The following is a 70,484-nucleotide window of genomic DNA, read 5'->3' on the forward strand; positions in this document are numbered from 1 at the left end:
CCTGCAGTGCTCAGTGGAGGTTTTTCCACCCTCAGTTGTTCATTTCTCATGGGTTAGCAGCAAGCCTTGGACTCCCAACATCCAAAACCACACCAGAAAGCTGATTTTCCACCCAGCAGCAAAGCCAAGGCACACCTTGAGCCAAGGGCTCCTCCAAACTCCAGTCCAGGACAAGCCTCCCCAGCTGGCACCAAGCCTATTTTCCCAGCCCGGCTGTCTGGGTGTTGGATTAAAGGGCTGAATGGGTTTAGGGAGCAGACAACTAAACCTCAGGCTGGGTGGACACCAAAGACTCAGAACTCCTGAAGCATGAAGGCCATAGGCAGCATGTCAGGAATTCTGTTGGGAATTCAGCTACAATCCCTGGAGCCAGGTCTCCTGCACTGGGCCAAACAGGAGCAGTTCCTGCAGTGCAGGAGCAGCAGTGGGATGTGGGAGGCACCACCATGGCAAAGCACATCTGCCTCAGCCTGGGCACGTCTGCACATGGAGTCACATCATCTCTGAACATCTGGGAGGACTCACCTGAGTCCTCTGGGCATAAAAAGTTGGTTTTTGAGAACTTGAAGAACTTCAAGAACTAGACCCCTGAGTGTGCAGGTGATGGTGCTGTCCCCAGGGTGTCTCCCTGGTGTCTGGCTCCTCCTAATTCTCCTTGTGGTGCCTTTGCCCAGCTCTCATATCTCTCCCCAGAGGCTGCAAAGGGCCTCACCAAGGTATGAGGTCACTGTCCACAGTAAGAACATCACAGACTCAGTCCCAGTGGACATGGGGAGGGGCTTTGGTAGAACAGCTCCACACCATGATCCTCAGCACTGCACCACTGCTGGAGGCAAAGGCTCCCTTTTTGTAGGGCTTAAATCAGCTCCCAGAACCTTCCAGTGTTCTCACTGAACCAAACAGAAGCAGCAGGACATTCCTTGAAAGAGCCACAAATGAGACCTTTGCTTCTGGAGATCTTATTTTTAGATTTACTGAGAAAAAAAAAAGACCAAACCGAAGTGAAAAGTGCAAATATCCAGACAGCCCTGGCTTGGAGTTCTGCATTAACTAATTGTCAAGGAGACATCAGAGGGGTTTCATTAAAAGCTTGCTAGAAGTGAGTGGGTTGTTCCCAAAACTAATGAGGCCAAAGCACCTGTTCTGCAACGATCAGTGAGAATTTAAAAAGACAAGTGAAAGGTTTTGCAACAACAAAAACAAAGGAAACCCCCCAAACCTGTAAGTATTGGAAGCATCAGCAGTGAAGGGAAGCAAATATTGGGGAATCAGAAAAAAAGAGAGCAGTGATGAGGGAACTGCAGAGCTGAGAGCTGGGATAGCTGTGCTGGGGCTGAAACCTGGGCTGGGACTGAAAGGGGAATTCCTACAGGAAAATAAACGATTTTGTGAGGTCCAGGATAAGGCTGGGCCCAGCTGTGGGTACAGGCAGGGGATGGGACTGCAGACACCTCCTTGTCCTGCTCTGCCACCTCCATCCAAGGAACCAAACTGGCACTGGGCTCATTTTACACTCTGCAAGTGCAACCTGGGTTGCAAATGTGCCACTGGCAGGGAGCAAAGCAGCAAAGTGCAGGTGTGTCTGTGGGAGGGGAGCAGGGAGAGGCTCAGTGGCACTTGTCAGGACTCCACCAGAGCTGTGAAAAGCTCCTGGGACATTTTTCAAGCATCACTGCAAGTTTCTTAATTATAAGTCTTCATAATTTCTAGAGAGTAACTGCAGGAAAAGTGAATAACTATGAGATATAGAAATGGGATCAGAATAAAAAGAATTAAGATTTCAACACCTAACACTGACCCCTCCTGCTTTAAACTTGGAGGGTCTGCTGTTGAAGAGGTGGAGGAAGATCCCCTGTGGCTGAGCCAATGTGATGCCAGAGAGGAGCAGGGAAAGTGTTTCTTATTCAAAGGTGAAAGGACTGGGAAAGGTGCCAGTTCGACTCAATTAGATTTGTAAGATTAATTACAACCAGACAGGTTCTGCAAACTGTGGAAAAGACAAATTAGCAAATCAGGAAATGTGTCTTCAGAAAAGGAATGAGAGGCTTTGGCTCCGTTATCAGAGCAAATTTGCTTTCCTAAGTGCAGCCCTTCCTTGTGCCAGATGTGGCAGAGCAGCCCCAGTGGCAGTGCTGGTGGGCACCAGTTCAGCTGTTCAGGGGGATGTTCCACTCCTCAGCCTGGGCAGTGCCAGCTCTGGGCAGTGCCAGCCCCTCCAGCCAAGGCTCCCAGCTCCCTCCTGAGGGTATTCCCTTGGCTCCCCTGCCCCAGCCCCTGTGTCTCCTGCCGGGCTGGGGGTGACCTGGAGATGGGGATCTCTGCCTGGGGACACCACTGGATGGGGCACATGGTGTGGATTTGTGAACCACCACTGTCTTACCCTGTGCTTTACAAATATCCCCAGTTTTGGGCTTAGTTTGGATTTTTTAGGGAGCCCTGGCTATGTTCCCAATCAAATGATAAGAAAGAGGGGGGCCCCTGGAGTGGAAGAGCTGAGGGAGACTCAAGATAAATGTAGTTCTAAGCTTTCTTTTCAGGTATTACCACAGGAAAAGCTGCAAATCACAATGTCCAGGTAGTGCTGAGAAGGCACTAAGGTCAGTCATAGCCTTTGCTCCATCCAGACATGGCCTTTTTCCTGAAAACTTCAACCAAACAACCTCAAATAAAATATCCCAAGATGAAAAGCTTTTCATTGCACACACCACCACTGTAATGTTACCTCCAAACCTCAGTAATATTAAGGTACTTCCATTTGTAAATCCTAAAAGTGTATCTCAGATCAGGTCAGCAAAAACAAGATTGTATCTGCCAAGAGAAGGCTAAAATTCATCTTCAGGGAATGTAGGGACCATGAGCTGTAACTGGCTGCATGTGGCATATGTACTTTTTACAGCCAAGTTCCTGACAAATCCTTCCCAATTCGTGTCCTGTAGGAAAATCTCTGATGGATCCACTGAGTGGTGTTGGGAACTGAAGAACAAAGCTGTGGACATGCAGGAGCAGGTGAGCATCAAACCTGTCTCATCCCCAAACCAGCCAGTGAAAAACAGGAGTCATTGGCTGATCCACCTCCTGGGGGAGGAGAAGGGAGCAGGAGAGTTCATCCCTGACCTGAGACAGACTTTCTGGAGCTCTGCCTGGGGGCGTTGCACACGGCAGGATCCTCCCCTCCTGGGACAGACATTCCATCCCAATCCCTTGCTGTGGATCAGTATTTCAAGATGTAGCTCATAATTTTTCAGAGCTGTGTCAGCTTTTGTCCGATTTCCATCCCAAGCTCCATTTAGAGCCATTGTCTTCAGGACACAGAGTAGGATTGTACTTAAACAGAGGAGGAACTCCAGACCTCTGGGCTTTTAATTCCAGGTTCCACTCCATGTCCTGGGACATGATCATAACCACATGGACATGAATAAAATCCACAAATCCATCTTCTAAAAGCCTTTGGTATGAGCTTCATAATGATGTAAAAATGAGAATAGTTGCTCAGAAGTATTTCTTGGAAGAGCAAAGGCCTTGACTTTCATCTCGGGCTGTGGATGTGTCCATGTTGGTGAGGTGCTGACTCTGATCCAGAGTTCTTTCTTTTGTAATGCTCATATTTATGTGCTGTCACACCTAAAACCAGCCAGATGCTGCTCAGTGGGGAGAGGGCAGGCAGCAGCTGCCAAGGCTCCTGCCAGACATGCCAAGGATGCTGCACCCAGGCCTGGCAAAGGTCTGAGAACAGGCTCCAGCTGAGCCAAATGGCCACAGATACCACTCTGGCTCAACACAAAGCACAGCAATGCCATGGACAGTGGCAGAGAGTGGCAGCAGTGAGACAGGGCTCAAAACACCCCTCTGACCCTCTGGTGGGGATTTTCATATGGGTCAGAGGGGCAGTGCCCTCCTGTCCACACTGAGTATCTGTGACAGAAGGACCAACAGCCTCAGAGCCTGAGGGGCCCTTTCTGCAGGACTGGCAGAGCTGCTGGTGGGCCTTGGACCCTGACAGTGCCAGATGTGTTTCAGCTGGCACATGACAGAGATAAGTAAAAATGCTGTGCATCACACCTGCATGTTTCCAACACACAGCACAATTATTTCATATTTAATGTTTGTTTTTAGCTCTTTCAAACTGACTGCTTGGATGTTTTCCTGCCTTTCCATACAAAATCCAGCACTGTTAGACCTGGCAGGGGAAGGTCCTGACCAGCACCACTGAGACCCTGTCACCACTGCCAGGTGGGGCACAACCTTCTGCCTCCTGCTTACCAGCCCTGTGGAGAGTGTTGGTTTGTCCCCAGGACAGCAGTGGGAACCAAGTGCCCTCAGAGTGCCAGCTGAGGGGTGAAAGTGCACTTTAAGAGTCAGAGGTGATTTAGTGGCTCAGAGTTGTGTCCTGGGGCTCAGGGTGCCTACAGGGAGGGATGTCCTGGGCTCCCACACCCAGAGCAGAGCAGTGACTGAGCTACAGGAGCTCAACGAAGACAGATCTAGTGAGAAACATGAGCTAAAGACATGCCAAGACCTGGCTGGGGGATCAGTGCCTGGTGCTTGAGGTGGGCACAGGTGAGGAGTAGTGCAGAGCAGGGGTGGATGAAGAGCCATCGGGTTCACCCTCAGCACGTGGTGTGTGGGGCTGTGTGCCACTGTCACCTGGGGCTGCACATCCATGGGGGTTGCTCAGCTGTGCTGAGGGGCTGATGAAGGCACCACCCCTGTTAGACATGACTGAGTAACCCAGGGCATGAGGGACCTTGAGGATCATCTCTTGTATCAGATAATCTCTGGCCTCAGCAAAGGGAGAACCACAGTCACAGAAGGGATGGCTGAGAGGATCTACCAGTCGAAGCTCCTGATCAGAGCAGGACACCCCTGATCAGAGCAGCCTGGGGTGGGCAGGGCTTCATGCAGTCCTGTGAATGTCCACGGACAGCTCCTCCTCACCTCCACGAGCACCTTGCTCAGCCCCATCCTCACCTTTTAACATCTCAAGGTATGGCAACTGCCCCTTGTCGGATTGTTTGGCACTAGAGAGGGAAGAGCAGCTCTGTCCTATCTGTAAGAGCCCTCCAAGAAGACCCAGGGTGAGCAGCCCTCAGCCTCCTCCTGGTCACACTGCACCAGCCCAGGTGCCAACACCTTTCCTGTGAGCCACATGCCCCAGGTCCTTGTCACCCTGGAAGCACCCACTGGCCACACTCCAGTTTCTCTAGTAGGGTGACACATCTCAGCACAGCATTACCAGGGCCCCAGGTGGCACAAAGAGGGTGCCAACTCCCCTGCACCTGCTGCCCACGCTGCTCCTCCCAGTGCAGCCCAGCCCAGAGCTCAGTTTGTTTGGGATGAGCCCAGCTGTGAGTTCATATTCCTGTTGGAATTCCACCATCACTGTTCCCTGCCTGACTGTGCTGGTTTGGAATTCCTCCCTGACCACATCAAGGGCAGTGCTGGGGAGGAGAGTCAGCAGGTAGGACAGCTGGCATGAGAATGCCCAGGTTTGTGGCCTCCAACATCCCCCACAGCCTGAGCCAGCCCCGAGCTGAGGGTGTCAGGTGGCCACAAGCACCTCCTGAATTCCCAGGGCTCTTCCAGGTCCCTTCAGGAGTTTCACTTTGCCAAATGTTGCTTTTAGGGAAGGAGTCAAATGCAAACCAACCAGTTTGCAACCGAACTGCCTCAAAAGCTCTCTGTGACCACTTAAATTTATTTCCAAATTTAGGTACAGAATGGTACCAGAGATTTGTGGCTCAAGGAAGGAGCACTTGTAAGTCTTCTGTGAGTCAGAGCCTCCTCCCTGTGCCCATGTGGCTCCAGGCTCTGCTGGCCCTGCAGGGCACAGGGGTCACTGGGGCTGGGCCACTCCAGTAGATGGGAGTGGGTAGATCTTGAGAGAGTGAGACTCCTGATATTCAGTGGAATGTGGCATTTCTGACTGCTCTGGCCTGTGCTGCTCCAGCAGCAGTTTGAGGCTGTCACTGGACGCAGACCTGCCCTGCCCTGTGCCATGGCAGGACTGGAACAAGATGACCTTCAGGGTTCCTTCCAACCCAGGTCGTTCTGGGGTTCTGTGCAGGGCAGAGAGAAAACCACCAAGACCTGCCACCTGGCCCTGGGAAGCCTCTGCCAAGCTCTGAGGTGTGCTGAGTTTCATGAGCCTGTTCATCCTTGGCATCTCTCCCCTAGCAATGGGCAGTGCTGCCCATGTGGCCTGTGCTCAGGACAGGGGATGGAGCTGAGCTCCAGCTCTTGCTCTCCTGGCATAGACCAACCATCCCTGTTGGCAGGGGGGCGAGATGGGTTCCCACTGGTCACGTCTGACCACCTTTCAAACCACAAACCTCTTTAAAACCACCAGATTCTGAACACTTGTGGTCATTAGTTGCTGACAGCTGTTTTCATGAGCAGTCACAGGTCACCCAACATCCCTCCTTTCACTGCCCCTGCCCTCCCTGCAGTCCCCAGACAGGTCCTCCTGCAGCCCTGGCAGCTGGGCTGGCACACCCCGTGGGTGAGAAGTGGCACCCACCAGTCGCTGGTGAATGACAACACCCCTCCAGCAGCATCAACAAGAGGTGACATGGTTTAAGCATCAGCTCTCCCAGCCCAGAGCACCCTGTGCCAGCCCAGGCTGCTGAGGGGGTGCTATGCTTTGGGTACCAGAGCAGCCCCTCTGGGCTTGGCACATGTGCCATGAGCTCCATCTGTGCCAACCTCCATCACCACCTCAGCCATTCTCATGGAGTCTCAGCACATCCTGAGCTGGAGGAGACCCCCAAGGACCATCCAATTGGATGCTGCACTGCAGCTGTACCCCTTTGGAATAAATCTGTAAGGGTCTCTACCAGGACACAGGCAGGCTGCAGGACAGAAGTGTTTGGAACCTTCGGAGAATGGAAACCCAGAGGGTGAAAGCTCCCATTTGTTCCAGCAAGAGCTGAAGGACACCAGGCACATGTCACCTCAGGCTGCAGCTACAGATGCTCCTCACACACAGGTTTGCCCTCAGGAGGAAGCTGTTCTGGGTCTAGTGAGAACATGTGTTTGAAGTTGCTCCCTGCCTCTTCCTCAGGGCCCAAGGCCACTGGGATCCTCAGCCAGAGTCTCCAGTTGCCCCCAGAAACATTCCAGAGGGACACAAGTAACATCTAATAACTTCTGATGGACAAAGCCACTCTTGCAGTTGTCATCTGCTTAGAGACAGGAGAGTGCTGGATGGGGAGATGCACCTGGGGACAGTTCTGGCAGTGACCCATTAATGCCACATCCTGAGGAATGGGCAGAGGAGTGAGGTTTAATCTTTGACTCCCTTTTCACACCAATAAGTCCAAACCTTTCTCCTTTCTTCAGGCTGGTGATACACCAGAGGTTTTCAGGACTTTTCAGGGAATTATGTCCATGGAAGAGGAGAGCATTTGGGTTTCTTCTCAGTTCATGGGTGGAGTCGTCCCTCTGATTGTCCTTTTCAGCCCCTGCACATGTATCAGCAACCTGGGAGCGATTTCTAGCTGCTTCCTGGGCCACAACCTCTCTGTTGGCCTTCACTGACACAGCTCTGACCATGGGCTGGATTTCCATCTGAACTCTCCCAGTAAAGCCCTGGGCACACCCATCAGTCTGTCCATCCACTGCACTGACCTGTCTGTCAAACCTTGGTGCTCCCCAACTCCAGTGACTCAGACATGTCCTGTCATCCCTTGTGTCTACAAAGGAGTTGGGATTAAAAAAGACTGCAGATGTTGTTGGTGTTGCCACCATCCCTCCTGTTGGTCCCTAAAAAGTCTCTTGGCATGAACCAGGACTGTTGCCTGCGTGTCTGGGGTGTCATCCATGGCCCTGCTGACCATTTTGCCTCCATTCCTGAGGGTCAGGAAGAGCAGAAGTCCTGTTCTCCATGGCCTCTGCACATCTCCCCATCTCTTCCTCCTCTGCCTCTTTCAGCAGCAGCAACCCAGACAGCCCGAGTTGGACAAGCATCTGAGGAAGCTTTGTTGGCCTCAGCTCCTCCTGTCAGCACTCCCACAGGCAGCATTTAACTGACCTTTTCCCATCTGTGCCCCATTTGTTCCTTTGCTCTGCTCTAATAGGATGGGAGCACGTGAAGAAGGGTTGGACCTGTGTCAAAATACCTCCCCTGCTCACTGAAGGTTACATCCCAAGTCTGTGCCGGTCTGGACCTCACTCAGAGCTGGTTGGTGGGGACAGGGAGATGGCAGGGGGTTGCCAACAACAGGCTGGTCTGAACCCCCTCTCTTGGCTCTTCAGCTCAGCAACTACACCCTCCTGCTGCCACCAGTGAGTCTGGACACTGAACTCTGGATTTGCCCCACAAATCCTTCCCTTTGGGTGCCATCTCTCCACACTGTGCCCTGTGTCCAGCACTGAGGGTGTGAAGGACCTTCACCAGAGCAGGACCCACCTCTGGTGTGATGGTGAGGAGCTGGAGGGCTGCAGTTGTGCTCTCCTCCCTCCAGACAATGTGACCACGTGGACACATCCTTCCCCAGCCCCTCAGTAAAATACAACTCTCCTCACCCTCAGCAGCTTCATCTCTCTTTGCCTTTATTCCTGCCACAGCACTGCCACTGATGCTGTCCTTGCTGGCATTGTCTGGATTGTTCCAGCCACCCCAAACCCACTGCCAAGGTTCTGAGAACCTGTTCTCATAGCCCTTCTTTTCCCTGGGCACATTGTCATCACTCCAGGAATAAACATTTTTCCTGTTTATGTCCCACAGCAGAAATTATCTGTCTTGCTGTTGCTGCCCAAATGTTCCCTGTACAGCAGGAAAACACCCAGGAAGGTGCCAGCAGGACAGGGCTGTGCCTCTCAGCACCCCTGGGCCCTGCAGGTGACCAGTGCTCCTGAAGGGCTCACATTCAGCTGAGCTGGGTTAACTGGGGCTGGGGAAGCCCAGAGGACCCCCAGCCCAGCCTGGCCCAGGGGGTGCAGATGCCCAGCACAGGGACTGGGCTGATGCTGTGCCCCGTCTTTGCTTCCCGCCCCCTGTTCTGGGACAGGCTGAACCTTGGAATTGAGGCTCATCCCCCAAGGGCTGCTCTGAACAGTCCCTGCCTGGAGATCAGAGGATCCGGAAGACAATTGGAAAAGGATGTTTTTTTAAGAGTATAACTCACACCATGCCAGAGCTGTATCACACCATAACCCCCAGGTACCCAGAGAAGCTTTTGGAAGCCTTGAGTGGCCCAAAGGAGGCATCTCCCTGCTGTGCCGTGGGAAGCTTTGTCTCTGTTTCAGCAGCCATGGAGCCCTGGCCCAGATATTCTGCCCTCCTGCTCCTCAGCCTTCCTGAAACCTCCAACCCCTCCAGCCCTCCATGGGGCATCTCACCCTGTCCCTGCAGCACAGCAGAGACTCTCTGGACCTTTGGTGCTGCCAGAAGCTCCCAAACCCTGCAAACCCTGGATGTGCTGACTGCAATTCAGCGTGTTGCCTCCCTCCCTGCCGTGCCCCTGCTGCCTGCCTGACATCTCTGTATTGTTCATTTTGCGGTGAGCTCGTAGGGTTGGAGAGGGTGAGGGCTTGGGGCACACACCTGGGTGCAGCCTTTGCTCCTCGAAACACGGACAGGCATTTTGCTTCCAGGGACGATTTTTCCTTCACAGGGTAAAACCAGACCCTTTAGTCAAGGTTTCTGTCCCTCGCTCAGAGTCAAACCTCTCCGAGGTTCGCGCTTTAAACGCTGATTTCCCTCAAAGCCTGGGGCAGGTCCGGAGCTGGTGATGTCCCGGGATTGCTGATGGCACGACCAGGTGGCGGTGCCCGCTCCGCTCCTGCCCTCACACCGCCCGCACCGTGCCCTGTCACACCGCCCGGTGCCACCCGCCGGTGCCAGGGCAGGGCAGGGCAGGGTCTGCAGCGATCCCAGCGCTGCTGTCGGAATCGGGAGCCGGCCCTGCCTCGGCAGCCACGCTCAGGGCGAGGGAATCATTGAATTCTCCAGGAAAACCTGCTGTGATTTAGCCATTTCATGAACCTGCAGAGCTTTTAAACGCTTCCTGAGCGGCGACTTCTCATTGTATTCTCCGTCTTTCTCTATGGAACGGCACATTTTCAGTCTCAAAGCCCACGGTAATAAAATGGATTATTTTTAAAAAAGCGTTTTTCCCTTCTCATTCCTAAATATTCCCAGCGATGGCAGCCCATTCCCAAGTTCACTCCCACCTACTTCTTGCCATCTCCATGTTGGCACAGAAAGGATCTAATTCAGCCATAAAGAAAGAGACTTTTCTGGAAAGGTGAAAAACCCCCCAAGAATCTGAGTGGCACCAAATGCCACCATGTCCCTCTCTGCCATGGGGACCCTCAGGCTCAGCCCCTGCCTGGCACACACAGGAACTTAGGGAGAGATATTCCAATGAGAAATCCGACATAAAGGGGAAAATGAACCAAAATATTCTGTTATGCAACTCGCTATCTGCTGGTTTCAAACCACCTGATATGTTTTATTCTCTTTTTTTCATTCTAAAGTCCTTCTAATCAAGTTCTTTTAATGTATTTATTTCTAGGGTGTTGTATTAATTTTTAAAAAAAGTAACTCACGTTACTCATCAGCCACATTCTAAAATATAACCAATTCTTTTCAAAAATATTTTTCTCGTTGGTGCAAGGAAATTCATGTCATTTCCACAATTAAAAGAAACCAAATCCACCTTGGAGGAATTTTGCCGAGGAATATTTTCTCAGGTGCCATTTGTGTTCTTGCCTTATTTGCTGGACTAAATTCACATGACAGAATACAACAAAAGAAGAGAAAGAAGTCCAAAAATCGCAGCAGCCAACATGAAAATAGAATTAAATGTTGTTTTTTTTAAAGGCTCAACTGCAGTTTAATGGAAAGGAGGAAAATCCCAGAGACAGAGTTGTGCGAGAGGCAAAATTCCCATTGCAAAGGACATAAAGCCTCATCCTTTCCCGTCTCAGCCAAAAACCCATTGCTTGGTGTTGAAAATGGAGAAATTAAGAGTGGTGGAGAAGCCTCCATTTGTGCAAAGGGAAACCCTTTCAAAATCACCCCCAAACTTTTCATTCCTTTCATTAATTGCAGGTCAAATATGAAGAAATTATGCTCAGAATTATGCCGAAAATGGAGAAATTAAGAATGATGTGGAAGCCTCCATTTGTGCAAAGGGAAACCCTCTCAAAATAACCCCCAAACTTTTCATTCCTTTCATTAATTGCAGGTCAAATGCATAGAAATTATGCTCAGAATCACCCAGCTCAGCAGGGCAGGGGCTGGAAGGGAACACTCGTCCACACAGCCCCCATGGCTAATAATTAATGAATTCATTAATCAATCATAGGAAGAGGGATGGGCGGGGGGAGGAAGGAATCTTACCACCAAATTGGGTACCCGGCTAAGACCTTTGTGCCACTGAAGAGAAAAGACAGCATTAGTCCAAGCAGGTGGTAATCCATCAGTCCAGGCTGGTGCAAGGGGGAATCTCGGCGAAGTTTTCAGAAAAACATGAAGTGCAGAATGAAGAATCCCCTCCAAGCAGGAAAAAAAAAGAAAAAGAAAAGAAAAAGGGAAAAAAAGAGTTAAGCCAAGTCCCTGGTGGTGGTGTGGGGTGACTTTCTGGCTTGTCAGAAACACACCTCTCCAAGCCTTTCCCCCGTAGATCATCCAAAAGCGTCTATTAAAAAGTGCAGGGCTCGGGGATGTCAGCAGGCGGCCAATCAGGGCCCAAGGTGAGGGATGAGCCTCAGCCCAGGGCTGTCAATCACCTCCTCCCCCTCCACCCCACAACTTTGTTCCGACCCTGCTGCCACAGCAGCCCTCGGAGCACTGCACTGCGCTGGGGCACTCAGCCTGGGCGGCATTCGGGATTTTAAATTTTTTAAAATTTTTCCCCCCAATTTCACTTGGAGCTCTGGATGCTCAGCCCCTGCACAGGACCCTGCAAGGTAAAGGTGAGGGGTGGTTGTGGTGAGGGGTGGCCGTGGTGAGGGGTGGCCGTGGTGAGAGGTGGCCATGGTGAGGGGTGGTTGTGGTGAGGAATGGTTGTGGTGAGGGGTGGCCATGGTGAGGGGTGGCCATGGTGAGGGGTGTCCCTGGTGAGGGGTGGCCCTGGTGAGAGGTGGTTGTGGTGAGGGGTGGCCATGGTGAGAGGTGGTTGTGGTGAGAGGTGGTTGTGGTGAGGGGTGGCCGTGGTGAGGGGTGGCCCTGGTGAGGGGTGGCTGTGGTGAGGGATGGCCCTGGTGAGGGGTGGCTGTGGTGAGGGATGGCCCTGGTGAGGGGTGGCCCAGGTGAGGGGTGGTTGTGGTGAGGGGTGTCCCTGGTGAGAGGTGGTTGTGGTGAGGGGTGGCCATGGTGAGGGGTGGCCATGGTGAGGGGTGGCTGTGGTGAGGGGTGTCCCTGGTGAGGGGTGTCCCTGGTGAGAGGTGGTTGTGGTGAGGGGTGGCCATGGTGAGGGGTGGCCATGGTGAGGGGTGGCTGTGGTGAGGGGTGGCTGTGGTGAGAGGTGGCCGTGGTGAGGGGTGGCTGTGGTGAGGGGTGGCTGTGGTGAGGGGTGGCTGTGGTGAGAGGTGGCCGTGGTGAGGGGTGGCTGTGGTGAGGGGTGGCCATGGTGAGGGGTGGTTGTGGTGAGGGGTGGCTGTGGTGAGAGGTGGCCGTGGTGAGAGGTGGCCGTGGTGAGGGGTGGCTGTGGTGAGGGGTGGTTGTGGTGAGGGGTGGCTGTGGTGAGAGGTGGCTGTGGTGAGAGGTGGCTGTGGTGAGGGGTGGTTGTGGTGAGGGGTGGCCATGGTGAGGGGTGGCTGGGGTGAAGGGTGGTTGTGGTGAGGGGTGGCTGTGGTGAGGGGTGGCCATGGTGAGGGGTGGTTGTGGTGAGGGGTGGCCGTGGTGAGGGGTGGCCATGGTGAGGGGTGTCCCTGGTGAGGGGTGGCCATGGTGAGGGGTGGCTGTGGTGAGGTGAGGGGTGTCTGCAATCAACCTCAGCCAAGCCTGGAGTGACACACAATATGTTCTTCAGCTGGAGAGGCAGGTGAGCACCAACCCCTGCTAATGGGGGCACCCAGGGGCAGGATAACCCTCTGGATGTTTTGGTGTGGGCAAAACTGGTTCCAAACTCGGAAGGAAGTCTGCAGTGCCCAGGTGTGCAGTGGGAGGGTAGCGTGGGTGGCAGTGGCAGCCTGGGTTTCTGTGGGGGAATATGTCATGTCATGGTGACAGGGGTCAGGCAGATAGATGGGAATGTGTCCCATGAATGGGTTTCTTGTGAAGTGCATCCCTGGAAGAAGGAAGATGAAAATATTATCAAAAACCCACATGCGAAATTATTAAAATATCATAATCAGTTTCTTGTTTTGCAAGTAGACCCAACAAAAGTTTTCCTCAAAAATCCTTGTTCCTGGATAGAGACCCTGTTTTTACAGTGGCTGTTGTGTCAGAGGAGCAGGTCTGGGGGATGACTCGACAGAATGGGACAAAGAAAGGGGAGAAGCCAAAGAGGTTGCTTTTTGTCCTAAAGCATCCTCAGCACCCACAGCTCTGTTGCTGCCATGGGGCTGATGGTGTGTAAGTACCTGGAGTTCAGGTGCTTCAGGGGCAGCCAAGAAATCAATTTATTTCGGAGCCATGGCCATAGCAGAGGCCCAAGGTCCTGTTCTGCAGCTCAGTGCATCTCATGGTTTTGAAAGTTCTCGACTTTCTCTGCTTTTGAGGCTCTGGGCACAAACTGTTTCTTGGTGTTTAATTACACACAGACACAGGTTGGGCAGAGAAGCTGTGGCTGCCCCGGCCCTGGAATGTCCAAGGCCAGGCTGGACAGGGCTTGGAGCACCCTGGGCTGGTGGGAGGTGTCCCTGCCCATGGCAGGGGGTGGCACTGGACGGGCTTTAAGGTCCCTTCCCACCCAAACTGTTCCGTGATCCTGTGATGCACCTTCATCTTGCTTCTGTCTTTCTTGATTCCCAGTTCTTAATTATTTTCATGTGTTTGGACAGTGAGTTAGTGCAGAGCTGCTCTCACAAGTGATAATTTGTTTCCTGGCCATCACACACCCAAGAGGAGACACCCAGCAGCCCTTCAGACCTTACCCCTTCATCAGTTCCTGGACTGTGAGGCCAAACTTCTCCAGGCTTTGTGCATCAGGTTTTCCAGCTGCCCATGACTCATCATGGATGTTGAATGTGGCTTGTTCTCTTGTGGGATTTCAAATCTCCAAGGGTGTGTTGGGTGCAGTCTGTCCTGGCAAAACTCTTACTGACACCCAGATATGTTTTATTGAATAAAATCATCTTGATTTACAAAAGCAATGGTTGTCAAATGAGCATTTGAAGACAGGAATTTAATCTGTTCCACCAAATGAAACACTACCCAGAAATGTTCCCCAGCTCTGGGGCTGTGCTGGCCATGTTTGTACCCACAGAGACAGACCCTGCAACGGGCCAACCTGCACAGCTCTGCAGCAATTTTATCACAGTTTGGGGGTAGTGTGGGACAGGAACTGTTCCCAACAGACCCTTGAGGTGTGACCCACCTCTGCTGGAGACTAAGGGAGGGTGGATGGAGGTGGTTCTGTGTGTGTCATTCCAGGGGATGGTCACAGGCACTTTTCTCTTGCTGGTTAAAGCCATGGGGTGTGTGAAGTACCACCAAAGCACTGTCAGCCTGTCCACAAAAGCAGAGCTAGAAGTGCTGCCCAGGTTGGTGTCTCTGCTGGTGGTTCTGAAGCTGCACAAACAGAAAAAGGATTGAAGTGCTGAGTGACAAAAGTTCTGCCATTAAAATGTCAAGCTCTAGAGAGGCAACAAACAGAGGGACTGCAGTGAGGTGTCTCAGGTGACTGAGAGCCCATGGAAGGGGGCAAAACACCTCAGACACTGTAGAAATCCAGCTGGGGAAAGCCTTGGAAATCTGAATTGAATGTTGGTCAGAGACCATCAATAAGGTCAAAGTGGCAATGGTGGGGTAATGTTGGACTTGATGACCTTGAAGGTCTTTTTCAAGCTCAATAATCCTGCGATTCTCTTGGGGCTGAGATGTTCCTGTCCACCAGACACAGGGCAGTGCAGAATCTCTCTGTTAATCTCTTGGTGTCAGGTCTTACAGACCAAGGCAATAACCAGCCACAAAGTGCTTCCTGTGCAGGAAACCAAGTGGGAAAGGGACCCAAGACCCAAACCCAGAGACTTAATTTGCTGTGAGATGGGCAGAGATCTTGGGGCTGCCTCAGGAAGGGCTGTGCTACAACAGCAGCAGAGATGCCACAGTGCCCACCCACCCCCTGCACCTGCCCAGCATCCCTGGCACAGCCCCAGATAGGCCCTGAAAGAAGAACAATGTGTTGGTAAAGTTTGATCCCAAGCAACTGAAATCACAGCAAAGCTCTCCATGGCCTTTAACTCTGATGTAGTCTCTCAAGGTTGCCCGTCCTCCCACTCCTCTGAACTTCTCCCTCCCATTGCTCTCCTTGTCTTCCCTGAACATCTCTTTGTCCCACCATAATCAGGAATTCATGTTCTCTCACCATTTGTGAAGACACTGAGTTTCAAGTGTGTCTGTAGTAGCTTTGGCTTGCAGAGTGGAAGGTCCTTACTGTCCCTAACCAGTGACTTTGGCTTCAAGTTTGTCCCACTGAAAGGAGCAGAAACAATGGCAGGTTTTGGTTGTGTCTTTGGCTGTATCAGCCTTGATGCCCAAGGCCTTGGAGTGGCAGGTCTGGCTCCCCAGGGAGCAGGACCTGTCTCACAGGGATGAAGACAACATTGTTTGTGAGAGGAACAGACTTACTTTGAGTCTTCTCTGCTGTGAAGTGAAAATCTGATGCCCACATGCTAAAATTATCCTGGGGGTGTTTCATGCCAGCCTGAACAAATATTTATAAGTTCCACAGCAAACATTAATTTAAAATGTAATTTCTAAGAGCAAATGACAGTTACCCCAAAGAGTACAATTTCAAAATTTCACTCATAGGTGCCTCCTTGTGCTGCTGACTGACAGTTTTATTAACTGAGGGTCTTTTCAATCACATCACTCTGTCTAGTTTGGCAATATTGACTCTTATAGACCAGTTTCAATATGCCCAGAAATGAAAGAAATTGAGGAAGTCAGAGGTTTGGCTGCTCAAGAAAAGTCCTGTTGCCTTTACAATGTCAGTATAAAGGTCCTTCTGTGTTGTGGGACATTGTGGTCCTGCAAACGTGGTCGCTGGAGGTGCTGAGGAATCCAAAGCCATCCTTTGGTTTATTCCAACAACACTCCAGCAAAGGAGCAGTGTAACCATGCTGGAAATGTGCCTCTCCTTCCCCTTCGGCTCTAACTTTTGCAACTTTCCCTTCTTTCAGCTTTTCTTCCCTTCTCCTTTGGAATTACCAGCAGGAAGAAACCAAGGGCCTGGGGAAGGTGATGGGACCTTCTGGATTCCTTCTCAGCATGGATTTCAATGCACTGAATCCCTGATGAGTGTGAGGCACCAGGAGCTCAGACCACTCCTGGTGGAGTCACCCCATGGTCAGTGTGATGGGAATAGGACAACTCCAACCTCACAGCCAAAGGCAAGAGATGGATGGTCTGGGATGACCAGATGGATGGATGGATGATGTCAGAGGGGAATTAGGAACCTGACCTGGTGTGTTGGGAGAACCAGGGGTTGTACAAGACCTGTGATGCAGCATTAAACAATAATATCAGTTGCAGGTTGACCCCAGGTCAGTGGTAGAGGGTGGTTCAGTTGGGTGCTGGAGGTTGAACTGCACATCTGGGCACTTCTGGGCACGGCCAGAAACAGCAGCTGAGAAGGGGGATCTCTTGGACAATGGTTTTTAAGGGCCTTCAAGTCCTAGAATCAGCTGGGCTTGTTGGTTTGAAGACCTAATTTTTGGTCTAATTGTTTAAAGTGGAGGTAAACCAGAACATTAGTGTTCTGATGGCTGTACCCATCAGTCCTAAAGTATGTCATTATATAAATGTAAGGAGCTGAAGAAATCCTCCCTTGAAGCATGAATGAGCTGTCTGAGTCCCTTCCATACCAAACTACTGAAATCCTGTGTGTTTCTGAGGGCTCTGTTTGCTGTTACCATCAACATTTCCCTCTAAACTTACTATTCTCAGCTTTCTTAGCCAAATCTCTCTCCTAACTCCTTGTGTTCCCCCTGGCTATAACAGGCTCTTCTCTCTGTTTCTGGTTCTGCACACCCCAGTCCTGCTGCCTGGGCTCACCAGCCTTACCTGGAAAGAGCACTCCTGTGTTCCCACCTGAGCAGAGCAGCTTAAAGAAGGGCCTAATGGATTTTCATCCCTTCTGGTCCTTGGACAGGGACACAGTTGTGTATCTCCATGGATCTTGGTGTGCTGTGCCAGCAGTGATCTGACATTCCCAATGGAACTCCAAACGGGTACCTTATTCCTTCTAACCACACCTTGGAAGTTCCCCTGCTTTATTGGGGTGACAGGGAAAAGCTTCAGGCCACCCAGAAAATGTGTCACCTCTTGTTGAGGTAACTCAGGAAAACCTGGTTGCAGTAATGTCCAGGGCAGTCCCCCCCTTTTGGAGCCCCCAGAGGAGTCTTTTGTAGGACCGGGCGTTGTTTTGCAAACGTGTTGTACAGACCACACTTTGGGTGATTCCTGTCACTTTTACACTAATTACTTGATGCTTCATGTTATCCACAATAATTTCTGCTCCCCACTGTGTTTCTCTGGGTTAATCCTCTGCTGCTTTTCTCATCACTGCTCGAGGGACTCTGACTTGTCCTTCTGCTGTTCCTCACCATCCTGCAGAGTTCAGGTGGCCTTTCAACTTTTCAGCTTTTCACCTTGGGCTTGGTGTTCTGGGCTTACATTTGAAAGGTTCACCCATTTGAAGCAACTTCAAATTCATGGAGCAACTATGAGATGCTTTTCTCTGTCACCAGACCTGGCCTGGACCCACTGAGCACCCCCCACTGGGAGCCTCATGCCCATGTTTGCCCCAGCTCAGCTCTAATGCCAGTGCCAAGGCAGTTCAGGGCCTCTGTGGGGTGGCAGAAAAGCTCCTTTCACCTTTGCCTGCCTGCAGATGGTGTGTGAACCTCTCAGACTCCTACAAGAGATTTACCCACAGGGAAGAGTATCCACAGCTGCAGGAAAATGCATCTTCATCTCTCAGATCAGCACCAAGATGTTGCCTCTGCTTTATTTTTATTTTGTTCTTTAAGTTTCCCTTTGCTGAATGTTTAGGTATAAAAGAGAGGAGTCTCAGGTTTACCTGAAGGTCTGGTGGCTGTTCAGATGACATAATAAAGCCCCTTGAGTTTAGTAAAATCCTTTACCACTGTTTTTAGTGTTTTAGGAGTAACTTTATGGATTATATTTTCTGCAATTAGCCTATACCTCTTTTATTTGCAAACTATTCTAAGCTGATGGTATAGTGTTCTTCCACTTGGGATACCTTTTGTCTTCCAGTGGTGGTAGAAACTCTTTTGAACCAAACAAGTGCTGCAGTGTCCCTGTCCTGTGGCCAAGGCACTGGGACTTCTGGTTGGGTTTGGGTTTTTTTCCATTTAAAATAAAAGACTATATTTAAAACATTGGTGGAGTAACCTGCTGTAGTACCTGTTCTCAGATCAAAACTCAGGAAATTGGGGTTTGTTCTCAACTTTACCAGGGACGACTCAGAGGGTTTTTCTGTATCAGGTTTCTTATCCATCCCTGTATTCCCTATTTCTGTGGGATTCCTGTCAGCTCCTTCAGCAGGGAGCAGCCTCTCCCTCTGCAGTCTGAGCCAGGACACCAAGGGATAGCAGTGAAACACAGACTCCATAAATACTGAGCAGATAGGAGCAGATCTGGAATCCTAGACCTCTGTTTGAAGGGCACAGGAAGGGTAAGTGGTGCTGTATGTGGTCAGTTGTTCTCCTTTCTACTCATATCTCTCTTGCCCTGTGAACAGGGTATCACAGGAAAGATGTGAGGTGGAAATGCTGAGCCCTGGCTCCTCCACCACTGCCAGTGAGCCAGAAACTGTCTAAGGACACCTGATCTCTGTGCCTGGGTGCCACTGACCTGGAGCTCTTACACACTGTCAGTGAAAACATCTTCCTTTCACTGTCATCTCCTTAAATTCCTGCAGCTCCCGACACCTCAAGCTCTGTTGGATTTTCAGCTCTTTCCTCTGTCTTGCCAGGGAGATGTTCAGAAAAAGAATCACCCAATGAAGCCCTAACTCATGGGGTTTAGTGACTATGGCAACTTGGAGCAAAGAAACCCATCTCAAACTTCAGTAAGCACAAGGACATTATTCTGTGGGACTGGCACAGTTTTGCCTCACATGGTGCTGGCCCTCACTGCATCACGTGGGCACAGGCTGGCAAAGGGGCAGTGCTGGGGAGGCAGCTGGAAAGGCTTCCCTGGTCACTCTCTGCTCCTGTGCCCACATCATCCAAGTCACTCCTACTCTCCTCTGAAGCTGAGATACAGCAGGACACTTCTCATCAGCTATCAGCTTTTATTAGGAAAAATATCAGATGTCATTTAAGGGCAGGATGATGCCCGTGGAAAAGGCTCCAGACAGGTTTCTTGCACAACGATGTGAATTTTGACATTAATTTGAAGCAATGGCTGAGGACCAGGAGAGGTGTGGGGAGAAGGCTGAGGATGTGTGGCCAAGGGTGAGTGTGAGGGAGCAGAGGGGGCTGAGGGTGTCCCATTGGAATACAAACCTGGCTGGTGGGGAGCAGCCCCAGGGAGACCTCTAAGGCTCTGACAGTGGAAGGGAAGGGCAGTTTTGCCCCTCACATGCTCAGTCTGTGGGAGAGGCTGAGCTGCCCCCCTGAGCTGCAGTAAATCTGTGTAATTGCACGAGCTGAGCACATGAAGAAACTGTGCCCCAGGCCTTGCATTGTTTGAAGGCAGCTCTGTCTGCCTTGACACCTGGAGGAGGAATGCTTGCCAGGGCTGGGGGAGGGCTGGGGAGCAAAGGCAGCACAGGCAGAGCTCCCCTCCCGCTCTCCTTCCCCAGGACTCCAGCCCAGCACTGACCCAAGGCTGGAATGAATGAGCCCAGCTCTGGTTTGCTGCAGGCTGTGACTCTCCACGAGGATGTTGCTGCAAGTCATGGCCCCTCTGCTGTGGGTGAGTGTCTGTGCTGCTGGAGGGAGAGGAGCTGCTGGATTCACCTCCTGGGCTGTGCTCAGGCACACTGTGGGGCAACTGCCCTGCAGCACTGGTGGGGATGGGAGACCTTCTCCTTGCCCAGGCCCTGCCCGGGCTGCTGAGCACACAGGAATGGCCCTGGCTGGAATTGCAGCATCACAGAATACCCTGAGAGGAGGGACCCCCAGGGACCTTCCAGTCCAATTCCTGGCACAGGACATCCCAGCAATCCCACCCTGTCCTGCAGACCATTGTCCAAATGCTCCTGGAGCTCTGGCAGCCTCGAGGCCGTGCCCACTGCCCTGGGGAGCCTGTTCAGTGCCCACCACCCTCTGGGGGAAGAGCCTTTCCCAGAGATCCAACCTGATCCTGCCCTGGCACAGCTCCAGCCCTTTCCTGGGTGCTGTCACTGGCCAGAGAGAGAAGGAATCAGAGCCTCACCACCCACCCCCAAGAGCTACTCCCATGCCAGCCCTGGCCATGCCGGCAGGGAGGTGGCACAGCCCAGCTCAGCCCACACAACACCAGAGCAGCTACAAACCATGTTTCCTGCTTTTCACCCAGCTCCAAGTCACTGCACTCCCCGTGGTAATGGTGCTGCCAAGGCAGGGATGGATGGCACAGAGTTGTCACTGCACTCAGAGAGTGGTGTGAGAGCTCTGCTGGATCTGGCATTGGCATCCCAGGACTGGCTGTGCCAGGCCATGGGGCTCCAAGAGCCCTTTCTGTGCCCAAACACCTGACTGAAAAGGGGCTCAGCTCAGCCTTGGGCCCACAGAGCAGAGGGGCAGGTCTGGAATCCCCACACCCTCCCTGAGGCAGCCCAGCCAGAGGGATCAGGGAATCACCACTTTCCCTGGGTTACTGTGAGGATGTGGGGCTGGAGTGAGGGAGCAAAGACAGGAGGGATGGAGGAGGACAGGACAAACATCCTGATGGGAATCTGCTCTGGGCTTGACTGGGCTGGTGCTTTGCTGGGCTTTGTTGGGCTGGGCTGAGCTGTGCTGAGCTGTGCTGGGGCTGGACTGGCCTTTATTGAGCTGGGGCTGAGTTTGGCCTGGGCTTTGCTGAGCTGGGCTGGGGCAGGGCTGGGAAAGGCAGGGGCAGCTGCTGGGGACAGGCAGGAGTCTGGAGCAGCCTGGTGGGGATTCAATCCGGGAAGTTTTAATGACACAACAACAACAACAACAAAAGAGGAAAATGGGGAAAGGAAGAAAAGGCTCCTGCAGGGCTGTTGCCACGGAGACCCCAAGGAAGTTTGAACCAGTCCTGCTCTTTTCACAGCCGCCTTTGAGGCAGGGAGGGAATTATGGCTGGCGAGAAAAGGAGACATGTGGCCCTTTGCTCACAGGGATCGGCCTCTGCAGTTACGAGTCCTCAGCTCATTCTCCCCCTTGTCCCCTCCTGCAATTATACATTCGGATCTCAGAATAAAAAAAGGGGCGAAAAAATCTAGGCCAAGTTGTGCAGCCTTTGCCCTGGGACCCATCCCCACAGGGCAGGGCACTGCCTCTTCCAGCCCAGCACAACTCTGAGCTTGTCTGAGTTATGCCATTTTCATGTGTTCAGAGCTGACAAACAGCTCACAGTGTCTGTCTGTCAGCCCTGGCACCCAGACAGCCTCCACGAGCACAGGGGCTGAACCTCTCCCAGGGGGGCTGGAGACAGTTTTCTTGCCTGAAACAGCTCTGGGGTTTTTGGAGGGATCTGGTTCATGGAGTGCCAGGATCTGAAGTGAAAGGGATAAATCCAGCCCTGTGCTGCCTCCTCAGATTTCTCCAGTGAAGTTGCATAACACAAGCCCCAAAGTTGTGTTGTGGAGCTCAGGTTGTGCTCTTGGGTTTTCCTCATCATGGGGTTGGAGCTGAGTCCTTGCACTTCCAGTCCACACTGTGATGTGCTGCAAAAGGTCCTGCTCAGGCCCATTGGAGGTGATACACAAGAGACAAAAACGCAAAGGGAAGGCAGAGGAGCCAGCAAGAGAAAGAGTGTCCTGCAGGTGCAGGACAGCACTGGGAGCAGAGCACAGCTCAGCCAGCAGCTCTCACCCCATGGCCAGCTGGGCTCTCCTGGTTCTCCTTTTCTTGTGTTTTTTTTTGGGTAGTCAGGTCTTCTTGGACCTTTGGTGGTGAGCTCTGAAAGAGCAGGAATGGTTGGGATGTGGGCTGGTGACCAAGGCTGGGACTTGTTCCCCCTCCCAACCCTCAGAACTTTGCTCCAGAGCCCCTTTTCCACTCTAGGGTCATGCTGAGACACTGGATGCTGTGACAGGAGTGAGGCAGAGGGACAGAGGGACAGGCCAGGTCAAGGTGGACACCCTGCTCTGGCTCTCACCCTCTGAGAGCAGAGCCAGGCACTGGGTGGGGCTGGAGGGTCCAAGTGCCGATGCAGGATAGGACTGCACAGACCTCAGTTTGTTGCCATGAGCATTTGGGAATTCTTTTTAAACCTAAAACTGTGTTTGATGGGATCCTACAACTTGGAGAGGCTGTGGGATATCCATCCTTGGAGGTTCTGCAGACTCAGGCAGATAAAACCATGGGAAACCTCCTGGCTTTAGTCCTGCTTTCAGCAGGAGGATGGATTAGAGACCTCCAGAGGCTCCTTCCTACCAGCACTTCAAAGAGATGATGCTGTGTGGCTTTACAAGTGTATTAACTACTTACTTTTTGTGTGTGATGTTAACACAAACCCCTTAAATAGCCCAGAACACCCTCACAGGGATCATCCAGCTGGTGGGTACACAGCCAGGGCCCTGCTGGCTCTCTCTGCCAGGGCCCTGCTGCCTCTCTCTGCCAGGCTCCAGGCAGCAGGTAGGGCAGCCAAGCACTGGGCATGGGGCAGGCAGAGTTATACCCCTGCAAAGCTGTCCCGGAAGTGGGCACAGTCCTGGGATGGCAGCAGGAACTCAGACATGCCCACCAGGAGCTCAGTGAGGTCTGGCAGGTCCCCCTCCCAGTGCAGAACCTCTCTGCTCAGGAAGGACTGACCTTTGATGGAGGGAGGTTGATATCACTGAATGAAGAGCCGCTGACACCCACTTGGACAGTGTTTGCAGGCAGGTTTTTGCCTGTCTTTGCCAGATTTTCTTGCTCTGGGCAGCTCTGTCTCCTGCTCACAGTGCTGATCCCTGTCCACAGATCCCATCCTCCTAACACCCAATGTGGACTTTATTTCTCAGCTCCTGCCATGGTCCTGCTTTGCAGAACAGTTGATAATTTCCAGGCTCTGTGCTTGGCACTTCTGCAGTGCCCTCCCTGCTGTCAGCAGACAAAAATAAAGGAACTTCCACCCCTGAGAGTGTGTGAGCAGCATCTTTCCATCATGTAGCTTGACAAGTGGGCCACCCTTGGAGGTCGTCTTGCTGCGGGAAGCTGGAACTTTCTGGAGCTAAAAAGATATCAGAGATTCACTTTTGACGCCTGAAAATCCATTTCTGTTGTATAACAAGGCAAAAAATCCAACTGGAGCATCCCCCAGTCAGTGTGGTCCTCTCTGTACCCACCCCACAGTGTTCCCAATTCAGAGTGCGTGGTGAGGGCTCCCCAGGTGAGGGGTCCACAGGTGAGGGCTCTTCAGGTGAGGAATCCTCAGGTGAGGGCTCCTCAGGTGAGGGTTCCTCAGGTGGGGGCTCCTCAGGTGAGGGCTCCTCAGGTGGGGGCTCCTTCGGAGGGGGTTCCTCAGGTGGGGGCTCCTCAGGTGGGGGTTCCTCAGACCCTCCTTGATCACTGCTCTATTTAAACTTCTCTGGCACTGTGTCATCACAGTCACAAGTTCCCCTCCCACAGTTACCCCCTCAGTTATCCTGGTGTCCTCTTTGTGGGGTGAGAGGTGAATCACAGCTGTAAAAATAACCTTTTTGGGGGGCCAATCTCTGTTTCCATCAGTGCCACCTTTATCTATTGCTCCTTTTGATTTGTTATCCCCATTTTGATGGGAAGTGCACTCATACACAGGCAGGTTGTCTGTGTGTTGGAGCAGAATCTCTCTCTGTGACCACCAGAGAGCACCTCTGGGAGCCAGAACTGGTGTGTGCAGCACCTTTTGTCCTGCTTACACTTTTGCAACCAGTGGCTGATTCTCAATCGCTGATGTTTCTCAAAAAACATCTTCATTTTACAGGAAGAGTGTACCCTAAAGTGCAGGTGGTGCAGCCCCTCCTGGTGACCTGCAGACCTTCCCCCTGTGCTCTCTGTGCTCCGGGGAACAAGGGCAGGGACTGGTCAGGAGAGCTCTGGAGCGCGGGACGCAGTGGCATCCAGTGGAGCTGCCAAGGGGATCGTGAGATCTCGGCGTGGTCTGGGTTCGAAGGGACATTAAAGCCCGTCCAGTGCCACCCCTGCCATGGGCAGGGACACCTCCCACCAGCCCAGGGTGCTCCAAGCCCTGTCCAGCCTGGCCTGGGACACTCCCAGGGCTGGGGCAGCCTCAGCTGCTCTGGGAGGCTGTTCCATGTCCATCTGTGCAGCGGGTGGAAGTTCTGGGCCACCGCTGCTTTCCTGGTCCCACCACAGACAAACTTGGGTTGTTCAGCAAAGCACAGGTACAGGTTCTATCCCCGAAAACACCTTCCACAGGGCCTTGGGTGCCTGGCAGTGCCCGTTCCCGGGGTGTTCCAGCTGCGAGGATGAACAGCTGTTCCAGAGGAACCACACACGGAGGACGAGCCCATTGCACCGCATCTCCCCCAGCTCTCTGGGATGGAATTGCTCCAGGTGATGCTCCAGGATGCAAAATCCGAGTCCCCAGTCACTTGTGTGGTCGGTGCCACCCAGGAGGGGTGGGGGGTCCCCCCGAGAGCAGGTACCCCCTCACCCCCCTCACCTCAGGAACTCAGGAGAGGGCGGGTCCGGCCGAAAAGGGCTCCGAGAGCATCAGGGTGAGTCCGCAGGGCAGGGCAAAACAGCGAACACCTTTCCCACGGGTTTGGGAAGGTTTTTCCTGGGAAAGGCCCTCCGTCCGCCATCCTTGGGGGCACAGTACCACCTGCTGGCAGCGCGGCGGCAGCGGAGCGAGGGACGGACACGGGGACACCCAGCCCGGCAGAGCCCGGCCCAGCATCGGAGCAGAATCACGTCTGCCGTTAATTCAGTCCAGCTTTATATATTTAGGTTGTAAATTTAGATCTCAAAGTCGAGGCATCCCCGCGAGGGGGAGATTTCCCCTCGGACAGTCGGAATTGCTAATTCAGGCTGTGATGTTTTTCCATCTGCAGGGGCAGGGAATGTAAATCCCCCAAAGAGCCTGGATTGCCAAATTTGTGCAGAGGGTTATACTGGTAGATTTTAATCACTTTTTCCTTGTTTTATTTTACTAAGCTGTAGCTTAAATATTAATGTTTTAAACCCCTACCTTCTTCACTGGGATATGCTTCACATCAGCATTTCTTCCCTTCCCTCTCAGTCCAAATTTATTTCTGTTCTGTTCTTTTCTATTCCTCTCAACACAGTGTTTTGCCTCTGAGTCTCCCAGGCTTTCCCCCACTTCAATTTATTTGCTAAAGAAATAGCAGATGATCGATTTGAGGTAGTTAGTAGTCCATTCCTTCTCTCAGAACCCTCAAGTCTGGCATCCACATCCACTTTGTTTCCCCTTAATCACTTCCCTGCTCCTGTGTGTGGCTGTTTGTCCTCTCTGTGGTCATTTTCCAGAGCAGTGTCTGGATGTGCAGCTCATTGCAAAAGGAAACTCAGAGCACTCAGCACTGCCCCACACACTGTGGCAGGAAACTGTGGTTTAGAGCAAACCCAGAGGACTCAAAACACAGCTCCCCAAAGCATTTGTGGGTTCAGAAATGATCCAGGAGTTGGTGCCACTCTTGGAATGTGGCCCTGCTGGTTGAGGATGGGTAAGGGGCAGGACAGTCCCTGCCTCTGCACTCCCTGCAGTTTGTTTTCTCAGCCTGACTCATCCATCAGAATGGCCCTGACTGATGAGATGTGTGCTCAGTGCTTTGGAACAACGATTTGTCCACACCTGCCAAACCATCACACCTGGGAGCTGCAGGCAGATCTGGGGAAAGGACCAGGCTAGGGCTGGATTGGACTCTTTGGGGAAGGCTCAGTTCTCCAAGCTCACCTGAGAGCTTGGCTGGCAGTGCAGGGGGCTCACCCCCAGCCCCTGCTGTGGTGCAGGTTTGGCTATGAGGACAGGTGAGTTTGGGACAGGATGTTCTCAGGGGAAGCTCCCTGAGGTGGTGGGAGCTCAGTGAACAGCACTGGCAGAGGGAAGGGGCTGCTCTTCACATCTCCTGCCTATGCCAAGGGCTGGTATCCGTCCACACATTCCATCTGGAACGGGCTCAGGACCTACAGAGCTCTCCATAGACAGGTACAGATCACAGATAATGCAGGATTATGCAGACAAAGGTGTGATACAATGCCCAGAACTGAAGCTGGGAGCAGAGAGGAATGAAGAAAGGAGAGGGAGAAGAGTCCCCTGTGGGCAGCAGTGGGTTCTCAGACTGGCCCAGTCTGTCAGTTGTCCTTGATGCCCCTCTTGGAGCACAGTAGCTCTCTGTGGGCTGTTTAAGTATTAATTGTCAACAATAGTCCTTTTCCATGAATCCAAGATACCTCCTTGGAGGCCCCTCTGAGCTGTTGCCCCTTTCCCAGGACCTCAGCAAGACTGACATGGCATGACCAGGAGGGGTGACCTCCTCTCTTCTCCTGTGTCCTCCAGGGTGCAAAGACTGTCTCGATCCTGCTCTTCAATCCTGTCCTGAGAAATCACAGGATGGTTTGATTGGAAGGAACCTTTAAAGGCCAACCCATTCCAATCCCCCTACCATGGGCAGGGACACCTCCCACCAGCCCAGGGTGCTCCAAGCCCTGTCCAACCTGGCCTTGGACACTCCCAGGGCTGGGGCAGCCACAGCTTCTCTGGGCAACCTGTTTCAGGGCCTGCTCATCTTCATCATAAAAAATTGTTTCCTTATGTATAATCTGAATCTACCCTCTTCTGGTTTAAAATCATCAGCCCTTGTCTGACCACAACAGGTCCTACTGAAGATACAGCTCTGCAGTCTCTGCTGACTCCTCATTTTGTCTCTTCGTTATAGAATGGTTTGGGTTGGAAGGGAACCTTGAAGAACATCTAATTCCAATACCATGCTGTGGGCAGGGACATCTGTCAATGGTTCACTGTCAGACTTGAGCCCCCTCAGCCCTCCTGGTTGGCCCAACACACCATTTATGTGGACAAGTAGCCCCAACAGGGCTCATTTTAAACTGCTCTGAAGAACACTGGATTGTTCCATCTCCATGACCTGGTTTGCTGCACTGATATGGACCTTTTGCTAACAAAGGAAGTTGGAAATCCAAGGTTTCAGTTTGCATCAGGTCCAGGCTGGATTTAGGTTGGACAATCCCACAGTGTGTTGGCAGTGCAGTTCACAGCACTCCTGACACAGCTTCTCCTTGTGGGGAGAGGCAGACTCTGGGGAACATGGACCCCGAGGCTGCAAGTTGTCCCTCAGGTCCTCTGGAGTCTCCTGATGCTTCCTGGTAGTTCCATCTCTGTCCATCTCACTCGAGGGCCCACAGGTGACCCCTCAGCAATGCCCCTGCTCTGGCCAAGCTCTGTCCTTGTGGCCCACCCCCTCTGGTGGTTGTGGATGCAGCTGCTGGACCCCGACCTGTTGCCTCTGCAGACAAAACCACCCCAGGAAATCCCCATCAGGACAGGGAGCAGTGGGCATTTCCAGAGGAGGTTCATCCTGTTCCCCTCTGCCTTTCATCCGTCTGAGGTTTACATGTTTCTGATCCATGACATGTCTCTTGCTTTCATTTTTGCCACCTTTGTAATTTGATTTTTCTTTTGATCTGTTTCCCAATTTCCCCAATTTTCTGTTTAGATTTTGAAACTTGGCTCCCTCCCAGGAGCAGTGCCGTGCAAAAGCAGATTCCTCGGGAAAATCACAGGAACAGAATGTGCACTAACCAGTCTTCTCCTGAAAAATGTCCCAGACACCAAGAATTTGCAGCTTAGGGACTTCCCCAGCCCAAGGTAGTGTTGATGGTTTTAGTGACAGTGGGTTGGGTTTTTTTCTTCCATAAATCTGCATGGTTTCTCCTTAAACTGCAGGTGAATATTTGGCTTTGGGACGGGGTGTCACCTGCACTCCCTCAGCTCCTGGTGACAATGCCCTTGTGGTGTGAAGAGTGGCATCCAGTGCGGGGATTTGTTTAAAATGACACCATTAACTTGATTAACTTGGATTAGCCTGATGCCACAATAATTGTAAGTTCTTCTCCACCCTCTATCAGCCCAAGTGGTCTGGACAAGCTCTGTTGTACCACCATCAGTTGTCCCTTGCCCAAACTGAAGGATCCCCACTGTAGTTCTTCTCCAGACCTCCTTCCCTGTCTCTGCTCAGTGTTGCTGCAGTTCTCCAAACCTTGCCCTGTTCCACTGCACTCCTGTTTGAGGCAGGAGGGGGTTCACCTGTGCCTGGATCTCAACTTACAACTCCATGAAACCACAGGATTATGGAATATGCTGAGTTGGAAGGGGCCCATCAGGATCACTGGGTCCAACTTGTGGTCCTGCACAGGACAACCCCCAAATCCCACCACGTGCCTGAGTGTTGATAGTCAGTGAGATTGCAGAGCAGGGCTGAGGGCAAGCAGCAGCTGCTCCAGAACAGCCCCTGGGTGAGCCGAATTCTGGTTTACTCCTCAGCCTACAGCTGGTGGAAAGAGCACCATCTTCACAGTGGGACATGGGAAAGGAGATGTCTCATTTTAGGAGGGTGTTGTGGTCTGGATTTCTACATCTGAGTTAATTAATCAGCTTCTATTTCTGAACAGTGAGTTTCCAAAATACAGCAAGTGCTTAATTAAACACAGCCTTCTACAAAAATATCGTCTCAAACCTACTGAATGGTCATGACAGAGAACATCAGGGAGTATTGCTGGAGAGCAAACAGGAAACACACTTGGAATATCTGCCATTCTGCCCTCCTCATTGACAGTGAAGACCCAGGAGAACCAGAGCAGGTGCTGGGAAACATGATGAAGATGGTGATGGAGTGACTGAAGGAGGGTTGGGAATCCTCAGCTGGAGAGCTGGGATCTGCCCAAAGGCTGAAGGCAATCCTTACTCTGGTGGTTGCCAAGCTGGCTGTAAGTCCTAACAACCAAGGAAAGCATCCCTCACAACCTGGGCAGTCCAGGTACACTCAGGACATGCCATGGCCTGGAGTCAGGGTGTCTGGGGCAGTCCAAGTGTGTCTGCTCAGCTGCTGGGAAAGAGGAGTTCAGCAGAAACAAGAGGATCATGCAATTGAAGGTACCTCAGAAGAGGTCCTTGAGGGCAGGCAGTGCCAGCCCAGACCCTGAGGATGTTGGGATCTCAACTGGCAGCCCTTGTGAGTTTTGTTCCTATGAACACCCTCCTGGCCCCTGTGAAGGGCTGTGGGCTGGGCAGAGCTGCCATGAACTGCGGTGGTGGTGGGAAGGCTGGGAATTATTGCAGAAGACATGACCTGTCCTTGGGATGAACAAACTTCCTGTGGGCATGTCAGAAATGGGAAATATCACCCAGAGCTTGGAGCAGGACATATCAACTCTGTGCTCTGCAGAAGCCAAGATAAAACTGCATCTGGACTAGAGGGGTTGGCTCCATGGTGGTGCCACTGCTCCATCCACCACCTCTTTGGTGTCCCATCATGCAGTCCCTGAGCAAGGGGCTTCAAAGCATGTTGCTGCCCCATCTCAAAGCTTTCTTCTGCTCAGAAAGGCTTTTGTTTTGTGAGATAGAACACATTTCATGGTCATTTTGTGGGGTCCTGAGTGCCCTCTCTGGAGTTTGGGACCTGCTGCCAGGCTCTGATGGTTGTATGGGCTACTTTACAGCTTAGTTGAGGAGTGGGGTGGGTTTTTCATAGCTCCTGCTTGGAGAAGTGTGAGTATTTTTCCCAATACTCTTCATCAATATCTGAGTATCAGAAATTCCTCTGCAGCCAAACTCCAGCATGCTGGAGCAGAGTGGGAAATTTGCTTTGCTTTGTATGAATCCCTCAAAATACTTTTCTCCAAAGTCTCACAATATGCCTCCTAAAATGCCTCTTTTTTGTGAATCAAATAAAGTCATGTGGCAACTAAAATTTGATTAAAAAATCTTGGAAATGCCATAGATAGACCTCTGTGTGAGCTGTAGGAAGAAAATAACTGCTGGTACAGGGACTTGCCCCAGTGGCCACGGGACAGAGAACAGGGCAATGAGCAGCTGCCTCAGGAACTACCTGGGTTAGAAGAAATGTGGCCATTGTGCCTTGGGGGACATCCCTAAAACTGCTTTCAAAGCAGCACAGAGCAAATCAGCCCTGAAATAAAATAACTTGACTGGAGAGATGTCCACAATGACAAGTCCTGGAGCAGGCCCTGCAGGAACTGGGAGAAAACATCATGTCAGGACAGAAGACAACTGTTCTGCTTTCTCCAGGGTTTTACAGGATTTACTGGCTTATGAACTCCATGTCAAAGCCTGAGCCTTGGCCTGGCACTGACCAATAGGACCAGTTGAGCAGACAAGACCCTCTCAGGTACTCCTGTTTTCCCAATTTTCCCTTCCCTTGATGTATTATGTCCTTCTCCTCCAAAGTCCTCAATCCACCTGAGCCTCAGCTCTGCAACTGGCAAAGCCTTTTCCGTTCCTGCTGCTGGCACAAAATCTTGTGCCAGGCACTAACCTGCCCACATTTCTGCTCTTGGACTTGTTTCTTGCCCACCTCCACCACCATTTGTCCCTCTCCAGGTCTGCCCGGTGTTTCCCCTGATGCCTTCTCTGCTTCAGACACTTTTCCCTTTCTCCTCCCTCTGACCCAGCTCTTCACTGACCGCCCAAACTCCTGAGGTTCCCCAAGGTCGTCTCCATAAGTGTTATCCTTGCCTGAGGTTCCTCATCTCCCCACACTTGGCTCTCTCACCCCTTGTGCCCAAGACAGGAATCATGGGGAGAGGCCCTGCTACAGTGGCTCCCCAATAAGCCAAGAAGGAAGAGAGCTCTGGGGACAAGAGCAGCACTCATGTTGTCCCACGTGGCCCTTTGACACCTCCTACTGAAGGCTCCTCTCCAGTTGTCCTGCCACTGTGGCTTGGGATGAGAAAAGCAGCAGGTCCAGCAAAGGTTGCCCTTCCTTAGCCCACCACCTCTCCCAGGCTTGCCCTTGTGGCAGAAGGAACCGGGACTGAGAAGGACAAGTTACCTCCATGACAGACCCCCTGCATGGCATCAGAGTGGGAAGGGTTTGGCCAGAACCTGGACCTTTCCTCCTGACAGCCTCAGCAGGACCATGATGTGCCCAGTCAGCTGGGACTGTATGGCCCCATCATGGAGCCCCCACTCTGCCCCATGGCTCCCACCTCCCCCAGACACTCACACTCCATTTGAAGTTCCTTCCTTCCCACCAGCCAGAAGGAAAAACATGTCCTGCCAAGCACAACTCTGTCAATATAAATAGATACTGTCAAAGCTGTGAAAGTCTGGATGTGGTTGTGGCCTTCAAAGTGTGGGAAGACCCTTCCTCACATCAGGCTTTGCAGGAAGCACAAGGAAGGTGTCCATGTCCTCTTCCCCACCGCTGCTGACCTGCCTCCCTTGGCAGCCCTCAGTGAGCTGCTCTTCCCTTGGTATTCCTTGTCTGGGACTGAAAGGGTCCTCCATCAGCACAGAATTGTCCTCTGTGGGTCTTTCACTGCTTTCATCCTGCCCAGTCCTCTTCACCCTCCCTCAGCAGGTCCCTGTGGGGCTGCACAGTCCCATGGAGTCTGTGCCTCTTTCCCTCCTCTGGGAGGATTCACGGCTCACCTGTGTTTGGCAGAGCAGTATTGGACTTCCAGCAATTTCTAGAACTACTAAAAAGCCCTCACCTGCCCCAGCCTTGTTCAGGAGCCACCACCCTTCCCACTCCCTCTGGTCTGGTGGCAGAGGTGCTGTGTGAACTCTGCTGTACCCACCAGTGTCCACAGCATGACCTTCCCCAGGCAAGGCAGGGCACACACCCCCAGGCAGCTCCTCTGGCACCCTGAGGTGCTGCACCCCCAGGAGAGGCTTTAGTGGTGTCACAGCTTCTCAAAAAGCTTGGGAGAAGGGACTGTGGTTGCTTTGGCACTCAAGGGGTTGGGGCTCTGGTGCAGCAGAGAACACAAATCTAGACAGCAAGTCCCAGCAGGAGAACTGCAGAGGCTGCACTGTGGCCTCCTGTGTGCCAGAGACATCAAGAGTTGGTTGTGACAGTGGTGATCATGACATGGTGCTTCCACGTGGTTCTACTCTCAGAGCTAGAGGCAGGGGGCTGCTGCTCCAGTGGTCTGGCTGGGCACACCTTATCATTGTGGCTGAAGAACAGCCCCAGACGCCAGAAAATGCTGATGTCCATGATTCCTTGATGCCAGGCTTGTACCCTCTGTGTGCTGCCATGGCAGCAAGAAAAGAGACAAGAAATGAGAGGGTTTTCAAAAGCAATCCCATGCTCCCAGTCATTCCTAGACAATTTGGTGAAAAATGTGGGTTCCCTGGAAGTGTTCAAGGCCAGGCTTGGAGCAGCCTGGGCTGGAGGAAGGTGTCCCTGCCATGGCTTAACTTGATGGTTTTTAAGGTTCCCTCCCACCTGGACCATTCTGGGATTCTACAAAAAATGACATCAAAAGCCATTCTCGTGCAAACAGCCCTGATCAGGGGTAACAAAATCAGCAGGAGTCTGGGTCTCACCTAAAGAGCCTGGCCAAGAGCAGAGGAGAAGAAAAGCTTCTCAGAGGAACAGGCAAAATGGAACTTTGCTGCTCCTTGGATATTTGGGCAACAAGACTGCAGCAAAGCAGGTTTAGAGGGGAGACCAAGAGGAGTCATTGTGGTCCTAGGATAGCTGGGCAGTTCTGAAGGGGCTGATGGCAGTTGTGTTGCCCTTCTGCACCTCATTTTTCATGGATGTGAGACTCCCATCTTACACCCTTCATGAATCCAGATTTACTGACATGCAGCCACATGCCTTTCTCTGCTGGTCTTCCCAAAAAGCAACCCTGTTCTACTTCCTATGTGGCCATGGCTGGAGGGGCATGGCCCAGCTCAGATCAGAGCATGGCAGGACACCAGGGCTTTCTCTTCGTCCTGTAGTAGGACAGGAGACTGGTAATGTTGCCCCTACTTGCCTTAGTCCCTCTCCTAAAATGAGCAGTCCTTGGCAGCCCATCTCTGTCAGACAGGGCAGGGGGTACAGAGATCTCTGCTCTGGGGAAGTGCCACCAACAGTGCCCATGCAGGGAACAAACAGGAGAAGCCCAAGAACAGGCTGAAGAACCACTCTGGTCCCAGCAGTAGAGAACAGGTCTCCCCCCTCCCTGTCCTGAGCCATTTGAGGATCCTGCTGCATGGCTGGGATCAGTCCCAGGTTCAGCTGAGGTTTTTTGTCACTAGGGAAGGCTGCACTTCACAGCCCCCCGCACACCTTTGTGCTGTTGGCAAAGCACTTCCCAGATACACCACGTTTGGAGGGAGGTACATTCAGCAGGGCACAAGCAGCTCAGCACAGTGGCCCTTTTAGTGCCTGTAGGAGCTGATTTCCCGAGCCCGTCTGTCTGCCCAGAGCCCTTCCATATGTGGCTCCACAGACCTGGGATTTTGTGGGAGCGTTTTCAGATGGTCAGGGTTGCACCTTCCCAGCATTTGTTGCAAAGGCCACTGTTGTGGTCTGGAAATCTGTTCCTGAGCTCCTCTATGAAAGTTTGTGTAATTGCACTTGGGAGGATCATGCTGGATGTCAGACAACACTTCCCCTTGGAGTGTATTGCGTTTGTAGGATGAGTGCACTGAGAGGTGTGGGGATGGATATCCTTGGAGGTCTGCAGGACTTGGCTGCCCAAAGTCACAGCCATTCTTCTCTAGACTTGACAGCAGCCTGTCTTGGGACAGGAGGTTGATCTAGAGACCTCCAAAAGGTCCTTTCTACCAGCACTTCTATGAGATGCTGCTTGTGCATCACGTGTTTGCTTAGAGGTGTCTGTCCATGCTGTGGGACATGTGTTGGGATCCACTTGCTACATCCATGAACACCAGGGCTGGGAGCCCAGGCAGAAGGAGGGATGTGCTGGGTGGTCGTCGGCTGCCCGGGCACAGCAGGTGCCTCTTCACCTCCTCCCCAGCGCCTCCGTGCTGTGCAAACAGCCGCCCGAGGCCGCGCGGCTCTGCCGAGAGCAGCGCTGAGCTGGAACGGGATGTTCCCCCGCTATTACCCTTCCATGGGGCACTGCCGGGCACCAGAGCCTGGTGCGGGTCCTGCCGGTGCCTCATCGCTGTCCGAGAGCCGCAGAGCCCCGAGGGTCGCCCTGGGACCCCGCGGGGATGGAGTGATCCCGTGGAGATGGAGGGATTCCGTGGAGATGGAGGGATTCCGTGGAGATGGAGGGATTCCGTGGGGATGGAGGGATTCCGTGGGAATGGAGGGATCTCGTGGGGATGGAGGGATCCCTTTGAGATGGAGAGACCTCGCAAGGACAGGGATATTCCATGGGAATGGAGGGGTCCCTCGGGGATGGAGAGACCCGGCGGGGCGCGAGCCGGCGAGGCGTCCGCGAGGGCTGGGGTGACGGCGGGTCCCCAGGGAGCCCCAGGGGTGCCCGGCGGCGGTGGGACGGGAAGAGACGGTACGGGACGGGACGGGACGGGACGGGACGGGACGGGGCCGCCCCGCCTCCCGCTTAAAGACCGCGGCGCGGGGCGGCCCGAGGGAGTGGGACCGGCACCTCCCGCACCATGCGCTCCGCCGCCGCCCTCAGCCGCATCCTCATCCTCCTCCTCCTCCTGCCGCGGCCGCCCGCCGCCGCCTACTTCGGGTCAGCACCGCCCGCGGACACCGGCCCCGGCGCCGCCTCCGCGCCGCGGACACGGGGGGAGCGCAGGGACCCGGGAGGGGGACCGACTGTCCGTGGGAAGCGCACGGGCTGTGGAGGGGAATGAGGAGTGTCCTTGGGGGCACCTCGGACTGTCCGTGGGGCAGCACCGGGACCCGGGAGGGAATGCGGAGTGTCTGTGAAGGAGACCGTGAGCGAGCGCGAGTGTCCGTGGGGCAGCGCACGGGCTCTGGAGGGGGATGCGGGGTGTCCGTGGGGCAGCGCACGGGCTCTGGAGGGGGATGCGGGGTGTCCGTGGGGCAGCGCACGGGCTCTGGAGGGGGATGAGGGGTGTCCGTGGGGCAGCGCACGGGCTCCGGAGGGGGATGTGGGGTGTCCGTGGGGCAGCGCACGGGCTCTGGAGGGGGATGCGGGGTGTCCGTGGGGCAGCGCACGGGCTCCGGAGGGGGATGCGGAGTGTCCGTAGGACAGGTCGGAATGTTCGTGGGGCAGTGCCGGTCCCCAGGGGATCGCGGGTCCCCGCGGATGTTCTGCGGACGGGGCGCGGGGGCTTCGCGGGGCTTCGTTCCAGTCGCTCCGGGAGGGTGGTCCCGGCCAGGCCCAGCACCTGCAGCACCCGGAGCGTCCCCGCACGGCCCGGGCACAGCTGGCACCGCGGCGGGTGTGAGGGGCGGTGCAGGGCAGAATGGGGAGGGAAAGGGACGCAGGGCGCGGTGTGGCAGGAGCCCCCCGAGCTCCCGGAGAGAGGGACGAGGGGAGGATCAACCCTGTGAGGGTGGGACGGGGAAACGGAGTGGGAGATGCTGTTTGCTGGGACTAAGAGAGAGGAAACCAGGATTGTACTCTTGAACTGTGCTTCGTGCCTGCTCAGGGTGGGAATTAACCCCGGGTGGTGGCTGGCATTGATCCTCCCTGCAGGCTGTGAGGGGTGAGGTGCCTGCCACGGGCAGCCAGGGCTCAGCAGAGATGGGAGGGTGACCTGAGGGTGCTGCGGGGCTCCTGGGCTTTAAAGCCAGCCCAGGGACAGGGTGGGGCACTGGAGTGCAGGGAGGCAGAGCTGCTGCTCCAGCCTGGGACACTCCAGGGTCACCTGGGCACAACTGTCCCTGGTACCTGTGACCTCCCCACACAGTTCAGTTTGCTTGGGATAAAGGCAAAGATGTAACAGGTTGGGTCAATGCAGAATTTCCCATTCAGAGTGTTCTGCTTTGCTTTGTTTTATTTTCTGTGTGAGCTGCTCCCCAGGCACGTGTTTTAAACTCTCTCAGTGGTAACCAGAGCTGTTAGTGTGTGTATCAGTGTGTGCAGAAGGCACAAACATTTGCACACTCAGGCACAGCTGTGAGTGATTGCAGAACTCAGGACAGGTCTGTGCTGTTTTACACGTGTGGAGGGTCTTTTTCTCTCTCCACTGATCCTCCCACCAAATACCAGACACTTCTTCCTGCATTGGCTGAGGAGTGTCTGCTGGTTTCTCACTGCTCATCTAGGACACAATTGGTATTTAATTTTTGCTGCAAAGCTTCCTTAAATCAGATGCATTATCAACATATTAATGGTATCATTCAGCCTAACTCACATCTAAACCACTGCTGACAGGGAGAGCTCTTCTTTCTTAGTCCCTCAGAGTATGTGCAGGAACTTGCTCTGTGAAGGGTTTGAGATGCAGGGAGGGTTTGGCTTTCCAGCCACAGGGACATGTGCATGGGGCTGTGCCAGTGGAAGTGACTGTGTTTGTGCTGCCCTTCAATAACAGCACAAAGCTCTCACTGACTATTGCTCAGGCTGGACTTTCTACAAGAAACCTGAATGATACTTCATCTTGTGACAGTGATCTCTTTGGTGTAAGCTGCTTCCTGGGATGGAAATCTCTGTGTGCTGCCTCTTGACAATGCACAGCTCAGGATCTGAGACTGTAGGTTCACTTTTAAGCATGGGGTTTTTTTCCCTTGAGGGATTTGACTCAGGGATGTCCTGTATGTTCCCCCCTCTTCATATAAAAATTAACAAGCAACTAAATTCTAAGAATTCAGTGAGTGTTTGGTGGTGATGAGCAACGTGTGACATGGGCACTGTCAGATACAAAATTGAGTTTACAGGCTCAAGAGGAACTTGAACATTTTAGAAGTGAAGGCTTGATGTGGCCTCACCTGGGGAGAAAAGCACTGTCACTCTCGAATTACTCCTGAATTGGAGGGCACTGGAGAGCCTGGGTCAGTGCTCTGCCTCTGGGAGACACTTAGGCACAGGAGACAGATCTTTGCTTTCCAAACACTTACTGGAGAAAACCTGCAAAGATGTAAGAAAAAGTGAAGGAGGCTTTTGGGTGGCACCTGCAGAGAGAGGACCTGAGCCCTGTCTCTGTGTGTGTGTGAACTGGCAAAGGTGAAGTATTGCTGCTTGAAAGGGTGAAGAAAATGTTTGATTCCATCATGATAAAAGTAAGGCATGAAGTGCATAGGATAGTCCAGAAAAACTGTCCAAGGGCCTGGGGAAGCTGCAGCTCATTTCTGAATGTACAACTGAGAGTTGTCAGAGTGAACACAGCATTACTATGGATAAATTAATAGAGTCATGGAATGGGTTGGATTGGAAGGGACCTTCAAAGGTTACCCAGTCCCACCCCTGCCATGGGCAGGGACACCTCCCACCAGCCCAGGGTGCTCCAAGCCCTGTCCAACCTGGCCTTGGACACTCCCAGGGCTGGGGCAGCCACAGCTTCTCTGGGCACCTGCCCACCCTCACAGGGAGGAATTTGTTCCCAGCATTCATCTAACCCTGTCTTCTGTCAGTGGAAAACTATTTTTTTACTGTGGCTTTAGGCCTAGGGGCTTTAAAAGGATGGCAACTGTGGGCAGATCTCCCACCCTGTTCCCAGTACCTGGAGCTCTGGGCTCACTGGTGTCAGTGCTCTGGCTGTGCCTGAACCGACCTTGAACTGTGCCAGGTCCACAGGGGGTAAATTAGAACCTGCTTTTAGGAGAGGAAGAGGAATCAGCTCAGTGTGCAGTGTGGCCCAGCTGCTGTGGGGCTGTGTTGGGTTTCCTGGCTCAGTGGGTGCAGCAGTCCAGGAGTGGCTGCTCCACTGGGTGCAGTTGCTCCCCTGGGTGCAGCCACATGCACCTCTTGGCTTCCTTTGTGCTGGTTTTGCGTCACCTTCACTTCAGTCCTTGCCCATCCTGCAGCCTCCTGGGAGGTGTTTCCCTCCCTGCCTCAGCCATCCTCCTCCTCCAGGATGTTCAGCTCTTCAGGGGCTGGGAATGTCTCCAGACCTCATCAAAAGCTCTCAGCCTCTGTTGTCTCCTTAGGGGGCTGTGTCTTACAGGGTGAAAAGGCATTTAGGATGTGCTGGAGGGCAAAGAGCTCCTCACAGAGACTAAGGAGTCCCTCCTAGAATTGGGCCAGGGTAGAATCTGGAAGGGACCCACATCAGGTAGGATGTTGTTGGGTAGGTGGAAGTTACAAACCTGATCAAAGCCTTCTCCCAGGAGACCTCTGTGGAGCAGGCTGGGCCATGTCTCACCCATGGCCAGTCTGGCCTGTGCTCTGTGGGCAGCCAGGTCTGCTGGAACCTTCCCAGCTCCTCCTGAAATCCCTGCGGTGGGTGCAGAGGTGCCAGGGATTTCCCAGGGTGTGCTGGCATTTCCCAGGGTGTGCTGGCTGGGTTGGCAGCCCCCCTTAACCCAGCCTACCTGTGCCCTCTGTATTTAGTGTTGGTTCTGCTCCCATCACAGCCAGTGACACAATTGTGACTCATTTTGTAATGGAAGAGTTTTTGGGGTCCTTAAAGAGTAAAACCAACACATGCCTTGCAGGTCTATTACAGTTGGTGCTTGCATAGTTTTGAAACCTGCATAATATGTCAAATGACATCTAAATGTTAATATGAGCACCCTCTAAAGCACTGCCCTCACCTCCCCCGTGTCCTAGAGATGTGCAGCAAGTCTTGGTTTTCAAGCCCAGTTACATCCCTACATTTTCTTTGGTAACTGTTTTATTGTGGCATTTCCCTGATAAATCTAATGGACCAAATGTACCTCAAATAGGGACTCTGCTGTCTGAGTGCTCCTGGAAAGGTGTCAGAGAATGTTTCTCCTCCTGTGATAAATCAAATGCTAATGTTACTGAAAAGCTGCATTATCATCCCTCACAGTCCAGTGTATCAGGAGGGTTCATTACAGCCCCATTCTTGGCATTTCTGGTCACATGGAAAACTGGAGTATTAAACAAGAGAGAGAAGGGGCAGAAATGGAGAGGGAAGGCAACTTTCAGCTGAGAATTTGGAAGGATGGAGTCAGGCTGGAGTGGGTAGTGATGGTCACAGCAGAGATGAGTTGCAGAGGTAAAGGCTTTCCATGGATGATTTTTGATTCTCTTCAGTTCCCAGACTCTCTTTAGGCACTATCTCAGTGTATCACAGTTTCTAAAATTCATCCCACTTGGGGTTGGGTGTTCCATGTTGGGAATGCTCTGGGGAATGTGGCCAGTGCAGAGCTGGGCTGCAAACCTGCTCACCCCTGTGCTGCCTGAGCAGCTGCTGCCCCTGGAATTTGGGCCACAGGGAGGTGTTTCTTGTGGCTGAGCTGAGAGGTGGAAGGCCCAAACCAAGGATGTCCAGGCTGTGGGAGCCCTGAGAGGTGAGGATGGAGGACCCTGTGCAGGGAGACCAACCCGAGCCGTTGGTGCTCAGGCACTGAGTGAACAGCCCCAGCTCAGCCTCCCCCAGGGCACTCCCTCTCCTCCCAAACCAGCAGCTCCTCTGATGCAAGGATTTGATAACTCGTTCTCTGGGGAGTTTCAGGAGAGTTCTTTTTAAAGAAGGAGTCTGGACACACCTGTTGCTGCTCCCAGGAAGGGTTTGCAGCAGGCAGAAAAGCTCCTCTCAAGGAATTCCAACTCATAACCTCATGGAAACTCACCTGAGGCTTTAATTGAAGTTTTTAACTTTGTGAGGAGCAGAAACTTGATAGAAAACCTGGAGAACAACAAGTAGGCACCTGCCCAAGGGGCTGAAAGGACAGAGAAAAATGAAAACCATTGATATCAATTGTTAAATCTCAATATTGATTCTTGAGTTTTATAGTTTAGGTACTTTGGGGTTTTCTGCCACCTTCTTTGTAGGCAGTGGGTGGTACAAAGCAGAGACCATCCCAATTAATCCTGACAGTACAACACCCAGTGGCCATCCCTTCATCCAGGGGCAAATACAGAGGATTAGATGTGTTGTTTCTGAAAGGATTAAAACTCTGCTTGGCTGAGCTGCCAGGCACAGAGAAGACTGGAGGACTTCTGTGCACCACAGTGGCCTTGGTTTGATCATGTCCCATATTCCCTCAGCCTTGCTTGAACGCTTGGGGCAGCTCTCTGTGGGGTGTGGATATTCCTGTGGAACATGAAAGGCCCCTGAAATCAGATATGGAGGACTGCTGGGACTCCCTTTGATTTTTCTCCTTACTTGGGAGAGGTAGGAAAGGCAGATTTTTACGGGTTTTTAAGACCTTTCAGATCCAGAGGACATTGGGCATTGCACAGGAACAGGCTCTCATTAAAAGTCTCTTAAGCAGCTGGAATGTGGCTGGAAGGAGATTAAAGGAAATTGATGAATTTAGCAAAGTGCTTAGACAGAAACGGAGAGAGAAATAAAAGTTGGAGCTCCTTATTGTTCTTTCAGATCATGAGCAGGTGTGCATTAATTCAAAGAGCTCACTCCTTTCACTGTATGATCTGGAGATAATAAACCCTAAATCATCTAAAACCAGTGTGCAGTTTGTCCAACTGCAAATATCTGCATATTTTATATTTAATCAGATATGAGTGTTTCCATCCTGTGATCTTGTTCTGATCCTGTGCTGGTTTTACCCCAAACCCCACAGTTCTATGGGGGCCTGCAAAGCCTCCCTTCAGATGGTGATCTTGGTGTGTCTGTCCTGACCCAAAGAGTGGCTTCTGCCCCCAGTTGTGCCACTGGTCACTGCATGGCCTTGGGCAGTCCTTTCCCTTCTCCCTCTGCTTGGCTAAGGTGGGAGTTATGGGAGAGACTGGTTTGGAGAGTGGTGTCTGTGCACAGACCTCGTTCTGGGAGTCCTGAGCTCTGGGAGATCCAAGCACAGTGCTGTAATTATTTCCCTGCTGTCTGAGGTGATGGGAGTGAGACTTTGCATGAAGGAGACTGTCACAGGAAGTGTATCCCGGGCTGCTTTAGTCACATGTCTTAGATGAACCAATTTACTGCTTGTTTTGTTAACTTCTCACTGTGTTACTTCCATCTGGTTATTTCTGACCTCCATTTCTAGAGGAAAACCAAGTTATTTTGTGTGTTGCAAGTTCAGAAATTCAACAACAATAAGAATAAATATTAATTAAGTTTGCCTGTGCAAGCAGCTCTTTGTGTAGGATGCTGCAGTACCTCTGGCAGAATTTGAAGTGTTGCTTGATCCAGTTTTAGGAAGTGTTTTTCCCATGAAGGTTTTGCTTTGCATGGTGCAAGGGATGGATCAGCCTTGGGCTCTCTGTCTCTGGTCCCAGGCTGTATTTGTATTTGTGATTGCTCTGAAAGTGGTATCAGAATTCTTCAAAGGTTTTTAGGGTCCCTGTCATTATTTTGTCTGGATTTTCACAAATATTAGCACCCAACATTCTTCAGGGTCTGGGGAATGGTGATACCACCTTCTCCCAAATCTCACTGGCCACTGGTAGATGATTCCTGAGCTGACCCCTGTAGAACATCTGTTCTGCCTCAGTCCAAGGGTTCATGTGGGTCCACCACCTGTGTCAGCCCTGGGCAGCAATAAATGTGAAGGCAAAGCACAGAAAGGAATAGAACAGCAGATAGAGATGCTCTCTCAGAATCCTTTCCAGCTTTTGGCACTTTCCACCTCAAGAGTTTCCTCTGCCAAAGTATCTTTGTGTTTAGTGGTCCCTTAGGACTTTCTTCCATGGTTTGTATGAATATGTGGTTATTTCAGCATCCACAGCATTAAGGACTGTGAGTCCAACTGCAGCCTCTCTGCCCCATTTCATTTAGTTTTAGTGTATCAATTAATAAATTATTATAATTTCCCCTGGCTCTTGTGTATTACAAGTCAGAATAAATTTTCCTCACTTGCAGGTCAGTGCTGCTCTCCCAGCCCTGTTCTCCCAGTGCTCCTTTTCCTCCTGGTGGGAATTGTGGGGGATATCCAGCCTGTCTGTGCTCATACACAAGCTGCTTTGGATGTCTGTCCACTTCACAAGTCCAAGCACACATCTGCTTTGTCCTGGTCTGGCTGTCCACTGGCTCCGTCACAGCAGGTTTGAGGGGCCTCTCCCCTTCCCTCAGGAGCTGTGTTGCCTCTTCTCTGCTCCAGATCTAACCTTTGCCCACTAATTCTGCTCCAGTTCTGGAGGTTCCCTCAGCTCTGCCCTGTGCCCTTCACCACATGCCTTGGAAGAGTTGGAAGGTGTTTGGTGCCTCTTCTCCCTGTCACACTCACAGTTTAAAGCAATACTTTTGGCACCACATTTTCCTTTCTGAGTCAGCCCTCTGGTGTGAACACTGTGGCATCTCCTGAGCTACAGAAGAGCTCAGAGTCTTACCTTTGTAGTTGCTACTCTAAATGCATCAACCCCTTGGACAAACCTGGGGGAGCACAACAGCCCTTTAGCTGTGTCTGTCCAAGGTCTGAATCTGTGGCTTTAGCTTTCACCCTACAGCTCTTGCTTTGTTGTTTGCCACCAGAATAAAACACTTTCTTCTCTGTCTGTTCTCCAAGAAAAGGAATTCGTGGATGTTTGGCCAATATCCTGTAGTCCCTTGGGATGGGCATGGACAAAAGAGCAGTTATCTTTGCAATTTGACTTTTCACAGGTGAGGTCGCACTGCTGGACTCCTCTGGAAACAGAGGCACCAAGACTCTCCACTGGAGCTGCTCCTGCTTCTGGAGCACCTGTGAAGAGAAAGGGCTCACAACAGATCTCATCTTTCCTAGGAAGGAGATGACCAGTCTAAATAGTCAGGGAAGCTGCTACTGCTGCCTCAAATATCTGACAAGGGATGAATGATGATTTATCTGGGCTGGAGGACACTAAAGTCAGGATGGAAACTGGGAGGAGGGGAACTCTTTTTGCTCTTGAAGGGATTTTGTGGAGGTAGGATGCTTGCCATGGGTGGCAGTTCTGATGGTATGTGAACAGTCAATAGTTTGCTTTAAAGGAGTTTCAAAAGGTTGTGTTTGAGGCTTTAAAGCACTGAGTGATCTCAGTGTTGTTCTGTCAGGCCCTTAAACTCCTCAGTGTCACTTCCCTGTTTCTTGTTTCTTCTCTCTGTGCCATGAACTTGGGAAACTTTGGGTGCATGGGAGGCCAGGTTGCATGGAAATGGAGAGCAACTGCATCTCACTCTGCACTGCCCTGGGCTGTGAGCGCTGCAATCCCACTGCCAGGCAGAGTCCTGGGGGAGATTGTTATCACCCCAAGTGGCACAAGAGCTACTCCTCTTCTGAGCCCAGCATTGCCTGAGTTAGGTGGAGTCTGGCCATCCCTAAGGCAGCCTTTGGCTGCCTCTGAGCCTGTTCATGCCTGTGCAAGTGTTGGTGTATCTTGATCTTCTTGGGCTTCAGAGCTTGTGCAGAGCATGTCCATGTGCACCCAGGGAGATATAACCCCAGTGAACCAGTGTATTGGTTTTTAAGCCCCACTGTGAGCCAGGCAGAGCTCTCAAGGTGGCCCAGCAAGGTTGGTCTCGCTCCCTTGGATCAATCTCCTGTCCCTCAGTGCAGTTCCCCCAGCTCAGGTCTGTCATGTCCCTTGAGTGCCAGCTGTGCTGTCTCCTCTGGGCAGGGTTTGCTGTCAGACAGGGCTCCGACCTGTGCAGTGTGACCTGCTCTCTGGAGCTCATCAAGCTGTGTTAGTTGGGCTGAACCTGCCCCAGATCACTGTCTCTTGCTTCCAGTACTGCCAGTTTGTTCCTTGGTTCACTGGGACATCTCATGTTTCTGTCCCCCATCTCAGCAGTGGGGGATGAAAGATGAAAGATGAAGATGAAAAGATGACTCTTCTCTTCTACTTGGTTTCTAAGGTTCAATGCTCACAGAATACCACAGAATCCCAGAATATTCTGAGTTGGAAGGGACCCACAAGGATCATCAAGTCCAACTCTTAAGTGATTTGCCCCTACAGGGACTGAACCCACAACCTTGGCTTTATTAGCACCATGCTCTGACCAGCTGAGCTCATCTCAGCGTTCCTGTGTGATTCACAAGGTTCCTTATTCCTTGGAAGTTTGCAGGTCTCTGGGTGATTCCATGAGTTAGTTAATTGCATTTGTTCCTTATTAAGGATGTGTGAGCACATCTGGAAGTTTTAGGTTGAAGGCAGAGTGCTGTGGGGTTGGGTCTGAACTGGACTCTGACTCCTGTGACTGGACAGACTGGGTTACTGCAGGGAGATCCAGACAAATAGCTCAGGCACGGATGTCCGTGGAATACCTGGAGGATTCAAGCCACAGCTGCAGAGCTTGGCTGGCATCCTCCATCACAGGGTCCCATCCCTGATATGAGGGTGGTCTTATTTGAGCAGTTGAGGAGTAAAAATGTCTGTTGTGGAGCCAGGGAAGTTTTTATTTTGGTCACCTTCCTGGGTTAAAAGTCTTCATTCATGGACTGCAGTGTGGTGACAACATGGACATGTGTATTGGTCACTGGCATGGACTTCCCTCTCCCCTGTGTGCCACAACACCTGCAAACAGGGACAGTCAGACCTGCTTGGACAATCCCATTGTGCAGGAGCCACGTTTTAGCAGGATCCTGGGAAGGGTGAGGAGATGAAGGGTCTCACTGCCTGCACTGCTGAGGGGAACTGCTTGTTTGGTACCAACAAGTTGCTGGAAGCACCAACTCACTGTCCAAGGCCCATCTGCATCTCGCTTGAGTTCACACACTGAGCTGTGCAGGGAGGGGATGGAGAGTCCCTGCACTGCTGGTGGCAGTGCCAGTGGCCAGGATGTCCTCAGAGACGTTCTCCAGACATGGCTGGGCCTGCATCCCTCGCTCTCCAGCTCTGCTGCTCTGGCTCCCACAGCAGAGCAGTGCAGCCCAACCTGCCTGACTGGGGGAGAGGAAGAAGAACCAACCAGCTCCTGTGCTTGATCTCCTCAAACTACCTGTGGACTGGCACAGGGAACCACAGGGTTTGGGAGGGGGGAGGTTTGTCTGTAAATGTTCACGTTGGGGCTGAGATGTGTCCTAAAGTGAAGGTTCCAGGACATTTCCATTTATCTGCCTGGTTTTGGCATTTGGGGGGTTTGGGGCTCTCTGTGATGCCATGTTTGGCAATCAGGTGCCACCTTTTCTCCCTTTCTGGCTCATGCAGTTTTAAGCAATACCTTTTACACCATGTTGTCCTTCAGTTCAGCACCCTGATGGGAATGAGACCCCCCTGAGTTGCAGCAGAGCTCAGTCTTGGCTTTGCAGTTGCATCAAAGCCCCTGAAAAAATGGGGCAGCTCAACAGCCCTTAAACTGTGTCTGCTCAAGGTCTGAATGTGTGACTTCAGCTTTGCCTCTCTGGCTCTGGCTTCACCCCCTCACTGTTGTGCAATCCCATGGCTGCTCCCACTTTGCTTGCAGCCCTCAAATCCTGCATCAAAGTAAAATAATTTGTCTGTGTATTCAAGCATCCTAAAGATAAATTTTGAAAGAAAAATACTGTCTTACCATGCAAAATGAAAACATTTGTCTCAAAAATTAGTTGCAATTTTCAGCTGAATTACCTAAATACAGAAGTACATTGCTGATACATTTAGCAGGACATTTTTATTTGACCTTTTTGTTGTCTTTTTTTCAGCAAAATTATGCTTTCCAGTAAAACTCCTGCTTGCTGTAGAAAGGTGGTCACTGTTACTGTCCCCCCACTGGGCTTCCCCAGCAGAGCCCAGTGGCACAGTGCCAGGGCACATCAATCCTGGGAAGGGCATGGTTACTGCCCCGCAGAGCTGTGACCCAGTGCCCTGAAGCACCAAGGGGTAACCAACTCTCTGGATGTGATGGAGGAGGAACTGGGAACTCACTCTGTGTCTGACTGGGAAGGAAACCAAACTGAAGTGGTGTAGACATGTCACAGGATCCCAGAATGGGTCAGGCTGGAAGGGACCACAGAGGGTCCTCTGGTCTCACCTGCCTACTGGAGCCGGGCCATCCTAGAGCACCTGGCACAGGATTCTGTCCAGATGGTTCTGGAATACTCCCAGTGAGGGACACTCCACACCCTCTCTGGGAAACCTGCTCTAGTGCTTGGCCACTGTACAGGGAAGAAGTTCTTGCTCATGCTCAGGTGGAACTTCCTGGGCATAATTCCTGCCCATTCACAGAATCACAGACTATTCTGAGTTGGAAGGGACCCACAAGGATCATCGAGTCCAACTCTTAAGCCAGTGGCCTCTTGTGCCATTGCTGGGCCCCCCAAGCAGAGCCCGGTCCCTTCTCTACCCCCTCCCTGCAGGCACTGCCAGCCATGGGGAGGTCCCTGTCAGGCTCTGCTCTGGAGGCTGCCCAGCCCCAGATCCCTCAGCCTTTCCTGGGCACAGAGATGCTCCAGGCCCTTCGGCATCCCTGTCACCCTGTCATGGAACCAAGAGAGCTTCCCAGCTGAGGCTGCTGGAGACAACACAGGTGTGTTTCTCCTTCCTCCCTACAGCCTCAGTGAGGTACTTTGCTGTGGTGTATGGTGGAGATGGGGTACAAGACCTAATCAATCTGTATTGATTAATCTGAGCTAGTAAAGTACCCTGACCTGCAGCTTTCCAAATACCCTTCTCTCTGATCAGCTTTCCATGGCTGCCATTTTGGTATCATCACAAAATCTCCAAATGGTTTGGAACAAAAGCCATCCAGTCCAGCCCCAGCCATGGACAGGGACACCTCCCACTAGACCAGGTTGCTCAGAGCTCCCATCCAACCTGACCTTCACAGAAACCCAGGATGTGCTGAGTTGGAAGGGACCCACAAGGATCATTGAGTCCAGCTCCTGGGCCTGCACAGGACCATCCCCAAGAGCCACACTTTGTGTCCCAGAGCATTGCCCAAACACTCCTTGAGCTCTGTCAGACTTGAGCTGTGACCTGGTGTCTTGGGTTGAGCTGGCAACATGTCAACTGCCCAGTACAGAGTCAAAGCCTCTCTCCTCCCAACAAGAAAAGAGAGAAAGAAAAAAAACTAGAAACTCAAAACATGTTTAAACTTTAGCTAATTATATATATTTGTACAGAAAAGAGAAAATTAAAAGAAAACTACAATATAACACACACGAGTTAGATATAACAACAATTTTCTACCTCCCACCGGAAACAGATTCTGTCACTCTAGATCCATAAAGTACTTCAAAAGATGCCCAGCAAGGCAAAAGAGAGAGAATAGCAATAAAATGTTTCTACTTCCCTGAACTAAAACAAAATATGATGTGGTGGTGGCAGCAGCAAGGCCCAGCACAGCAGGACAGCAGCAGCGTGTCCTGTCTCCACTACAGACATGATGCCAACTGGGAGAACACTCCTACTCCACTGTGTTCATATCTCAGGTTTGCGTCATCTGGTATGAAATATTTCTTTGGTTGTTTAAGTCAGGTGACACCTGTCACTCCTAATCTACATAAATTCTCTGAACTTGCTAAATTGAGGCCTGGCTAAAACTAAAGCCAAAACTACCACACCTGGAATGCCCCAGGGATGCCTTCCCTAACTGCTGCTTTTCCTGCTTCCTTCCAGCCTGACTGGGAAAGAGGCGCTGACCCAGTTCCCGGCACCGGGCGCGGGTGCAGGTGCTGCCCCGGGCAGGGCACACGTCAAGCAGTGCGAGCTGCTCCAGCTGTCCCGGCGGCAGAAGAGGCTGTGCCGGAGGGAGCCGGGGCTGGCCGAGACCCTGCGCGATGCCATCCGCCTGGGCATCCTGGAGTGCCAGCTCCAGTTCCGCAGCGAGCGCTGGAACTGCAGCCTGGAGGGGAGGACCAGCCTGCTCAAGAGAGGTACAAGGTAGTTGGTTTGCGGGGAGTTGGTTTGCCCCTGGAATGTCCTTGCCAAATCCAGTGGGGCAGCACCAGCGAGTGCCCAGAGCACCCGGGAATGTCCATGCCAAATCCAGTGGGGCAGCACCAGCGAGTGCCCAGAGCACCCGGGAATGTCCATGCCAAATCCAGTGGGGCAGCACCAGTGAGTGCCCAGAGCACCCGGGAATGTCCATGCCAAATCCAGTGGGGCAGCACCAGCGAGTGCCCAGAGCACCCGGGAATGTCCATGCCAAATCCAGTGGGGCAGCACCAGTGAGTGCCCAGAGCACCCGGGAATGTCCATGCCAAATCCAGTGGGGCAGCACCAGCGAGTGCCCAGAGCACCCGGGAATGTCCATGCCAAATCCAGTGGGGCAGCACCAGCGAGTGCCCAGAGCACCCGGGAATGTCCATGCCAAATCCAGTGGGGCAGCACCAGCGAGTGCCCAGAGCACCCCTTTCACCCAGGAATGGAGCTGGGTAATTTGGGCCCCTTTGCCACAAAATCAGCCTTGTCTCCATCATTCCTGAATGGTTTGCCATGGATGAGAGTGGAGAAGGAAGTTCTCACCCTCTGGCTCATGGTTTTTTGTCCAGAGTTGCCCGGACCGAGCCTCCTCCTCCACTGGCAATCAGGGGGATACTGTGGAAAAAAGGGTTAGTGCTTCACGCCAAGGATTGTTTTAACAAAAAACTCTTTTCGGTCTTTAGGTGTCTGTATTTGCTATTCTCAGATACAAAAGTTATACCTATTTACTGATTGGAAAAACTGCTTATGAGCATTGAGGCATCTCAGTGCAAGTTGACAAATCTCTCCCGAGACTCTTTCACAGAAATTGGGAGTTTCTCTGGAAGTTCAGAGTGGACAGGAGAGCCACTGGCTTCTGTTTCACAAAATGCTTTAGAGGAAGAAAATGTCCTTTAAATTCTCTATTTGAGGTAGGAGAGAGTAAAACAAGTCCTTCAAATTATAAGAGCTTGAGAAAAATAGAATTGAGACAAACGTGGAAGCCATTCCTTAACAAAAGTGTCTTTGCTAAACCTGTTCTCACCCCAACAAATCTCCCTCCCTGTCACCATGTTCCAGCCCCTCAATAACTTTTAGCAGCATTCACTAAACTTCACTCTTCAGAATCAGCAAGTTTCAGTCCTTTGGTAATGTTTAGCAACTTAATGTTTTTTAAAAAAGGACCTGGACAAGCCAAAACTAACTTTGATGAATATAAATGGTAATTTTAATTAGAGTTGAGACTGAAACTTATAAGCATTTCTATTTAAAATTATTAGGTTTTATTATAATAAATATCAAGTTAATATTTTATTAAACCCACACATGCAGGGTCAGATTTACCTCATTAAAAGGCTCTATTGTGAATTTTTGTAGCACAGAAAGGCAAATTTCTGGAGTTGAAGAAGCTGTTCATGACAATTTTGAGTGTCTTTCTGACATCTGCACCTTCATCAACCTCAGAGAACTTGAAAATGACAATTGAATAATCCTCCCCTTCAAATAGCTGGAAAACATTTCATTATCTGGCAGTGACATGCCTTAACATTTCCAGGGACTCCTGACTGACAAAATAAAATATCACCTGTAATTTAAAACCTGTTTTGGCAGATGAGGAGAAGTGTTTGAAAACTTTTATTACACAATCTTAGGGCTCAAATGATGATTTAATATAGCAAAGTATGTTGGGTGCACCTTCTGGGTGAAGGGACAGTTGGCTGGGAGCAATTACTGGTTCTCATTTTCCTTCAGCTTGCAAAGGGTTTGTTTCTCTCACAATGAACATGAGCACTCTCAGCTGCCACTTTGGTTCTGTTTCTCACATTTCTTGGACATTTCCTGGAAATTTTTGGTCCTGCAATGGACTCTTCTCCTCTGACCCAAGTCGAAGAGTTTTAGAAATGATCAAATCATTTGGTATCTCCCTGGTCCTGGAGAAACCATAAAGAAAAATGCACACTCTTAGCAGTCTTTAATGGTGTCAAGAGTGCAGAGGGTGCAAGAGGTCCTGTCCCAGAGGTGGGTCGTTTCTGTAGCAGCTGAAAAGACACACTCAGTTTGCAGTCACAAACTGCTATGACTGATTTGGTCATTGATGCTTTTCCTGCTTCTAAAGGGGAAAAAAAACCAAACCAAAACAAACAAAAAAGAGCCAAGGGCTTTCTGGTTCTTGAAATGCCACATTTATTGTCCCAGTCTGCACCATTGGTTGGTCTGGATACTTCTCTGGATACAGCTGGGACACTCCTTTGGCTTAACCTTCTGTGACCATTGTCTCTTATGATAACTATTATTGTTCATTGACCCTTGTGCATTCCTTCTCCACTTCTGCAAAATTCCATGGCAAGAGTTAGATTTAAAATTATTCAGAGAGATGTTCCAAGCCACCTTGTTGCACAGTGGTAGTTGGTGTCTTTATAGAAAGTTTGTAAAGCAGCGATGGGCTTTTGGTGTCCCAGGAGAGCCACAAAGGCTCCTGCAGATCAGGCAACCAGGATTTCACCTCAAACAGGATGGTGATTCAGGGAAAATAAATACCTGCAGCAGAGAGCTTGGATCCAGCCACTCAAAAAAGTCCTTCATGAGAAACAAGCTCTTCACAATCCTTCTGTCCATCCATCCCTTCCTTTGCCTTACTCTGGTTACATTCTTGGACCTTCCAGCAGTGATGTCATGAGGAATCTGGGAATGGTTCAGCAGAGGAGGGATAGCTCCTCCAGAGACATGGAATTGCCACCATGGGACTTCTGGGGAACTCAGCTGGGCAAAGTCCTGAGCAGCTGGCACTGAGTTAGCCCTGCTTGGAGCAAGAGGTTGTTCTACAGACCTTGAGAATGCTTCCATCCATCCTAAATCTTTCTACAGTTCTTTTTTGGTTGGTTGGTTTGTTGATGTGATTGTTTTCCCTCCTCCACTTGCTCTGAAACATTCCCTTATCTTCATTGTAGCATCGAAAACCCTTTGACCATGACCATCTTTGCTTTAGCAGCACCACCCATGGCTGAACTCCTCCTGTGACAGTTCCCTGTGGTCTGAGGCACACCACACTCAGAACAGCAGTGCCACTGCAGCAAATCTCTCTGTATTTATAGGCTGCTGAGCTCAGAAATCCTCCCAGAGAGCTCAGGGGGGCACTTGAACATGCGTAAGGTCCTACCAGAGGGGGCTGGTTTGCTGCAGCATCTTCACATTCCTTCTGTGCTGGAGGTGCAACCAAACTGCCCAGCAAAGGCATCTGTGTCCCTTGCCCCGAAGGTTTCAGATTCCATTTAGTGCCAGTCAGTGGGGTCAGCAGAGTGACTCAGCCCCAAAGCAGGTCCTGTCAGCCTGGCATGGGCTCCAGGCTCCCCTGGCTGTGGTGACAAGGGCTCTGTTGGCACAGTGGGAGGTCCAGTACCAGGCAGGACACATGGGCAATCCCCACTCAGTTCTCCAATCACACTCATTGGAGCTGATTGCTGCCCATTTGTGGTGTGTCCTACTGAAAATGCAGCTCCAGCAGCTGCTCTGTTGCACGCTGTTATTCCCTGAGTGCTGAAGGACCATCCAATTTTAACTTCACTTAACTTTTCTGTGAACTAACAATTAAGTGGTGATCGATCCCTTATGCCAAAGTAGAAGGAATCATCTTAGACTTCCCAGACTGGTGATGTTGAAGCTTTGCCTTAGGAGGAGGTGGGAGGGGTGGACAAGAGGGAGACGATTTGAAAGCCTGCTTGGTGTCTGCAGTCACTGCTGTCTGCAGTGGCCTGACCACAAGCAATGCCCTCTGATTTCCAGTGGGCTGAGAGCTGCCCAGCACTGCCCTGGAGTGCCACAGGATAACCAGAGCACTGCTGGGCAGGAACAGCAGGAGCACTGTGGTGTTCCACAGAGCCACATTTAGCAGGGGCTGTGGAGCTGCCTTTATATGGCATGGCAAAGGCTTTCTGGAATGTTCCCCGTGCTTCTGGGAGCAGTGTGCCAGGGAGGATACCGGGAATCTGGGAAGCATTGGAGATTGGCTTCTGGAACAATTTAACAGATTTAGGATCTCAGATATATGTTACCCACTCTTAGCTCCTTCTTTGGAGTGGGTTGGCCACTGAAAAGATGTGAGCATCATGTTGCTGTCCATAGTCTGTGTTCACTGTGTCCCACACCAGTATTTCCAAAAATTTGATGGACTTTCTGACATTCTCTCATTACTTTTCAGTACCTTGAGAAATTTTATAGAGCATCATCAACCAGAGAGACTAATTGCAAATTATTGTCCCAGTGGTTACAGCGACCAAGATGGTGAAGCAGGAAGGAGTTTGATGGCTGATAGCCTTGATGTCTCCTCCATATGTTCTTGACTCTCCCCTCATGTCCATGGTGTTGCTGGATCTTTGTCTGCAATTCTGCAATTCCAAATGGTTCCTCTGAAGTCTGTGCTGAAGTTGGTAATGCAGCCTCTGCATTATGTTCCTGATTAGTCATATTTTTCATTCTTCTTGCTGACAACTCTCAGGAGAACTCTGTGTCCTATTCTCTGCTCAGGTTTGTGGTGGTGTCACTCAGACCTCAGTACTCAGGGCTCTGTTCTGTTACAGCAGCTGGATGGGAATTCTTTGAGGGAACAGAATGACGCAAAGATCTGAGACTGCACTTGGTGATGCTGGAGGTGAATTCCAACCTCTGCTGCAAAGCATCTCAGGTCTCTGTGGTTATGGTCCCTCTCTTCCATCATTGGGGGAACAGATTTTCCTTCCCTTGTGGAAGGAAATTTTGAATTCTCTACATGTGAAATGTTTGTTTGCTTCAATATGTTTTCTTCCATGCAATGCACCATCTCTCTACTTCTCATAAACCCAATTTTTTCTATTTTGGCTGATCTTATCCATTCCTGCACTCAGAGCTGTTGATCACCTGTCTCTCTTTCTCACACTAATTCCTAAATTGTAGACTTGTTAAGGAATTTCCCATTAATAGTTTTATTTTCTGCAAATGAACTCTGGAGAAAATATTAAGATTTTCCCCAGGATTGAATAGGAGAGGAGCTAAACATAGATAAATAAATGAAATATTTTGGGGTTTAGGTCAGGTTTGTGTCAGTCAGAGTTTCTGAACTTCTGTGGAGCTTGCGGGTGTCCTATCAACATTCCCATTCCTGTCTGATCTCACATTTCCAGGCAGAATTTCCATTCAGCCACTGTACTTTGTTTCCTGGTGAAAATGTCCTGGAGTGCCATGGTCACACCATGACCTCAGGGTTGTAGCCAAGCTGGGAAACCTCCTTTGGGAGGAAAATCCAGGACCGGCCCCCTGCCTCAGCCCCTGGGAGAGGATCATTTAGGAGGAATTCAGCAAACCACTCACCTGTGGGAGAGTTGTCCTTCTTGCCAAGATGTTCTTCAACATGGAACCCTTCCCAGTCAAACCACATGCAATCTTTCCATAGGAAATACTATCACAGTCCCAATTAAAATAAGTTTTCAATAACAGGTCAGATTTTTAAAATATTTTTCCAGTGTCTACTCCATAATTCCTGATTTCATGCCCCAGCATGGTTTCAGTGATGGTCTCTGCTCACCCCGATCATCTCTGTGGGGAGGGTGAGGACAAACAGGGGGTCACAGATGTTGCTTTTTGCAGTTGAATGTTTTCCCACCCCTGCCCTGACACGAGTGGTCCCCTGTCCCTATCACACAATACCAGAATATGGTGAGATGGAAGGGACCCACAAGGACCACTGAATCCAACTTCTAGCTCTGCACAGGCCCATCCCCAAGAGTCACACCCGGTACCACAGAGGATCATCCAAACCCTCCTGGAGCTCTGGCAGCCTTGGGGCTGTGCCCACTGCCCTGTGAGCCTGGTCAGTGCCCACCACCCTCTGGGGGGAGGACCTTTTTCTAATATCCAATCTAAACGACCTGACACAGCTCCAGCCATTCCCTGGGTCCTGTCCCTGGTCCTCACAGAGCAGAGGGCAGAGCCTGCCCCTCCCAAGGAAGGTGCATTGTACCAGTTAGAGCCACTGGGTGAGCCTGGAGTGTTACTACACCAGTTACTTCAAACACCATCTGGAGTTTCTCTGCTAGGGATGATCAGTAAGAAGAGGTTTTTTTTCTTTTGCATTTCTTAGCATTGCTCTTGGCTTTAGTCCATGGACAGTCAGGAGAGCCAGTAGAGGTGGTTGTACACCTTATCCTGCTCCTACCCTCTTCCAGTGCAGGCTTTAAGGAGACTGCATTAATCTACGCCATGTCCTTGGTGCCCCTCATGCACTCATTGGGTTTGGTCTCTGTGTAACTGTTGTGCTTGGTTGTAGTCCCTGGGCAGTCAGCAGAGCCGGCAGAGGTGGTTGAGCACCTTCTCCTGTCCCTGTCCCCTGCAGGCTTTAAGGAGACAGCGTTCCTGTACGCCGTGTCCTCAGCAGCCCTGACACACTCACTGGCGCGCGCCTGCAGTGCCGGGCGCATGGAGCGCTGCACCTGCGACGACTCCCCGGGGCTGGAGAACCGCAAGGCCTGGCAGTGGGGCGTCTGTGGGGACAACCTCAAGTACAGCACCAAGTTCCTCAAGAAGTTCCTGGGCCAGAAGAGGATCGGCAAAGACCTGCGGGCCAGGGTGGACATCCACAACACCAATGTCGGCATCAAGGTGGGAGCTGCAGGTTGGGAGTGAACTCAGGGCTCAGTGCGAGTCTTCTAACCTGTCCTTAGCTGAGGCTGTTTGTGAGAGGGGTGTTCCCTTCCCCTGCTCACACCACACCTCTTTATCTGTGTGTTGTGGACTTTATGGCACTGAGAACTCCCTGGAAACTCTCCTAAACTCTCCTGTGAGGAGCTGCATGTTGAGTGGCAGAGGGTCATTCTGTATCCTGCAGTGGTACCAAGGCGACAGCAACACACAGCACAGAAACAGGTGTGAAATTCAGAAGCTGTGTGACTCCATGCCATGGCCACAGAGGCTTCTGAGAACAGCCAGAGCATGAGAGCTGCTGGGATGTGTGAGGCAGACTAAAGGCTGACAGTCTTGAGGTCAGTTCTGAGTCTGCTGGTGCCTTGCTATGGAACTTGTCGTGTCACAGGTTTGGGTCTGGAAGGCCATTAGATCAGCATTTTGACCTGTATGTGACAAGATCCTTTATCATTGTTTCCCATTTAAGATGAGACTGGACGTGGCATTCAGTGACATGATCAAGTAATCAAAGTAGGGTTAGATCAAGGGTTGGACTTGATGATGTCAGAGGTCTCTTCCAACCCAGCTGATTCTGTGGTTCTGTGATTTACTGAGTCCAGTTGGTTGTTCAGTTAGACCACTGCCTTCATTTGAATATAACAAAAGGAAATCCACCATGCTGCATATATCAGGTCTGCTTTTTTAAACTCCTACTGTGCCAAATATGCTTAGCAAGAAGGAATTTGCTATTCAGCTGTTTGTCCTCATTCAGGCTTTCCACTCTCTGGCTCACCAATCAGCTCTGCAGCCATGCCTCTGCTTTGGGTTTTTTTTTAAACTACTACTATTTTTCCCCCATTAATTTGAAATAATACCAATAAAACTGCAGTCCTTGCAGGCTTCTAGGCTCAGATAAAATCTCCCGCTTCTCTCCCTCCTCAGGCGGTGAAGAACGGCCTCAAAACCACGTGCAAGTGCCACGGCGTGTCGGGGTCGTGCGCGGTGCGCACCTGCTGGAAGCAGCTCTCGCCCTTCCACGAGGTAGGGCGGCAGCTGAAGCTGCGCTACGATGATGCCGTCAAGGTGTTCAGCACTTCCAACGATGCCGTGGGGCACTCGGAGCTGGCGGGTTCCCCCCGGCACGGCCATGCCCCTCGCCACCCGCCCGCGCCCCGCACCACTGACCTCGTGTACGTGGAAGACTCGCCCAGTTTCTGCCGCCCCAGCAAATACTCGCTGGGCACGGCCGGGAGGACCTGCTCCCGGGAGGGCAACTGCGACAGCATGTGCTGCGGGAGAGGCTACAACACCCAGAGCAGGCTGGTGACCTTCTCGTGCCACTGCCAGGTGCAGTGGTGCTGCTACGTGGAGTGCCAGCAGTGCATGCAGGAGGAGGTGGTGTACAGCTGCAAGCAGTAGGGATGGCACTGCAGGGGCAGGACACGGCCCAGGGAGCAGTGGGAGGCAGGGACACAATTCTCTGCTGTGGGGTGAGCCCAAAAGGCAGCCCCAAAAACGTGCAGTGCTCCTGTAACCTCAGTGTGAAATCCTGCAGCCTGGGGAGAGCCCCTGCACAAGGGGAAACCAGAGGTTCTGCCAGGAAATCAGAAAGGAAGAAGGGACGGAGAGGTGGGGGATGTGGGGGCAGCAGGAACACTCAAACGGGGACATGTATCTCTCCTGAGTTAAAACTTGTACTCACCTCCGTGGGAATGTCCTCCTGCTCCGTCCCTCAGGTGCACCTAAGGAAATGCTTTGGGGTCGTGGCATGGAGATCCTGAGGGTGTGTGCCCTGGTTCCTGCAGAGGAGAGAATGAAGGGACAGGGAGGCAGCAAATGGAGACTGGACCCTGAGGGAGCAGGGACAGCTGTGTTCCTGCACCAAGGCAAAAGGACTCTGGCAGTTAGAGATTCCCAGTGGTGTTTCCAGGAGCTGCTTGAATGTGAACTCAAAGACACACTCTTGAATACTCTCATTTTGATGCAAAAATTGTGCCTCAGAAGTACCAGTTTACAAACAAATGGAGCTCATGTCCATCATCTCGCAGGTCTGTAGTTTGGACGTTTGACTCCAAGGGCGTTTTAACCAAATTTTAACTTTGATATACACAGGAGACCTGAAGTTGCCTCTGTGACAGTGGATGTGACACAGGAACTCAGTCAAGGGCTCTGAAGTCCCCACACTGCAGCCTCACAGGGGGTGTTTTGGGGTGGTGGATCCAGGGTGATGGTGCCAATTATACATCTTCCTACCCCTCTTCTTCAATCAATCAATCAATCAATCAATCAATCCATCCATCAATCACCTTTTTGTCTGTGTGCACCACTCTCTGCCTGGTGTCTGAGGTGTGTCCCTTCCCACAGTCCTGCCCTGTGCGAACAACAGCTAAAAGTTCTGAAAGGGGATCAGGAACCACAGGAACTGGGGCATCTGGAAAATCTGCAAGCCATGAGTGACAAGCCCTGCCCTGAGAAGTTGGGTTTATCCCCTCACTGTACCTGCCATGAGAGAAGGTGGCCTGGGGGAAGGAGCACAGTCTGCTATAGAGTGTGTATGGACTTTAAGCCATGTTTCTCTAGTTGACTGTAAGTTGAACACAACAGAAACAGCCTGTTTAGTTTCTTTAGTTGGCAGAGTAGTTTTGGGACTGGCAGTGAGACATCCCCTGTCCTGGCCCCAGGTAAATATAAATGTGTGTAGCACAACCTCTCTGGGTGTTCAGCTCTGTGACAGGGTGTTCTCCTGCTCCAGGGGTTTTCCTGGTTATTCCTGCAGCAGCAGCAGAGTGTTCATAGTGTGAGCAGCTCTGGAATGTCCCTGGGACAGCAGAGCTGCTGTGTTTGCTCAGTGTTGGCCATGGGCATAAACCAGCCAGGATGATGCTGCAATATGGAAATCCTTAAGCTCAGGTCAGAATTCCCTGACAGTGGAATGGGTGAAGATGATGGTCGGGGTTGTCTAAATGGGCTCATCCATAGGCTGAGTTGGGTGAACTTCCCATGGAGTTGGGTTCTCCCAGGAGGGGTGAGGTCCCAGCTGTGTGCTCCAGGTCTGGAGCGTGGATCTGCTGCACTCAGGCAGCTCAGCTGTTCACCTACAGCTCTTTGAGCAACCCCTTCTCAGTGAGGGGCTCACTCTCTCTTTACCTTGACTATGTTACCCTTTTATTTTTCACAACTGTATTTGATTTCTGCTCCCTTGGATTGTGGAATAGAACTGCCTCAGAGCAGAGCTGGCTCTTTGGAGGCCACTGAGACCTTCCCTTTTCCCTGCTACAGGTCTTTTAAAGGGCTTATTCCTTTTTATCTCTTTTCTGGCTCAAGTTGACTTGAACTGAATTAAAGTGTTTATGACAGACATAATACTGCAAATAGGCTTAATTAGCCTTATTTTTTTACCTTCTAAATACCCAAGAGTGGAGAATTATTTACATGTTGCTTTTAATCCTTTTGGAGTTGAAATCTTCCCACGAGTCTCAGTGTTGAACACTCAGTGAGAAAGCTTCCAAATGAGCTAAAATTGGCATCACAGCTGAAGTGACCAAGAAACTCTCTGCTCTACACTGTTGATCCCAAACCCTCTGCCCCACTGACCTCTGGGTTTGTCCAGAGGGAAAGGGAATATCCCATCATAGGAAGTTCTTTTGAGGATCCCATGGCATTATGTGGATCATTCCCATTTAAGCAGGGACAGGGACACACTGGAAGGAGAGGAAGCACAGCTGGATCCCATTCTTTGGGAAGCAAGTGGGAGAGACTCCACTCTGTCACCTTGCTTTTATCAAAACTGCACTTGAGCAATTTAACAGAAATTGCTGAATAAAAACTGGGCAAAAAAGGTATTTCAGGGGAAATTAAGTTTCTTCATGCACCAAAGGGGACTTTGAGGCCTGAAGCTCCCTGCCCTGCATGGCTCAGAGCTGCTTGAGGAAGGGGAACATGGAGAAGATCTGAGGAATGGTTCATTCCCTGGTACCTTGGGGGGAGTTTGGGCTCAAGGTAATAGGGGGGTTGTTACTGGACTGAAGCCAATTTAGCTGTTAAGGCAGGTCAGGACAAGGATGTTTGTGAGCCCCAGTTTTGCTCTGCCAGGTTAACTCAGAGCCCTTTTCATCCCCAGGCAGCACAGCCTCACTCAGTCTGGAATCCAAACAGTGAACACTGATGGGAAATACAAAATTTAAAATGCCCTATTTGAGAGCTGGGGAAAGACTTGAGCATTTTGGGAGTTGGAGGCAACATTGATGTCAGTCCTTTTGGTGTTCCTAGCACTGAGGTTTTTAGAAATGATTCTCTGGATAAGGGAGTGACAGAGTTTGCTTGAGGCAGATACCTTGGTGGTTTTGTTTGGTTTTTTTTTTCACTCAGTTGTCCAGGGCTCAAGTTTCTCACCCAAACTTGAGGTTAATTGGGTTGATATTCTGAAATGTGATTTATTTAACCTAACAGCAGTGGGAGTCTCTGTGTGACCAGGGAGCACAACCTGAGTCTGTCTGTTGGTATCCTCAGGCTTGAATTGTATTTTCTTTCAAACAAAGACCAATTATCATCTTGAGCAAAGCTCTTCTGCCACCTCCTGGAGACCTGGGCTGTGAAGCTCTGTCTCCCTCTGGGCCTGTGAGAGCTCTTTAATGGTGCTGCACACCCCACGATGTGCAACGGATCCAGTGGACTTGGTTATAGGTGTGAGTTACTGGAATGGCAGGGCAGAGATCCAAGGAGATCACATCTGAGTCTTTACATGGGAATCTTTCCAGCAGCAAAGGTGAAAGCTTATATAATGTGAAAAACCCCTTTTGCAAATGCAAATGTACCTCAGTGACTATTGATGGTAAAAATCTGAGCTACACATGCTGTCCTGTAGCGAGTCTTAGTCTGGGTTGAATCCTTTCCTCTGTGCCTGAGATCCAAATACCCTGAGAACCCATAGCTCTAATTCTCCAAACTGGTTGGGGGCTCATACCCACACAAGGAGCACACTGCAGACACAGTTTAGTGCCTGTCCCTGTCCCTGTCCCTGTCCTCGTGTGCACCTCCTAGTCCAGGTTTTGTTGCCTCTCCTGGTGTGTTGTGGTGCTGGGCTTGGTACTCGTGGATCCAGCATGCTCACTGCAGGGGGGACAGAGCAATGCATCATCCCTCCATCCATCATCTACCCTCCCTCCCTCCCTCCCTCCCTCCCTCCCTCCCTCCCTCCCTCCCTCCCTCCCTCCCCTCTCCCTCCATCCATCCCTCCATCCCACTTTTACAAGGGTCTGGACTGATAGGGCACAGGGAATGGCTTCTCACTGCCAGAGGGCAGGGTCAGATGGGATATTGGGAAGGAATTGTTGGCTGGGAGGGTGGGCAGGCCCTGGCACAGGTGCCCAGAGAAGCTGTGGCTGCCCCATCCCTGGGGCAGCCCGGACAGGGTGGACAGGGCTTGGAGCACCCTGGGCTGGTGGGAGGTGTCCCTGCCCATGGCAGGGTGGCACTAGGTGGGCTTTAAGGTCCTTTCAACGCAACCATTCTGGAATTCCATAGAAACTTTTGCTGAACTGTGTCTGTTTCTGATGTTTATGCACTCCACGATCCCCAAGTGAAGAGCTGAACCTGCTTGGGAAGAACTCACACACCAGGAGGCTGCCCCATCTAATGATCCTGTACCAGTATCTCCTGGAGGCTGGTCCAGGGGTCCATCAGCACCAGCGCTGGGGTGACAGGACAGAGCCGGGGTGGCAGGGCAGTGCTGGGATGGCAGAGCTGGGATGGCAGTGCTGGGATGGCAGTGTTGGGGTGGCAGTGCTGGGATGGCAGGGCAGTGCTGGGATGGCAGTGCTGAGTTGGCAGTGCTGGGGTGGCAGTGCTGGGGTGGCAGTGCTGGGATGGCAGTGCTGGGATGGCAGGGCAGTGCTGGGATGGCAGTGCTGGGGTGGCAGTGCTGGGATGGCAGTGCTGGGGTGGCAGTGCTGGGGTGGCAGTGCTGGGATGGCAGAGCTGGGATGGCAGTGCTGGGGTGGCAGTGCTGGGATGGCAGTGCTGGGGTGGCAGTGCTGGGGTGGCAGTGCTGGGGTGGCAGTGCTGGGATGGCAGTGCTGGGTGGCAGTGCTGGGGTGGCAGGGCAGTGCTGGGATGGCAGTGCTGGGGTGGCAGTGCTGGGGTGGCAGTGCTGGGATGGCAGTGCTGGGTGGCAGTGCTGGGGTGGCAGGGCAGTGCTGGGATGGCAGTGCTGGGATGGCAGTGCTGGGGTGGCAGTGCTGGGATGGCAGTGCTGGGATGGCAGTGCTGGGGTGGCAGTGCTGGGATGGCAGGGCAATGCTGGGATGGCAGTGCTGGGATGGCAGTGCTGGGGTGGCAGTGCTGGGATGGCAGTGCTGGGATGGCAGTGCTGCAATGGCAGTGCTGGGGTGTCAGTGCTGGGGTGGCAGTGCTGGGGTGGCAGTGCTGGGGTGGCAGTGCTGGGATGGCAGTGCTGGGGTGGCAGTGCTGCAATGGCAGTGCTGGGATGGCAGTGCTGCAATGGCAGTGCTGGGATGGCAGTGCTGGGATGGCAGTGCTGCAATGGCAGTGCTGGGGTGTCAGTGCTGAGTTGGCAGTGCTGCAATGGCAGTGCTGCAATGGCAGTGCTGGGGTGTCAGTGCTGAGTTGGCAGTGCTGCAATGGCAGTGCTGGGATGGCAGTGCTGGGATGGCAGTGCTGCAATGGCAGTGCTGGGATGGCAGGGCAGTGCTGGGGGCAGAGGGGTTTATTAGATGAGCAAAAATGACCATACAAGTCAAACCCCATGAATGGGTGCAGTAACAAACCCCATCCAGCAATAGTCGCCTCTCCACCCTCAGGCACCTCCTGTCACACTGGGAGGTGACGTGCAACAATATGTCACTTGAAAACAAAACAGGCTGTGCTTTAAGGGAAACAAAACTTGCCTACCTCAAGATTTACAAGGTGTGTGACAAGAAGTATGGATGTTATTTATGTTTCTTATATTTCCTCTAGAAAGAGAATGGTGCTATGGGTTTTAAGTGGCATTACAGTCCTGTTTGTACCTTATCTTAATTTTGATATAATGCTTTTGATGATAATGTGCTTATTTGTGTTGTCCAGTGTTGCACTTGTGTCTGCTCTGCTGATGTTCTTGTGAGTCAATAAATACCAATTGTTTTCTAAAAATGTGCATTTCTGCCTTAAGGGATCATCCCTGGGAAACACCTTTGAATAACCCCCTTCCTCCATGGGCACAGTGATGTTGGTCCTTTAGTTCTCCTCCTGCCACACCCTCTGCAGATGATGGTTGGAGCTGCCCATCTCTGCCCACCCAAGCAGGTGGGCTGAGCTCAGGTGTTAAATGTGACATCAGTGCCCAAACCTCACTCAGAACGTGTCAGTGCCATGTGTCCTGTGGCAGCAAAGCCAACCATACTGTGCCCCTGGTTGCTTTGTGCCTTGGCCAGTGTCTGAGTCAGCTCTTTGGGTGGGAGGACTTGTGGAATTTGGGCTGATGGAACTGGAGCAGGAGCTGTTTATCCTCACAGAGATGGCTCCAGGGTTCCCTGTGCCCCTCAGGCTCTCCCTGGGCACACAGGAGAGGTGTCTGAGGGCAGCCTGTGGCTGTGTAGAGGAACAGCAGCTCCTTCGCAGGGAGGGGTATTGGAGATGGCCCCATGCTGCAGTGGTGGCACCAGCAGTGGTGGCACCAGCAGTGGCTTTCCTTGCCCTTCACCCTGGGCACACAGCACCCCCTGGCACCAACGGCCCTGAGCAGGGGCTTGGAATGGGTTTACCAGGTGATCTCACACGGCTCCTGCAGACCTTGGCCTGGTACCTCATCCCTGTGTGATGCTCAACACGACCACAAGGCCAGAGGAAGGGCCTTGGCCACAGGCTGTGTCCAATGCCCAAGCCAAGTGTGGTCCAGGGCTGTGTCTGAGCTCAGCCCATCCACATCCAGCGTGTGCCACTGCCCAGAGCTGCCAACCGTGGCCACAGCAGAGCCACTTCACACTGTGCTTTGGTTCTGGTTGGGATCCTGTTACTCTGTGCCTCTGTCCCCACCAGTGCAATGCTCTGCACAGATCTCCTGAGCTTCTGTTCTGGCCTAGCAGGAGGGGACAAGTTGCTTGCCAGCCCTGCAGGGCACACAGGGCTGCCCAGCCCTGCAGGGCACACAGGCCTGCCCAGCTCTAAAGGGGCACACGTGGCTGCCCCTCTCTAAAGGGGCACACAGGGATGCCCAGCCCCACAGGGGCACACAGGGATGCCCAGCCCCACAGGGGCACACAGAGTTGCCCCTTTCTAAAGGGGCACACAGGGCTGCCCAGCTCCTTGGCATGTACCTATTGAAAATTGGATTCTCTTGGGTAGAACTTCCCAAAGCACTGGGGTTGATCAGTAATTCAAGACACCAGTGGGTCCTCTCCCAGCCCTCTGCCCTGCCCTACTCCTCTGGCAGTCCCTGGTGTCTCCTAAGCTGTGCCCAGATCGTCACCCAGGGCAGTGCAGGGATGCAAGATCTGCTGCCCAGGCAAGCTAAGGCAGGCAGTGCCTGCCATGGATGGGCTGCCCCAGGCCAGTGGCACTTTCTTGGGCACAGGATGAAGCGAAGGGGAGCAGATCTAGCACTGGCTCATGCCAGGAATGTCTGTCTGTGTGTCCCAGAGCATGGCCCAGGGCCTGGGGCAGTCTGGGGTCCCCAGGAATGTCCTCCCAAACACTGATCCTGAAATGGGATAATGGGACAAACCCTGGGGGTTCCAGGAGAGCCCCACACAGTCCATGTATCAACCTCTTCAGCTGCTTCACCCATGTCCATCCAGTGGCTTTTTGGGGAGATACTGGTCTTAGCCTTTCTTGGGGCTTGTTTTGCACACTCAGTTGTCCCCAGTTGATGCTACTCTTGCCCAGTGAGGCAGTGCTATCTACTTAACTCCTGAGTGGATGAAAAGTGCTGACTTTTGTGGGCAGAATGGGCCAGGGTATGTTGAGAGTCCCTTCCCAGCATGGTTCTGCAGCAGCAGAGGCTCCAGGCTCTTCTGGATGCTCAAGGCATAGCACAGGGACAAAAAAGAGGCTCTCAGAGGGATCAGGAAGAGATGCTGAGGGGAGGAAGACCTTGCCTGTGTGCTGGGGCTGAACCTGTCAGGGTTGCACCAAAAGTCAGCAGGACTTCAGGGCCAGGGACTACACAGAAACATCAAGTCTTTCTGTGAGAGGGAACAGTCCCAGAAGGAAAGGAGCACTGGTGGGGAGCTGGGGGGCAGAACATGGGGAGGTGTCCCATACTCCCTCAGCAGTGTCACCAGCACAAACCTGGGCACACAGGGGCCAGCCAAGCCCTGAGCAGGAGGGCGGATTTCCTGAGCTCATCAGTCCCTGGGCTAGTGATGATGTGAGGTGTTTGTTCTCTCTGTGTGCCCTGGGTGGGTGCAGTGAACCTCCTCATGCTGCCTGTAACTGTGGCACTGGGATTAGAGTGTCATGGGAAAGAGGTTCTGGCAAAGGAGGCAGTGGGATGCCAGCTCATGTGTGCCCAGGCTGAACATCCCTGGCCCTGCTGAATGGGGCAAAATTGCACCAGTTGGCTTTGTCAGGGCTCTGGTGACCGGGGACATGGGCTGGGGCACACACAGTGTGGTGGCTCCAGCCAGCCCTGCCATCCCTCTCTCAGGTAGTGCAGACCTCCATGGAGCTCTTGGAAATCAGAGGCAGGAGAACAGCAGAGCCTGGACACAGAAAGGCTTTTAAGGTCCCTTTCAACCAAAGCCTTTCTATGCAAAAGGACAGGGTAGTTTGCAAGCCACCCCTTAGATACAGAAAATGTTGGAAACAATTTGGTGGATCAGTGTCTTCCAGGTCAGTTTGCTGCTCTAAGCAGCAACAGGGAGGACCAAGGTCTTGTTGCTTTGGGGGAGCAGCAGCTCAATGGAAATCATCAATAAACAGCACAAGTGACAATCCTGTTTCATGTCAGGGGTAATACCAGCACTGATTGGCTTGGGCAATCCCCAACCAAGTAATTTCCTCCTCTCCTCCACAGCTGCTTTGAAACCGTTATGTAATTCCAACATCCCCTGCAGAGACAGTGGCAGAGTGTGAGGTGTGTGTCCTTCCACCACTGTCCATGTCATCGACCTGGACACTGAAACACCACCTGGCTCTCAGGTTCTTCTGTGCTTGAGTTTGCTCTGACACGTGGGGTGTTGGGGATGGCTGGAGATCCCACACCCTTCCAGAGCCTCTGCTCACTTGTACAGCTCCTGCAAAACCTCCTTCTGTGCTCTGGTTTCTCTAGGTGCAAAGCCAGAACCCAGAACATGTTCTTGGCTGTGTCTCTGTGTCCTTCAGGTTCTGCTTTTCTAAACCTGAGTGCTTTGGGGGATTGCAGCCTGACTTAAGGTGTCTCAAAGCTTAAGCTGCAGGTGTGAGTGAGTCCAGGCAAAGAGGCAGGTCCTTCTCAGGCAGGGAAATGTTTAGGACAGATCAACTCCACTTACTTTTTCCCAGTTGTGCAAGTTTTAAATCCCATAACTGTGCCTGGACAGTGACTTCTGCAACCTGTGACGTGTTTTGTTTGCCAGTGCCTTTCTTCTGCACTTGTCTGAAAGGCTTTGGGGAAAAGTTTCTGCCAGACCTCACCTTTGAAATGCAGAAGGCATGAAACCTTCTCCAGGCTTTCCTGGACCTGGCCTGACTCTGAGTTCCAGCACCCATCTTGTCCAAGGTCTTGAATCAGAACCCTGGGCTGTGTAATGGGTTAATTGTCTCTGTCACATCCCAACCAACCCTTTCCCATCAGCACCTCATGTGATACAGCAATTATACATTTGAATGTCCATAGACAGCACATTTTGAGAGCCTTGCTGGAGAGAAACCCCTCAACAAAATATCATTTTCAGAATCCTTTGTATCCCTTTTGTCCATGGACAGGTGCATGTGCCAAGTTTTCTGTACTTCCTGACGCTCCTCGGTTCCTGGCAAGGTGTGTGTTTCCCCCTGAAATTACATTTCTCTGCTGTTTTTTAAGGCAGTGTCACAAATATTTTCCAGAGAATTTTGGAGATTCTTGTCTTGATTAGTAGAATATCAGCTCTATAGAAACTGATGTATCAGATAACGATGACGTTGTCAGTATCTGTTGGTGAAACATTTTGGATGCAGAAATAATTCCCAAGATGACATGGGACAGGTCCCAGATGGCACCTCAGACCTGCTCAGATGCTGCTCCTGCCTGGGAGCCCTTGCAGGACCCAGAGATTCCAACAAGGCTGCTTTTAGCTGAATGTCCACCATGGCCCTTGAATTCTGTCACCCTTGCTGTGTGTGCTGCCAGCTGCTCTCCTGCAGCCCATGGGCAGCTGGACATGGATGTTGGCCCTTGGGTCCTGGGCCCAGCATGTGCTGGGCCAGAAGACATTTGCTTTGGCACCACGTGCATTATCATGTGTGGAGGAATGAGTGTTCTCCCATTCCCACTGTTTGCACCTCAATAGCCTCTGCTCATGGAGAGAGACTTCAGGTGTCTGTGCAGGACTCTGCCCAGCAGCTCTGCTGCTTCCCTCCCACCCCCACCCCAGTCACCCTCCAGGTCCACACAATGCTCCAAGTGTTTCCCTGGGCAGCTTTCCTGGTCTCCATCTAAGGCTGGTAGGTCTGGGAACACACTGAGACTCCATGGATGGGCAGGATGGAGAAGCTGCCCAAGAAAACACCATGTGCTGCTGAAACATCTCCATAAGGAGATCCCTTGGAATCAGCTCTTCCCTATTAAATCAGTTATTCTCTGAGTGACCTGTAGGCCCTGGGGAGGGCTCTGCCATGGATCTAATCCTGCCTGGTCCTGTTGGAGACACAAATCCATGTCCTGTAGTTGCCTGGATATCACCTCCTCCTTGCCTTCTGCCTGGCCTGCTTTGGCTTCTCTCCAGTGTCCTTTGCTCCCTCTGGTTTCCATCCAGTTTCTGTTCCCTCCCCCACCCCGGACTCAACCCCAATTCTTTATCTCTCCCTCCTGCTGCTCTTGCCCAAACCCACCTGCCTCTTCCATTTTTCCATCCCCTCTTGCTTTTAGCAGGAAAGTTATTCATGGCATTGCACTGCCCCAGGCAAACTGCAGAGCAGAAATACCTCGGGAGCAAGGGGGCATGGCTGGGGTTAGCAGGGCAGGCAGGGGCACAGCCAGGCAGCTCTGCTCACAGGCAGCTCAGCCATGCTGGGGACAGGCCTTGTGTGCAAGGGGGGAACTGCTGTGGGTCCCCCAGCTCCCTGTGTGGCCACAGCTGTGCTTTATACTCATCTGCAGAGCTCTTCTCCCCAGCTTTGGGGACTTGTCCTGAAGAGCTGTCAGCAGGGTGTGAGTTGGGGTCAGTGTTTAGACAGTGACTCCCACTTCCATCCCCTGGTCTATGAGAAATGGGAGGTGTAAACAAGTACTTGTACCCTTCTGTGTGTCTCAGTTACAGTCCAAACACAAGTTTGTTCTGTTTTTAATCTCTTTCCATTCTGGGACATTCTCCTGTTGTTTAATCTGCTCCCAGAATTCTGAAGGTCTAGACATGGAGAGAAGGAAACTGAGGAGAAGAAAAAGAGCAACAAGACCATGACTAAGGAACTGTAGGATCACCCAGTCAAGGGCCAACCACCCACAGGAGAGCAGCAGCCAGGACACAGGAGCAGGTGAGGTGGGAAAGACAGAGAAATAAAGCTCAGCAGCTTGTGCTGATTCAGGCTGGGACTGTTGTGTTACTGCCTTTGGAGAGGGGGGGAAGGATCCTCTCCCTGCTATCCCCAAACACCCTGAGGCCACCTGAAACCAGCACATTTTAGGAAAAAAAACCCAAAATATCTCCTAACCCATGTTTCCCTCCCCTTTGCTGAGCTCTCCTCTCTCCCTGCGTGCCCAGGGGCTCTGGGAGGCACAGCCCGGGCAAGTGTGGGGGCACCGAGGGCTCTGCTCCCACCCTGGCTCTGGGAGGGGTGGATGGATGGGTGGCTGCTGGAGGGGGAGGGCACCCAGGGCAGGGCCAGAGCTGCCATTCAGGGCTCACATTTCCTCTGCTGGAGCTGTGGGGAGATCTGGGTCAGGTTTGAACAGGAGCTCCAGTCTGGGGCTCACAGCCCGAGGTCAGAGGAGATTCCAGTGAGACAGACAGAGGCTCATGGGGTGGGGCTGTTTGTGCAGAGACAACCCAGGGCCCTGCCCACCCTCAGCCCCCAGAACCCAGGGGTTTGGGGGCACAGCAGGTTGGTCACCCTCTCCACCACTCCAATATCATGTGTGGGCACAGCCCCAAGGCTGCCAGAGCTCCAGGAGCATTTGGATGATGCTCTCAGTCAGAGGGTGTGACTCTTGGGGATGGTCCCATGCAGGGCTGAGGGTTGGCCTCGATGGTCCCTGTGTGTCTCTTCCAGCTCAGCATCTCCTGTGATTTTGAGGGCACCTTCCCTGTGGATGTGTCTGTGAGCATGGGCAGCTCCTCAGCTTTGGGCAGTAGAGCACAGAGGTGCCCAGGCTGATACCAGGCCTCCAGATGCCCATGTAACACAGTTATTAATTGCCATTAATATTAGTAAGAGAGGGCATGTGAACTCCTTAGGAAGTTTGGGAGTATGAGACTGAGTCTCAGCTGAAGGAGTGATATTGTCCCAGTCTACCTCTGAGTGGAGGGGAAATTCAGCAGGACCTGAGAGCACCCTGAGGCTTGGGGAGAGCAATGAATGATGTAGGAGCATTTGGTCCTGGGCTGTCTACCATTGCCATGGAGTTTTTCCCATAATTTCAGGAAGAATTCATGTAAACCTCCACAAAGCTCCACTTCCAGAGTGACTGAAGAGGTTCTGACTGGGCAGGAAGACCTTCTGAGCACCACCCTGAGCTGCCACTGTGCCCTGAGCCAACCCCTCAGCCTGTGAGTGAGGCACAGTTTGCCAGCCTCAGCTCCCCTGGAGGTTTATCTCTGGCTGCTCTGGCTTGGCTGAGGGTCCAATCTCCTGATGATCCTGCAAGGCCACCCCTGAAAAGACAAAACCTGTCCCACAGCCACTCACAAACCTGTGGTTGGTCAGGTCACTGCTGTGGCTGCATTTCTCTTCTCAAGTGATGAATTTAGTAATTTAAAAAGGAACCAAATCTACAAAAAGAAAGACACAGATTCTAAAGCACGAGACCAAAGAGATTTGTAGTGTCTAGAGGTTGTTCCTTAATTTTTGTGAACTTCAATTTCTGCTTCTTTCTTATGAAGTAAATGAAAACTGACTCAGTTTTCCCTGATTGAAACAATTCTCTGCTAATAAATGGAAATGCTGTAATTTTACAGCCCTCTGAGGGATCAGAGGTGCAGCTCAGTGATGTGATGATGCAGTTGCCTTCCACTGCAACCACCAGCTCCTTCCTATCCCTGTGGGCTCCACATGAGATGCTACAACTTTTTGCAGGGGCTGGGTCAAATAAATCACAGCTGTGAAGTTAAAATGAGTTGGTTGGGAAGCTTGGAGTAATTAGCAATGATGTTTAACAAACCTTGGGTCACTGGAGAAGTTCTGGGGAGGTGGGAGAGGTCTTGGTGAATAATGGACTGTTTTCGCTGATGTCCAGAAAATGATGGAAAAGCTGAGATAGGGTGGAATATGTCTGTCTTCAGCTGCAAACTGCTGCCTCACATCATCCATTAGCACCAGGATCAACAGGCAGCTGTCCAGGAGCACCTTCTGCCCTTTGTCTCCCTCTTGGATGACTTCAGCAGGACATGCTCCTTTTTCCTAGGCATGAAGGACACTTTCTGTCATTCAGCTGATGTAGTGACAGAATGTGTTCTGTTTTAAAAATTAAGTTATTGTCCATTCTGAACCAATATAAAAGAGACTGATAAAGGAATTGGAAGGGCATCATTCTCTAATAGGGGTGTTACAGAAGGGTTTGTTTCTACTGGTGATGGGAAGAGTATAAACTATCATCAGTAAAAGTTGCAGAAGACCTAAAAAATGTGGTGCAATTAAAACCAGAAGTCAAGTTTAAATAATACCCTGGATTTCATTATAACCAAGGTTATTTCAATAGCATGGTTGGACTCATCCACTTCGTGCAAAAACTTTGCAGACCCTGGAACAGGAACCTCTTCACTCAGTCCCCAGCAGGCATTTCCAGAAGGCAACTCCCTTATTCCTCCATCAGCTGTAAGAAGTCTCAGGAGTTGGTTTTATCCCAGTGATGGGTGTGTAGAGGATGGAGGTCCATTGCAGTGTATATCTCTCTCTAACTGTGGGTTCTGGGTCAGCAAACCCAGCTCATCATCCAAAGGAATCAGGATGCAGGGATGGCCCAGCCTGCTGCTGAACACACAGACCCTAAAACTGCAACCAGGAGAACCCTGAGCACTGCCAGGGAAGGGCTCTGAGCTGGGAAAAATCCAACTGAGACATTCTGAAAAAGATGCCTGCCCCCCTTCCCCCTCACCAGGGACCTGATCAAAGCAAGAGCATCCAGAGAAGATCTGAAGGAAAGCAGATGCTGGGGATGGGGCACTCAGCCCTGTGTGGTCTCATATCTCTGTTCCTCCCATTGCCTTTGGGGACTGATGAGGTGTCCTCCAGGTGAGAGGCTCTGCAGCCCATCCTCAGTGCCCACCACCACCTGGGAGCCCCCTCCCAACTCGGGGCCATTGCTTAGAGCTCTGAGCAATCTGCTCTGCTCAGCCTCTTCCTCCCCAATTAATAACATTGCTGTCAGTTTGGATTACAGCTCTCTGCCTTCTTTGTCTCAGCTTAAAATACTTGTGGTTTCATATTCTGTCAGAAGAGATATATAAGAGAAGAGCTTTGCTCAAAGTGCGGATGATGATGGAAAAGGAATGTGTTGCTACAAATTCCTGCAGGAGACTTTATTGGATTCCTGAGGACATATTGAAAGGCAAAAC

The 70,484-nt window shown here is 51.8% G+C and overlaps 2 protein-coding genes across 2 annotated transcripts in view; one reads left to right on the forward strand and one right to left on the reverse strand.

Annotated features, from left to right (window-relative positions):
• Positions 1 to 11,427, reverse strand: part of WNT3 (Wnt family member 3) — a 50,440-nt gene extending 39,013 nt beyond the window's left edge. The window contains exon 1 of the mRNA XM_071577365.1: positions 11,348 to 11,427. Within this exon, the coding sequence (XP_071433466.1) occupies positions 11,348 to 11,427 (80 nt within the window). The remainder of the gene's footprint in view (positions 1 to 11,347) is intronic.
• Positions 11,428 to 47,662: 36,235 nt separating this feature from the next.
• On the forward strand, positions 47,663 to 56,090 carry WNT9B (Wnt family member 9B; the record flags this gene model as incomplete). The annotated part of the gene is made up of 3 exons (XM_071577024.1): positions 47,663 to 47,924; positions 54,314 to 54,579; positions 55,543 to 56,090. Coding segments are annotated over 3 exons (1,005 nt in total), but the record flags the coding sequence as incomplete, so codon positions are not given.
• Positions 56,091 to 70,484: the final 14,394 nt, after the last annotated feature.

Source organism: Pithys albifrons, chromosome 25 (genome assembly GCF_047495875.1).
Source record: "Pithys albifrons albifrons isolate INPA30051 chromosome 25, PitAlb_v1, whole genome shotgun sequence".
Taxonomy (NCBI): Eukaryota; Metazoa; Chordata; class Aves; order Passeriformes; family Thamnophilidae; genus Pithys; species Pithys albifrons.